The sequence below is a fragment of the Mesocricetus auratus genome, unplaced genomic scaffold (assembly GCF_017639785.1).
Source record: "Mesocricetus auratus isolate SY011 unplaced genomic scaffold, BCM_Maur_2.0 Super-Scaffold_100006, whole genome shotgun sequence".
Classification (NCBI taxonomy): domain Eukaryota; kingdom Metazoa; phylum Chordata; class Mammalia; order Rodentia; family Cricetidae; genus Mesocricetus; species Mesocricetus auratus.
Window position 1 is genome coordinate 68,226,637 of NW_024429190.1, and position 72,089 is coordinate 68,298,725.

General features: G+C 40.1%; 1 protein-coding gene across 1 annotated transcript; it reads right to left on the reverse strand.

Moving 5' to 3' along the window:
- Nucleotides 1-21,265: 21,265 nt before the first annotated feature.
- Btc (betacellulin) lies at nucleotides 21,266-59,818 on the reverse strand. The gene is made up of 6 exons (XM_005068158.4): nucleotides 59,407-59,818; nucleotides 36,111-36,209; nucleotides 28,439-28,556; nucleotides 24,757-24,903; nucleotides 24,020-24,124; nucleotides 21,266-23,017 (listed from the first exon to the last, which is right to left on the reverse strand). Exons 1-5 carry the CDS (start codon nucleotides 59,465-59,467, stop codon nucleotides 24,022-24,024), a joined length of 528 nt encoding a protein of 175 aa, XP_005068215.1. The 5' UTR covers nucleotides 59,468-59,818; the 3' UTR covers nucleotides 21,266-23,017; nucleotides 24,020-24,021.
- Nucleotides 59,819-72,089: the final 12,271 nt, after the last annotated feature.

Below are 72,089 nucleotides of genomic sequence, written 5' to 3' on the forward strand. Positions count from 1 at the left end.
GTCTGCCATCCTTTTGTTGTTCATCTGTGTTCTAAGATGGAAGTGTCTGCCATCCTTTTGTTGTTCATCTGTGTTCTAAGATGGAAGTGTCTGCCATCCTTTTGTTGTTCATCTGTGTTCTAAGATGGAAGTGTCTGCCATCCTTCTGCTTCATTGCCTGCCTGACATCAAAAATCACATCATTCACTGACCCAGGCCAGATCTGGACTAAGATATGCTACCTGCTGCACTGAGTTCCCTCTCAGACATGCACTAGACTTTTCTAGAGAGTCACTACAGCACCAAAGGACATCATTCAAAGTCCCTCTGGTGGTAAAACTGAGCAAACCCCAACAAAACTGCTTTTTACAAGATCTGCCTGTATACAGTGACATGCTTCAATAAAGACTACTTCAATATTAAAAAAGCTGCTTGTATCTAGCAATATGCTTCTATCAAGACTACTTAAACTGGGTGGTGGTGGTGCATGCCTTTAATCCCAGCACTTGGGAGGCAGAGGTAAGTGGATCTCTATGAGTTCAAGGCCAGCCTGGTTTACAAGAGCAAGTTTCAGGATTGCCTCCAAAGCGTCACAGAGAAACCATGTGTCACAAAGCAAGCAAACAAACAAACAACAAAAAAGACTACTTCAATCTGAGTCCCACTTTGACCTGTGAGGTAGACACTGGAATCTTCATTCTAGCCTCCCTTGAGTTCTCCAGTCTTTGCAATCTCCATGGAGAGTACACAGTGGAAGACAGGAAGAGTTTATTAAAGAGAAGGGTGGAGTACTCTCGGGGAGACAATGGCTGGAGTCCTGCTCTGGAACAGTAAACCCAATAGACTCTTCCATTAGTTGCTTTTGGTCATGGTGTTTGATCATAGCAACAAAAAGTAACATACAGCGACAGTACAAAAATATAAGGAATTCCTACTTGTCAAACCTAAGATGACACAACATGTTGTCCAAAAGGAGTCCGATTTAGTCTGATCTGTATTTTTTTTCCTTCTGGGATATTATGGATGGACAGATGGATGGATGGGTATGTCCTTTATAAATGAGTGTGTCTCTTTTATGTAAGAAATTATTTCCCTCCCATCTCATCTCTCTCTCTCTCTCTCTCTCTCTCTCTCCAGGAACATGACCATTATGTAAGTGAGGCTTTAAGCTTCAAGGTCCAGCCATCTGTGCAGTCTTCAGTGTCATTTATGAAATGACCTTTAGTAGATGATGACATGACAGATGTATAACAGCCTGAAACCCTTTATCAGCTCTGACAATGACATTCTGTATCTGCACTCTGAAAACCAGGGTAAAGTTTCAGGATGGAAAGAAATATAAATAAAAATAAATCAGTTTATAGTTTTCATAATATCTATAAGCAACGTCCTAGAAATGACAACTGTGTAGTCCAGGCCCTTTAAATCTGGCAGGATTATCAGTGATATCAAAACCAGTCCCCTCAATCCACAGATAAGGAAACTGAGGGCCAGAGGGGTGAAATGCTTCACTAAAGGGACCCATCTAGCAAAAGCCAGATCTAAGATTCACATCTAGTCCATCGCTCTTTGAAAAACCACAAAAATACAACCTTCCAGCTTCAGGCTCATGTAGAATTAATGTCACCTTTAACTCCAAGAAACATTTGGTCAAGGAGGTCTTCCTTTTGCCGGTTGTATGCATTTAATTAAAAAATTCTAAAGTACTTTGTCTCAAAAATAATGTAAATTTCATATTCTTTCCAATATTATCTGCATCTGTTGTAATATAAAAAGTGTTTTTGTATCACCTACTCTTCCCCCTGCCAAAAAAGTCAAGTAAAGGTGATCTAGAAAAATGAAGAAAATAAATAAAAATAAGACATTCTAACCTGAGCTGAATTGTGTCTCCTGGTGGTATGTAATCAGCAACACGCCTACGGTTATTTAAGTAATGTTTGTCCCTAAAACCACTCTTGTCAGTAGACCCTGCCTGGCTTCTTCCTCCAGATTTTCATCCTTTTGTACCCAATTGCTAATAATGGTACAAGGAGGTCTATTGCTACTCAGATGAAGCCCAGCCAAAGCAAGAGCTAATTGTGAAATTTCTCATTGTTAGCTGAAAATTAGATCAAATAAAAATTTTAAAATGAAAAACACTAACACTTGGATCATCCATTTTTATAAGAAGTCATATTCTGGAAATGTAAATGGAATTATACCTTGATGTAAAATATAAAATTAGAAAGAATAATTTCAAATTGCCTATTTTATGGTCATCTATTTTAGCCAATTACATTAAATTGTGTTCATTTTGAATGAAAGTATCCTAATGAGATAAACTTTATTTCGACTTAGCTTCACCCTCAAGAGGCATGTGAATTTAGACAATCAAATATCCTGAGTACTACAAGTTTCTTATTTGTGCATTAAGGAAGGGAAAAATTGAATTGAAGATTCCTTAGTTCTTGTCCAGTCCTGGTGGCCATGGTCTTTAATGCTCTGTATTGTGCAGGGGGTAGGTGGGGTACAGTATCTCCTAGCACCCTACCACCTGCCTGTTGAATTAAGAAGGCCCCTACAGTGCCCTATATTTGGGTGCTTAGTCACCAGGGAGTGGTACTGTTTGAAAGGATTAAAAGGATTAGGAGGTGAGGCCTTGTTGGAAGAAGCCTATCACTGGTGGTGGAGTTTTGAAGTTGCAAAAGCCCATGCCAAGTCCAAAGCCTGTCTACTCCATCTCCTTTCCTCCCTCTCCCCTCTTTCTCCCTCCAGGTCATGCTATAGCTCTCAGCTACTGTTAGGACCTGACTGCATGCCACTGTGCTCCCCACTGTGATGATAATGGACTAAATCTCTGAAACTGTAAGCCAGCCTCAATTAAATGCTTTCTTCCATAAGAGTCACATTGGTCATGGTGTCTCTTCACAACAATAAAAGAGTCACTAAGACACTTCCTCAAAACTTATTGGTTTAATCCCTAAACTTCCTCTTGTTTCATAATTCTCTGCATTCTCTAAAATCTATAGGACTTCATTCACTTGAAACCCCATCCTGTAAGAAGTTAATCTATGGTTTCTCACACAGAAGTTCCCATAGTTAAAAAGAAGTGATCCCTACAGCACAGGAACTCTTCAAGACCTTCCATAGATGTTTCTTAGTATCCCATTTGCCAAAGCAAATCACATAGCATCCTAGTTCATATGTTGTTGCTATGACAGAATGCCTGAGCCTGAGCAATTTATGAAGGAATAAACTTACTTATCTCACGGTCCTGGAGACTGCAACCATGTCTGTGGATCTAGGAGAAGCCTCATCGTGTATCATATCTATAGCAGAAAAGCATGCCTACAAGCAAGCACATGTAGAGAGACAAGGAAAAACAGCATCCCCACCTCACACCAATCTTCTCTTCAGGTAATTAACCCAGTCCCATGTGAGAGAACTCTTCTTTCCTATAAGAATGAACCCAGCCCAGGAAGTACAATCCTACCATCACATCTTAAAGATCCCACAACCACTCAGCACCTTTATGTTGGGAACTGAATTTCAGCATGAGTTTCAGAGAGTGGGCAAGTGATAATCTAAGTCATAATCTTTTTTAAGATTTATAACTAAATCCCCCCTCTTGATGGGAGAAACAGATAATTATTATGACATTTATGTGTGTCTACCAGTTCACCCTGGATTCAGTTATGTCTGCTTCTTCTGGTCCAAAATGTGCTGACCTCCCATGGCTACTTCAAGATTCAAAATAGGTGGCACAGGTCTCAGCAATGACTATCTTGCAGTTTTTTTAACTTGTTTAAGCAAGTATAATACTCATTGGGTGAGATGTTTTGGTATCTCATGATGTGCAGACTTCCAAACGTAAAAAAAAAAGTCTGCTCTTCACATTCAAAGCATTCAGTAGTAAAACAAGCACAGGTGACAAGCTCTCATGCAAAGAGGAAAACCACAGGAGCAGACAGAAACTGCTATGTCACAGCAATTCTGAAACCCAGCTGAGTGTTTTCTGTCAGAAGTCTCTCCAAGAAGGACAAGGAATGACTCCTGTTTAGAATGCAGTTATACTTGCAGGAGTAGTTTCTTTGTCCATTGTTCTTTGTTTCTTTGGTTCCACCCATGTACTCATCCAGCTACAAGCAAGACTCTGCTCATATTTCCACAAGAAATGAGAGCATTTGAAACTGGCCTGAGTTCTCAGACCTGTTCCCTCCATCTTTTCAAAACATGAACTATCTCTGTCCACTTTACTCCAAACAATTAATTTGCCTTTGTAACAACTTCTAAAATCTTGTGGATTTTCTTTTGAGTTCACCTTTTGTGTCTTCATAATTCTTTTCCTGGCAAGCTTGTCTCTGTTTTGGGTGTGTCTGTGCACAGGCTAGTACTATGTCAACTTGACCCAAGCTAGAGTCATTTGGGAAGAGAAAACTTCAATGTAGAAAATGTCCTCATCTACAATGCCTCATGGGAGCTTGGTTGGGGACATGGGAGGACAGAAGGAAGAGGGAACTGGGATTGGTATATAAAATAAGATTGTTTTTTATTTAAATAAAATTTATTTTAAAAACAGAAAATGCCCCCATCATATTGACCAGTGGGCAAACTATGGTACATTTTCTTTATTGAAGATTGATGTGAGAGAGACCAACTCAATGTGAGTGGTGCCTTCCCTGGGTAGGTGGTCTTGGGTGCTATAAGAAAGCAGGCTGAGAAAGTCATGAGGCTCAAGTCTGTAAGCATCACACCTCCACGGCTGTTGCTTCAGTTCCTGCCTCAATGTTCCTGCCTTGAGTTCCTGCCAATGATGAGCTGTTAACTAGAAGTATAAGGCAAAATAAACCTTTATCCACAAGTCACGGTGTTTTATCACAAGAATAAAAATTCGAAGACATTCTGACCACTGTTCACAGTGCCCTTAACATACTTTAATATTATTCATTTATTTATTATTTTAAGTCCTAGTATATTATGTAACTTAACAAAATCTCCAAAAGATATTCAAGGTCTTCCAAAGGATGATACACTTGAACCTGGGTTTTGTCTTTCAATTCATTGTTTGTTTTATTTTGATAAAGTAATGGTGCCCTTGAGCCTAGAGATGGGAATGTTTCATTCCCCAATTTAGACAGTCCTAGATGCCGGTATCTCCTGTACTTCAAACTGAGCAGTTATCATAGACCCTTTGTCTCCCTTGTCAGACACTTTCAACACATTGCTATCAGTTTCCTCAGTTCATTGAACACACCCTATACTCTAAGTTACCCAGGCAACCATTTTGCTACCACATAGTATCGTTACTCATTTTCCACAGCACTGTCCACTAATTTCTACTCCAATATCTTTATCTAGCATTGTCCTTTCTGATTTTCAAGCTTGTTCCAGTTATCTTGTTCTCAAATCAGTGTCACTCTTTAGGTGTTGTTCATGGAAGTATTCCATGTCTGCAATTTCTTTTTATTGTTTTTTTTTCTTCTCTTGTTTAACAAACCATCCCAAACTTGGTAGCATTAAGAATCATTTCATTTAGATTACAGCTGTGAGTTCTGAGATGTCTGGAAACACAGTCTAAACCATCTTCCATCCTGAGCTAGCCCATGTATCTTTGGGCTAGCCCAGGTATCTTTGAGCTAGCCTAGTATCTTCCCTTGAGGATTTGCTTGTTTGTTTTGTTTTTGTTTTTACTTCTACTTGTTTTGTGTTTTGTCTGTGGAGGCCAAAGAGGATGTCAGATCTTCTGAAACTAGAGTTACAGATGGTTGTTGGCCACCATGTGGGTACTGGGGACAAAACTTGGGTCCTCTGCATGAGCAACAAGTACTCTTAACAGCTGAATCATCTCCACAGCCCCTTCCCAGAGTGTGTGGCATCACTATTCCCAGCAGTGTGATATTGTTCTGTAGCAATTTCCTATGAAATAAAACATTTGGTCTTGATGGGAAGCTCTTTAAGGCACAGGATATTCTAAAGGGAGATGAAACATTCCATCCTGCTTCAAAGATGCTCACAAAGGTGCAAGATGTTCTAAAGGGAGATGAAAGGGTCCATTCTGAGGAACACTCCCTAAGCTCAGGAAGTAGACCATCCTGAAGCTGAGCAAATTCACTATACTGGTCCTATCCACAGTGTCTACAAGCAGTAAAGAATGTTTAGAAACACTCTCAAAGGAGCAGAGCTGCCTGGAAGATGCTTAGACAAGCTGCTCAAGGGGGGCACAGACCAGCTGAGTCACTGGGAAGTGACAGAGACCAGCCAAGCTGCCTGGAAAAGTCTCAGACCAACTGGGCTACCTGAAAGAGACACTGTCCAACTTGTTGAGCTAACTGCTAGTTGTGTAGTACACTACAGGTTTTCAGCCCTCCTGAGCTATCACTCATGCCGCCATGGGCTTTTGGTGATGCAACTGTCTTCCATTTCATTTCAGCTGTTAGAAGTAATCCCTCATGCATACTCCTGTAAGTAACCGCAATAAAACTCATTGATTGACCAAGACAGACTTTGATCGTATCTGTACTTTGATCTGTTATTGGTTCCATATCTGTGGCGAGTTATTTGTTCATATCTCCCCAGGAACAGTGTCACAGAGTAAATATCCTGTCCCAGTAGGCAAATACTTCCCGAGGCCATTGATAGATGCAAATACATAGCTAAACACAGATTCATGGGACATTTAACTGACTACACTAAACCCTTGATGGAAGAATTGAAAAATATTTTTGCACATTTGATCTTCAGTCCTCATTCCCTATCTTGTCCCTTCTCCTTACAAATCTGCTGAAAGACTTGGATCCTGTGTCTTGCCCTCCATCAAGCTGTACCTTTGGATAAAATATTGCATGGTCTACAGTTGTGATCTCCATGATTTAACAGCTAAAAAAAGGAAAAGCTTTGGCTCAGTGAGAACTGAAACTTTTTACACATTTAAATGATTTTTTACCCAAGTGAAAATAATGAAGACTGAGCTCAAATTAGGAGGGAAAAGTTCAACTACCCTCAATTTACACATACACAAAATTATCCTCCTTGTTGTTCTTTGCATCAGGTTAGTTTTCTTACTAGAACTGCTTCCATCACCATCTTTATTTCCCTAGATTCAGCTTTTTCCCACAAATCCTGTATCTCCTTTGATTTTCATCTCAGTTTTGCCTTTCTTCTCAGGATTCACTTCACCAGTCTCAGAGAAACAGAGAAGGCATCCCTCTATGCATCACAGCTGCTAATGTTTATAATCAGGAAAAGAACATAGTTTTCAAAGTACCAATGTCGTAAATATTTTCTGCATGCCTACTATGTGCTAAACTTTGATGATACAATTTGAATCAGAAGTAGGTGCAAGGTCCCTTGCTCTACTGGTGGGAGCGGCAGCTGTTGATCCAATACTGACATAAGGATAACTAAAATTATGATGACCCCTACAATGGAAGCATACAGATTACAAAAACCACATATGAAAGCAGGTCTAGCCTGTTGTAGAGGTTTCAAAGAGAACTCCTGGCTTTCCTGCCAGCATTTCACCGGGACAAAGATTGATGAGGGTGGTGAAGGTGAGGATGAGCAGGGCTGCAGAAGGTATGAAAAAAACGAGTTTCCCTTTCAGTTGCAGAACATAAGGCAGATTTCTTGAGCACAGCTTTGGAGCCTGGTTCCTTCTCTGTACAACAGTGAAGGTCGTCGTTATCTGTTCGCTAGCATTAATTTGAGTAATGTGGTCTTATTTATGAATATATATATTCATAAATATATATTGTGTGTGTGTGTGTGTGTGTGTGTGTGTAGACTCAAAGGTTCACAGTGTGTAGATGATCAGTATATGGTTCATCCACAGGCACTGTCTACAACTTTTGTTGATGGGATCTCTTTTAGGCTTGGAACGTTGCCACACATAATCGGCTCATCTTCACCTCGCATCTCTCCATCCCAGTTGCAAGTGTTGGCCAGTGTGCCCAGATTTTCACAAGTGTTCTCAGAATCAGAACCAGGTTTTCATGCTCATCAAGCAATCACTTACTGACTGGACCACCTCAACAGCCTTTGGATTAAAATTTATTTGTAAAACACTAACACTGTAGCTGGTACAGTAGCAAGCACTCATTACATATTAGAAGTGATAGCAACATCTAAAGTTGATGACCTGGGTTTGAGTCCTGGATATCACTTACCTAGCTCGGCAATATTGGGCAAAACATTCATCTTTCTTCTTCCCTTCCTGAAATTGTTTTACCTAAGCTCCTGCCACTGAGATGTATTGAAGGGCACACATGAAGTTGTAGGACAACTCTTGGTGCAGAACAGTTGTTGAATGGAAGTTAACTTTTATTAGGAATAAAAGAAATCCTAGAACACCAAATAAACACTGAGAAATTATTCTGTGGTTCCCAAAAAACTGAGATTCAAAAAATATTATGAAATTTAAAAGTGTAATTATTGACTGTTTAGGTAAGGGGTTGAGTGCATGATCTGAAATTCAGACATAGTTTCTGATTCCACGTTCCCTCCATGAGCACTCTCCTAGACCCAGTAAAACCTGCCTTCCTAGAACCTCAGTGAAAAGCTGTTGGCTAACTGGCAATAATATTGTCATTGCCAACCATGTCCTTCGTCCTTTAAAATTAGGAAACATGACTTTTCTGAAGACATTTCTGAACTCTAGAGAAACCATTAGAAATTTGCTTCACTAATTTTTATATTAAAAACTATAGTGCTTTAACTATAACACTAGGAAAATTATGTTTATCTACAGATAATAAGTCTCATACTTGAACTTGAGCAGTAAGATGTATGGGGGGAAAATGCACTGTTTTCTCTTCTAGAGACAAATAGAGCTGTTCAACCACAAAACGTATTGTCAAGATGCTCCATGTAACAAGAATTGCCAGTGTCGAACAATGACAGGAACATACTGTAGTGTCATGCTTATGCAGGTCTGTCTGACTCAACATCTCTGGTCATGTCTGCCACATGAGTGCTGCCCCTCAGAATCCCTTCACTGTGATTCTCAGAATTTCTCCAAGAGGTCAAGATAGGACTGGTGAGAGATACTAAAATGCACAAGGACTTTAGGGTGCCTCAGACTTTTAAGAATTGGAGAAAAATACTCAGTAAGGCCAAACAAATCCTTAATATTCAGTCTCAGCACTGTTCCCTTTTGGCTTGGTTTCCATGACAACTTGTATTTATTGCTCAGTTCCTGGTGTGTTTGCTGAGGGCAAGTGATTGCTTTCCCTCAGCCTCAGGTAGATAGGAGAAGGGAGTCACCCAAAAGCAGCTAGTACAAAGAGTCTCATTTTTTACTTTTTGTGAACATTCTCCTAAAACGTGGACCTTCATGACAGTCATAATCAAAAACAAAATTTAGTGACAATAAGATGCTTAGGATGAGGAAGAAAGAGGCAGAGCAGAATATCCATGACTGACCATCCAGCTATGTAAGCCATTTGATTGCTTGCCCACCCCTCCCTGCATTTTCCATGTGCCCACCTCCCTCTGCATCTTCCCCATGCCCACCTCTCTCTGCATCTTCCCCATGCCCACCTCTCTCTGCATCTTCCCCATGCCCACTCCTCTCTGTATCTTCCCCATGCCCACCTCTCTCTGCATCTTCCCCATGCCCACCTCCTCTCTGTATCTAATCCATGCCCACCTCCCTCTGCATCTTCCCCATGCCCACCTCTCCCTGTATCTTCCCCATGCCCACTCCTCTCTGTATCTTCTCCATGCCCACATCTCTCTGCATCTTCTCCATGCCCACCTCTCTCTGTATCTTCCCCATGCCCACCTCTCTCTGCATCTTCTCCATGCCCACCTCCTCTCTGTATCTAATCCATGCCCACCTCTCTCTGCATCTTCCCCATGCCCACCTCCCTCTGCATCTTCCCCATGCCCACCTCTCCCTGTATCTAATCCATGCCCACCTCTCTCTGCATTTTCCCCATGCCCACCTCTCTCTGTATCTTCCCCATGCCCACCTCTCTCTGTATCTTCCCCATGCCCACCTCTCTCTGTATCTTCCCCATGCCCACCTCTCTCTGCATCTTCTCCATGTCCACCTCTCTCTGTATCTTCTCCATGTCCACCTCTCTCTGTATCTTCCCCATGCCCACTCCTCTCTGTATCTTCCCCATGCCCACCTCTCTCTGCATTTCCCCATGCCCACCCCTCTCTCTGCATCTTCCCCATGCCCACTCCTCTCTCAGATCCCTCTCATCATTCTGCATCCAGGCAGTGATGTCTGCTCCTGTCACTGAACAGATACACAAGACGGGCACAGGGTGACTATCAGGGACACTGTAGGCCAGGGGCACCACCATGGCCTGCTGTCAGTTCCACAGAGCTAGAAGCTTTCTAGTCTCTGATCCTCTGCCTCTTTACCTGAGAGTTTGTAACATGGATGGCATCTGTAGTGAGCAGCACTGCTGCCAGGTAGGCAATGACACTGCTGTTAGTGATAACCCCCAAGCAGTAAAGAACAGGCATTCATGAATTAGCACTCCACCTTCACACAGCCGTGGTGCAATACTTCTGAGGGCATTGACCAGTTCTTCAGGGAGACCTGAGCTAATTGCTCACAGCAGTATTTGTTCACTAACATACCTGAGCTTCCCTAGCTTCTCAACTTTCCCAGCTCCCTATATAAATTGTGAAATTAATTTCTAAAAAAAAATCACTCGCCGGGCATTGGTGGCGCACGCCTTTAATCCCAGCACTCGGGAGGCAGAGGCAGGCGGATCTCTGTGAGTTCGGGGCCAGGCTGGACCGACAGCCTCCAAAACAGAGAAACCCTGTCTCGTAAAACCAAAATAAATAAATAAATAAATAAATAAATAAATAAATAAATAAATAAAATCACTCTCAAATTCTCATCTCCAAGCCTGCTTTAAAGTGAACGCAAATGAAAATATTGAGGTACTCCTTTCTTGGCATCAATGTCTCTATTGAATAATATAATATTGATAGTTATTAATATTACTAATTAAAGCAAAAGTAAGTTGGTATTTTGAGAGTCACCATTGCCCAGTGTCTGCTTCATTGAGGGTTTGGTTCCATCAGGGAAACATACCTACATCAAAGGGTTAACTGCAGGGCATTTGAGGCTCAGAAACCATCTAAGACTAAGGAATAAGAGGTGAAGACAGCCCCAGCTAGAAGCACATGAATCTTGTTCCATACTGGAAAGCACTGCAAATGTAGGGCTGCTTTCTGTTCACTGATTTCCCACTAGAGAACTACATCTCTACCCTCTCCTACCTCCCCCACTGTGTGTGGATTAAAGTCCTACTCTAAAACCATGAGAGGAAAGGGTTCGAAAATATGCAGCTCTGGGTTGGGTATCCATCCTCCTTAAGATTCAGAGTGGACTGAAAGAGGGAACGGCCACAATTAGAACAGAAAGTGCAGCACATGCAGATAGAACACGCCAGAGAAGTCAGAACCTAGTGCTAGATAGTGCTGGACAAACAAGGAAAACATCTTACTACCCCATATCTAGGTAGCACAAAGACCATCATGTGCCATCCTTTTTTTAACCAAAATTTGGCAGAGATTCTAGTCCAGCTAGAATCACAGAGTCTATGGTAATTGGGAGCTTAGTCAGATGTCCTTAACCTACCCTCTTCAGCCCTTTATTTAGGAAACATCTTAATGAATACAAGTCTTAAATAATTCTCACCACTGCCACCCAACATGCCAAGACCTGCTCCTCCTGCCAGGTTCCCTATTTAAATTACAGCTGTACACGGAGGAGCATTTACTTATGGAGTTACTTTGTGTGATAACAGCTGACTTATCAAGTTTTATTCCATGCAGGACAGTGTGCAGATGGACAGGCACCTGCAGCTGTCTGCACTTCGAATAGACTGAAGTTTTGGCCCAGAGAACCTTCCTGTGCCAGATTGCCCCACAGGTATCCCTGGTTTCCTCCACTTTGACTTAGGTTTTCTTTAAATTGAGTCTCACTGTTCCCTTCCCATTTCTGGTCTTTTATTCTACTCCATGATTGGATCGACTTTCGTCAGTTGGGTATCCCCTCCAAATCATTGTTGAAACACTCCCACTTTTCTCTCTGGAGATTAATAACACTCAGAGGCCTAATAATCACATCGAGATTCTAATAATCCCTCAAGCCAGAAAAACTTGACACGAGATTATAAATGAATGGATTTATTCCTCCCATTTGCTTCATCAAGCCTATAATCTTTTGCTTGAATTCTCTGGTCAGAATACCCAGTTACCTAACACCAGAAAACTGAGTTTCTGCTTTTGTTTCTATGTGGTATGAACCCTGAGCTAAGAGTTAGGCAGCCTGCCTGCAGCTTACTGTGGCAATGTGGTGACACCACAAAGGCGCAAGGGACAACGGGGCTGAAAGCAAGATGGAGAATGAGAGAGAAGCCAGCAAGACTGCAGAAAAAGTCATGTCATAAAGACAGGATGAGCCCTTGGTTCATGCTCACACCCAGGAAGCAGAACCATAAGTTCATCTGCCACAAAAGCCAGCACTCAAGGACATAAGTAGAATATAACAGTCAGGTGGACGAGGGCCATGTCCCCGAGGTGGTAAGGCCTGTGTGAGATCTATAACCTCCATCCTTGGCTCAAACATATAACCAGAGAAAGAGAAACAAAAGATTGGAGACATTCTGAGAATTTGAGCTTTTTTTTTTCTTTAAAATTCCAAGCAAGTCAAGAAATTTCTAGACAAGCCCCTTTAAATTACTCAGCTGAATTTAAACCAGATGGAACATTTGATTACTTTGTTTTTTTTTCCCTTTTTTTGTAGGAAACGAGCATGATAGAAAAGAAAAAAATGATTAACAATAGACACAATTTATTACATGTAATTTCCATGTAACCATTTGGAGAGTGAATCTTTTATTTATTTTTTTATTTTTGTCAAAATTGCAAACCTTTCCAAGGCATTCATGACACTTCTAAGGGTTAAGATTCAGATTCTGTATCCGTAGCCTTAGGAATGCCATCAACTTGTCCTGATGTTTTTCTTCTTTGCAAAATCTGTGTTTTTGGCTGTGATGTATAATTGATGCCAGCAAGGTACCTTCACTCACAGCTGCATAAGGAAGCTGCTGCTCAGTGAATGCACAGTAGAACCACCCTCCTGCCTCACACCCAGCACTACCTCACCTGGTCTTGCTTTCCTGAGCATCCCCGGTTTCCTAGCCCACAGCACCAATGTCTCTGCCTCACCTGTGCTTCCTACATCTCCAGCTGTCTCCCAGATCTGCTGATCTCTCCTTCCTTGTGTGCCTAGGGGTCATGTCTTATCTCTCTGTCCCTACTTTCAGTACTGTATATCAAGACACTGTGGGTCCTTGGGGTACCCCCTCCCCACTGCATCCTCAGTATCTGGACACATTAGTCCATTTCCAATTTGGCAACATCCAGCCCTGAATATGCTGATTTTCCTATTCCTGTATGTGTAGGTGGACGCCCCCGACATCTTGGTGAAGCACTTAAGCTATAGCAGTGACTCCGAGGATTGCCATCACTGCTAACACAGATTTCTTTTTTGTCTTTCCTAACTGCATAGATAGAAGGTTTCCTTTTGACCCCAGCACAGAACTCTTTCCTCTTCATCATTTCAACAACCTACCTTCCAGCGAAAGGAAGCCTGTGGTGGCTCCTTTTATAGCATACCCAAGTTTCCATTTCGCTACTTTTGTAATTGTAAATTTTTAGATTTGTAATTCACTTTTAAGTAAACAAGGGTTACTTGAACATAGCACTGTGAAACTGGAACACCCAGATCGATACCCCAGGTGACTCCTAAGAGACTCGGGGGCTGATAATGCGCACAGTGGAGATAGAAGTGACGAAAGGATCATTCACATTCCAGCTGGTGGAGAACAAGGTAAGATTCTCTCCCTCTACTTAGAAGGGTGTACAATGATTAGTTCTCATGATTTTCATTTAATGTTGGGACTGAGGTTAACTGGGCGTAACTAAAACCACAAAAAGTGAAAAGCTAACTAAGAGAAACTGCTGTTCTCTGGGGAATTCTTCTTGGAGCTTTGCTGTCTCATTCCCCCTGCTTAAAATTGTCTTTGTGTTGGCCTGGACTACAATTATTTATGCATTCCAGGTGACCACTCTAAGATATCCACAGAGTCCTCCAAGCTATGTTGTTCTGAAACCAAAGTCATTCTCCCCCAGGCCTCCAATACCAGTGTGCTCCTGAAGCTTCAAGTCACACACATAGCCAATCATAGGAAAACGTCACCGAGAGAGGGTTCAGAGGTTAGAAGTAAATGCTGTTCTTACAGAGGCCCTGAGTTTGATCCTCAGCACCCATGTCAGGTGGCTCACGGCAGCATGTAGCTACAGCTCCTAGGATCTGATGAGTTCTGCTGGCCTCCAGGGCACACACGCATGACCATCATCTCATTTTGACCATTCTGTCAGATTTTCTTGACATACATTCCTCTTCATAACCTATGTTCCATTATTCCACATAAGGGGTATTAGATTGAGCAATTACACAGATGAATGTCAATATTTGATGCATACTTAAATACATATTACTTCCTGTTTTCTACAAATGCAGTTTCAACAAGTATCTGTCATCTTCCTGGCAGCATAGATCAACGCAGGAGTCACCAGATGTATCCCACACTTAAAAGCCTGTGAAAACTCATTTGTGGCTGTTTTCTTCTCAAACAGAAATCTTCACCACATGAACGGGGAGCCCTTCATTCCATAGGTCATTTAACAATAGATGTGGTCCAGCCCCTATCCCTCCTTGGACAGACCTCCTCTAATTCCCGGTACTAAGATGAACTTAAGGCTAACCTCCTCTCTTCTTATTACTGCAAGAGATGGAGAGAGACATAAATGATTGCCTCACATAGTAGTTCCAAAATACTTATTTTCATGAAGCAGTGTCTTAGTTAGGGTTTCTAGTGCTGTGACAAAACACCATACACAGAAAACAAGTTGGGAAGGTAAGGGTTTATTTGACTTACGCTTCAGCATTGCTGTTCATCACCAAAGTGAGTCAGAACAGGAACTCAAACAGGGCAGCAACCTGGAGCCAGCAGCTGATGCTGAGGCCATGTGAGAGTGCTGCTAACTGGCTTACTCCTCATGGCTTGTTCATACTGCTTCCTGTAGACCCCAGGACCACCAGCCCAGGGATAACACCACCCACCATGGACTAGGCTTTCTCACATTGATCACTAATTAAGAAAATGCCTTACAGCTCAATCTCAAGGAGGCATTTCCTCAGCTGAGGCTCCTTCCTCTCTGATGACTCTAGCTTGTGTCAAGCTGACACAAAACCAGCCAGTACAAGCAGGTTTAACATTTCACTAATAAATGACATAAGAGTTCTCTCTGGAGCATGATGGGAGGTGAACTCTCTTGGGGGAACTTTACTTGATCATCTACCTTGCCTAGGTGGGTTAGGGATGAAGCCAATAGACCTGGAGACAAAGCCTCATTGTGAAAAGACAGCACCATTCCCTAAACTTGTAGGACACCAGAGGACCTAGGAACACAGTAAAGGGGCCATGGAACATGGAAGGCAGAGGGTACTGAAGAGACATGCTTGTTAAATAGAGAATGTCTGGCAAGTGGGAGAGCTACAGGAGGGCCAGGGAGGCCAGAGTTCTCTTCAGTCTTCTCCCTCCCTCTTCTGGACTAGAAAGTTTTGTGGACAGCCAACAAACTATTTTAAAAGATGGAATAGGTCCACTCTCCCTGTGTGCAGGGTGCACTTATATGAGGAAAAGTTCATGAGGCAGCACCTGGAATGCAGAGAGCATCCCCTCCATTCTGGTCACAAGCTGACCAGACCCCTCCTCAAGGGAGCCATGGGTTCCTCAAGGCCTTTCCACACAGACAGAGATCCTAGCAAAAGAAGAGGGGTGGATTTAATTACAGCTTGACCCTCCTAGAAGCTAAGGACATACTCACAAGACTCTGAAGTATCAAAATAGATGAAAACAGCCATGTAGACAACTCTGTGCAAGCATTTACCAGCCCGGTCTTGTTTGACAGAGGTGATTTGTTGAGGATGTCAATAGGCTGAGCTAAATAAAATTGCACTGTCCACTCTGACTGAGCAGGTTTGTTACAAGGGAGCACATGAACAGTGTTTCTCTTCCCTCCCAGGGGCAAGCAGGCTTTTGGGTCCACTCTTGGCCACTTCTGGAAGGAAGAAGTTTATAAGACTTTGTTTGACCACTGAGTATGGAGAGTTGCCAGCAGAATGAGAGTCAAAACCAATAAAATCGTAAGCAATTGAATTCCATTCATTTTATTGCCTAATAAAACAAGGAAAACTTTTTTGTGGTTAGGTGTTGGGAAAAATGAAAGCAACATTGCTAACTGAAGTGTGAACACTCTGAACATCCAAGTGCTGGGATGGTGCCAACTGTTGATGCTCACAGAGTCAGGACTGACAGGAAGACAGCACCTAAGGAGGCTGTGAAAGGCTGAGCCCAGCCTTGGGGAGTGGATGTGTGGAAGGAACCATGACTTGAGATCAGGCCATGTACATGGTGAGCCAGTTCTGAGGCTGGGGCCCTCCGTTCTGAAGGCTGTTTAAGCCAGTGTAGTGTGCAACTCAAGAGGGAGTGAAAACTCACTTGTCTGGGTTACAATAGCTGTCATCATTAGCCATTTTTTCCTATATGCTCTCCACTGTCTTGCCCCACTCCACTCTGCTGCCCCTTCACAGTGTTTTATATAACCCCCGTGGGTATATTATGGAATGCCTGACTTCCACCCACTCTGCCATAGGAGTTCTAAAGAACGCTTTGACAGAATCCACCATGTGAAAGCAAAAATGCGTTTGGATGGCAAAAGTACCTGCTCTTCTTGTCATTACTGTTTGTGTACGCTTTCCACGGGGACAACGTGTTTGACACCACTTACAGCTGTGTAGTGTGCTGTTCCACGGCACTTGGAGGCACCTGTGCCTTTCAGGTACTTGAATGTGCTCTCACTGATATTTTATATTAAAACCTGTCCATTCCAGGCACTGTTTCTCACTCTGTCCGTGCCTTCTTCTGCATGCTGGGTATTTTAGTGCATTCCCTAGTCAGCTTTCAGCATTTACCTATACAGATTACAACCTGCAAGAAGATTATACAATGGCATGTTTTTGACATGTGTCTGTTATGCTGCTGCTGTTAGAATGTTTTATAATCCTAGCTGGGTGTTGGTGGCACATGCCTTTAATCCCAGCATTCCGGAGGCAGAGACAGGCGGATCTCTGTGAGTTCGAGGCCAGCCTGGTCTACAGAGCGAGTTCCAGGACAGCCTCCAAAACAATACAGAGAAACCCTGTCTTGAAAAAAACAAAAAAAGAATGTTTTGTAATCCTATATCTCACCTGTGCTGTTTCTTTTTTTTCATTATTGCATGTGCTAGTCCAAGCCTAAATAGCAATGAAATCCCAGGTGTGTGAGGACTAAATTAATGATGTTATTTTAAATTAATATAGTCTGGCTATCAATTTAACTCTGGTTATCAGTAAAACTGAGTTTTTTTCTAATTGCAACAATTTGCATAAGACTTTACTGATTATAAAAGCATCAAGAATGGTCCCCAAATTTTTCTAGTCTTTTACTTTTTCATACCCCATGTTTGATTGGGATGTTTGTTTTCGTTGATCCACAAAGATGTTCTGTCCTCTAGCTAGAGAATCCTTTGGTTAGGACACTCACTGTACTTCTCTGTCCATGTGTGATACACTCGATCCTTTCCCTCAGTTTTGATGTGTTAGCAGGTTTGAGAGAAAACAACCAATCCTTCTCCATCTGGATGAAAGGCTGCTATGGAGTACTCCTTTGTAACCCTGTCTAGGTCTACACTTTTTTTATTAATTAATTAATTAATTTAGCATATCCAGAACTCAGAACAATATATCTTCATTTTAGTACAATTTGAGAGGTACATAGCACAAATGTACTTTTGTTTCAGAACTGAAGATTCCAAAAGTTAAGATGCAGATGACAATGGTGGACAAGCAGTGTGGTCTTTGACTTGGTCCTTAAACTCACAAGCTTTAGCTTTATCTCCTAGGAAACGGCACAGTGATACTGACAACAGTGTGTGGTTAGCCCAGTCCCTGAACCAAATTATTTTTAAGTCCATCTTTGGTGTTCACCAAAGATGAACTTTAATGTATCCCAGCATAAGTTTAAAAATCGCTTTCCCTTATGTTTATTTTCATTCGTGTTATATCTGTTTGTTAATATTTTCTTCATGTTCCAATGAAAGGAGTAGAGAAAGGAGTAATTCAAGTACAAATTCTCCTTGTTTTAAGAGTGAAACACATAAAAAGCAACCAAGCAGATAAAAACCACTCTGTAAATGGCATTTTATAATTTTTGCTTCCAGTTCATTGAGTAGACAAAATGTTCCCAGGATGTTAAAAATATAAAGTATAAATAAGTTTATTTTAACTAGTTTGTACACTGCAGTATTTCAAAAATGGATCTAGAGATCAAGTTAAGTTCAAGATTTTCCCTCATCTTTTGCTAAAAGCTAGAACAGTGAACATCATTATCTAGCTTGTGTCACAAAATTTCAAAAGATTTTATTATTCTTCATCCATCTTATAATAAAAAAATAGCCGTATTTTCCATGATAAGCAATGTTAAGGACTCCTGTGCTCATGAAGCATTTTGCCCTGTGAAATACACTGAAAACAAAAGGCAAGGGAAGCAGCTTTTTGGCTTGCTTCTGCCACACTTTGATTTATTTTGCAATTTAAGCTTCAGTGAAAATAACAAAACATGGAGGGGAAAATCTTTTGAAAACAGTTGGTCAACTTTTCTTTTAGAAGACAAGTACTGACTATAACTGTTGACCAGCTGTACCCTCAAGACCCATATTTTTGAAATGTCCAGCAACAATCTTAATTATCACTTGACATAATTAATAATACAGTTTTTAGGGTTATATAATTTTATAATTCCCTGATAAAGAATTCCAGACTCCATAAATGTCAGTAGCTGATGGGGCCTTGGGAAGAATGACTTGCTTGCAGACTTGCCAATTAGATGTTATGATAAGACACACATTCCTGGGCCCAAGAACATTAGCAAAGAGGCGAGAGTGGACTAATTAATTGCTCCTTAAGTTCTGGTGTTAATGCTTGGCTGCCAAAGAGGGTCACATGGGAACTGGTTCCTTTAAGGGAAAAAGAATTGCGCTGATGCGTAAAGGACTCTCAAGGACTGTAGGTTCCCAAGTGTAGCAATGGTGTTCCTCAAGCATGCAAACTGAAGTATTAAAACCTAGTTTTAGACCAAGGAACTATAGTTATGCATGGGTGCTCGTGGCAGTCGTTATAAAATATGTTAGTTACAAAAGTCAGGGAAATCCACCAATCGTCCTACATGCTGGGATCACCTATAAATATTCACCTTGCCTTTAAGACTCTTAAGACAGTCTTTCCTTCTGTCTCTGTCTCTGTCTCTCTCTCTCTTTAAAACACCTGGAATAACTAAAAACATCAGATTTAAAGTCTGATAATAATGCTCCTAATAACATAGTTTTTTGGATAAATCCCACTTAAATTCCACATTGTAAAAGACCCAAATTCCTTGAAGAAAGGCCATGAGGTCAAATTTTGTAAAAATATTTTGACTGTTTAATGTAACTGGTATAAATATAGCACTGGCAGTACTCAGCACTTACTGCTTACTTGCAAAACACTTTTAGATGGATGAAAAAATGATCAGGCCACCATAACAGTTATGTGCAGATTACTCTAGTTTTCCTTTAAGGAAATGTCCTGATCTCGAAGACATGGAGACTAAATATGTCCTTGATTTCCATATAATATATTATAATATAATATATTTTGATTATATTGTTCCCTTTCCCTAAACTTGCCAGTTGTTCTCTCTCTCTCTCTCTCTCTCTCTCTCTCTCTCTCTCTCTCTCTCTCTCTCTCTCTCTCTCTCTCTCTCTCTCTCATTCCCTCCCTCCCTCTCTCCCTCTCAAAAACTAAAAAAACAAACAAACAAAAACCCAGTAAGACAAAAGATGCCAAAAAGTTAGCACAAAGCCCATAAAAACATGGAATTGATTTTGTGTTGGCCAATTATTCCTGGGCATGGGGCTGGCCTGAAGTATGGTCGATATAGCCAGTGACACTTCATTGGAGAAAACTGATTTTCTCTTTGCCAATAAGTATCAATTACAAATGGCTTCTTGGTTAGGGAAGGGAACCTATATTCATCTCCTCCTCTCAGTGCTTGGACCTCCCTCTGCCTTAAACTTCTAAAGATCCTCAGTGTGCTGCCCCAGTCTCTGAGAGTTCATCAGTCTTGTAGTGTCTTGAAGATACTATTTCCTTGGAGTCGTCCACCACCTCTGGCTCTTACAATGCTTCTGCCCCTCTCTTCTGCTTAGATATCTGAGACATGAGGGGAGGGACTTTATGAAGATGACCTACTTAGGACTGAGTGTTCCAAAGTCTCTTGCTCTGCACATTGTCCAGTTGTGAGTCTTTGTCTTCTTATCTAAATATATCTCAATGACATAGCACTTGACTAGCATGTGCAAGGCCCTGGGCCCTTAGTTACAGGTTAAAGAAACTCAAACAGAACTATATTAAGTCAAATATGGAACTTATATGGAGATACTAATGTGTCTTATGGAACTCTTACATTTTTGGTTGTGAGCCTAGCCTTTAACTGCTGAGCTATCCTTCCAGCCCATCTCATGGAACTCATAGACAGGAATGAGCCTAAGCTGTGACAGTGAATGCAGCCAAGACTACAATGCTACAATCACTAGAATCCTCTCTCTCTCTCTTTCTGTATCTCTGTCTCTGTCTCTGTCTCTCTCTGTCTGTCTCTCTGTCTCTGCCTCTCTGTCTTTGTCTGTCTACTGTCTCTATCTGTCTGTCTGTCTCTCTCTTCCCCTCTCTTCATTCCCCTCAAAAACTTCACTTACTTTTCTAGTCCACATGAAGCAAAAAACAGATGTCAACAATGTTTAAATGACATATTTATACTTTCCAAACCAAAGAAAATTAATTTCAAGTTCCCAACTCCCCAGGAATTACTCCAACTGGTCAATCAAATACAGCTGGAGGTAGAGTTCAAAGAAATGGTCAGAAACTTGGACAGATAGTCACAGAGGTATCTCAATGTTTCCAAATGCTTCAATTTGTAAACAAAATACATGAGTCAAGTAGAATATTTCTAATGCTTCCATGAATGGTTTCTATAAAGATAAACTTTGAAAAACAAATATGTTTGCATTTATTTCTACTAATAATTCATGATAACTATAGAAGATTTTCAAGGAAAACTATGGCTGCCTTGTTTAAAAATAAATTTATTTTATTCCATTACAACCGCAACAGCCTATATAAACAACAACATAATATATGCAAAAATTTACAAAATACACTCTGAAAAGACATGAAATTTCTTGAAATTCTTCTTAGATGTCAGAATGTCAAGAGACACCATTAAAAGTTTCAGCAATAAGTTCTTTAAAGAGGTTGCACTGGTCAGCCAACCAGGAAGGCAGAGACACTTAACAGAGTTGGTGGTATTTTCAAGTGTTCTAGTGATCATTCATTTCAAGCCTGTTTAGCATCAAAGATGACTAGAGAGGAAAAGCATACACAAGCCCATAGAGACGTTAGAAAATAAAGCATGAGTCTGAATCAGCTGTGGGTAGTCTTGTTTCAAGGATGGCCATTAAGTCACCAGGAAGGAAATTCATTTTGAGACATGTCAGTTCTTTCAGTTGACTACTATTGACAGGTGAGCTACTTCTTCATTAGTGAAACCGCAGTCTATGTCCACGCACACACTTTTGTTTAAATCTATGGATTCTCTATTGTGAAGTAAAATTTACAAAGATTGTGACAGGCAGGAAGCACCACTGTTGAGGACATCTTCCCATTGGCTTTTGTAGGTGGCCTGCCTAATCAATGTGGCAAATTCCATGGTTTATAGAATGGTGACTAAAAATAAATATGTTTTTGCTTAATATGTTTTCTACTAAATAGAGCACACAGTCAAAGGAATAAGTGGCAAAATGTTTCAAATAATAGATGTTATGGTCAGGATGTCATGGCATCAAAATTCACCTCAAAGCAATCATGCATGCATTGGAAATGAGGCTATGGTCTCATATGGTCACATATGGTCAGCTGCAGTGTATTAACAGTCTTTTACTGTGCTGTTTATACTGTACTGAGGATAAATACCTACCAAGGACTTAAAGAGCACCTGTAATTTACTTTCCCACCTCTATTTATTACTATAGGGGGCAAATCTATTTTGTTTGGAAATATGAGAATTTATTCATGTCACTGAGACTTTATAGAAAAGAAAAATAATACTAATAGTAATAATAATAAAATATAACTTTGCGGAAATCGTGACGATGACATCAGCACTGGCCATGACTCCATATTCTGTGCTAATGTGGGGAAATTGCCCTACCATCTCAGAATCATAGCAAGACACAATTCAGGAAGAAATCCTGGGTTATTTATTGATTTATGTTACAAGAACCTAAATTAACACAATGATAAGAGCACCAGCTATGAATCTACGTCAATTTCTGTTCTGACTCTGACAATTCCTCAATCTCTAAATCTAAGTGAAATTATTTAACTTTTGTATATATAGGAACAAGAACAAAATATGCTATCTCACAGACTGTTGGAAGGATGAAAGGAAATAATATATTTCAAACTCAACATACGACAAGTGTACAAAGCTGGTAAACCTTGTTATTGACTCGATTCTTAAAATCTAACCTCTTTCCTACTTTTTTTCATTTGACTAATAATCCTGGCAATGAAATTTATTTTTAAATGTCCCTTCTTATTATTGCTACTGAGTCAAGTCCTTTTTCTCAATTATTAGACCATAATAAAAATATTACTAAAAATAATAACAAACAACACAAAGTTACAAATAAAAATAAAATAGGAAATACAATATTTAAACATTCATTTATACTAGCTGTTTTCCTGAGACATGTTCTGTCCATCTGCAATGAGTAAGGTGTTTTGTAGCTTGCCACCAGCTTGCAGTAACTTTATAACCTATGAGAATGAAGAAAATAAGAGCACCAACTTTAAGATAAAGTAATATACAATAATTACAACAATAATAGCTAATCCAAACTCAGCATTTGTGTTTGGAGTAACTAGAGTTATCTTTGAAATAAATGAGAAGAATACTGTAATTCCTCAGCAAGTGTTATTGTTCACTATTGGCTACTGAGATGTTTGTGAAAAGTATTGTCACATGAGAGTTATGGAAAGCAACAGATTTCTCACACTTAGGGTGACAAGGAGACATCAGAACTGATTGCTGCCAGCCTCTCCTGTAACCTAGAGGAACTACCCAGGAATTTAGCCGACCCTATGAACAGTTAGCAGGAAGAGAGAAATTATAATTCCTTATGAGTCTCAGGTGCCACCAACTATGAAGCCACTGTTCATGTGGGTAAACGGCTTCTTGCTGCTGTCAGAGTCCAGTGTCATGGTGGTCCTCTTGAACTCTTGAGAGGGTGACTTGGCAATACTCTCATCAGATTATCTCTTGAATAAGCTGAGAGGATCTATGACTACTGGTGGGATCCCAACTTACAAACTCTTCAAGAGTTGAGAACTATGCTTCATGTATGCTAATTCTCCATCACCATCTTCTTCTTCACACTACTATTATATTTCCTCTCTTGACATGTATAAATTAAAATATGTCTTCTTTTACTCAGAAATGTGGAAAAAAACATACAAAATAACCACGGCAACTATGTAGCATCAGAATGTCTATTTCTGGGGTAATACACTCAAGACAAGGAAAAGAATGGGATTGTCTTTTGAACATAAAATTAGAATGAATTATTTTAGCATGATATAACAAAAACTAGTTATTTGTTTCTACTTTTCTGTGTTATTATGTAATGATACAGTTATGACAAAACTTTTCAGTTCCATAAAGAAAATAAATTTATTTCTGGATGTTGGTATATACAATTCAATCTGATCAATCATTGACCCACTTATAGGCTTCCCACACACTATGCTCAAAATACTCACCATTAGGCAATATTGGTCTCTTGAATATCTTCACTTATGGGAGTTTTATCTTTACCCAGAGTTTCCCTGTTCTCCTTCCTTTTTCTACGATGTTTCTGAAGAGGACTTCAAAAATAACATTAGAAATGAGTCTGAATATGTCAGTCCATGACAACATACAAATATTCCATAGGAGAGCCTGTGGCCTTCTCTCTGTACTCTTCAAGATGTGTAAGTTCCTTTTCATCCTAAATCCAGTGCCTTCGCTTTTGACACATTTATTTTTATAAGTTCAAGTGCTAGCTTCGACAGGCCACAGTGGGGGTGATACACATTTATATAAGTAGGAATAATCTCCTACCTGATTATAAGAGAGATTAGTGATTTGAAGAGAAGTTTCCATGCAAAGTTAATTCACAGTGTAATCAGAGCTCCTTTTTATTTAACTTACTAACAAACACAAAATACACTACCCTCATGGATAAATGATTAGAATTTTTAGCTCAAAGATAATCTGTAAATTTTGTTTCAATTTATAATATTCACTCCCACTAAACTGATGAAAATTATCTGCAATGCATTTCACTACTAATATAAATCTTATATCAATAAACACATGCCTCAGAAAGTTGATTTCCTTAAAACAAAGCAAAGGGGAAGAAACAGAAAAAAAATGAAGAGAAAGAAGAAAAGGAAGAAGAGGAAAAGTTAGATGTAATTTCTAGGGTTTACATAAAACTCCTTGCAGATACACTTACTGACAGCAGGTGCAGACACCGATGACCAAAATGATGAATACCACCATGACCGCAATCAAGCAGATAACCAGGATCTGCCCTCTGTCTTGCTGGAGGTAAAACAAGTCTACGCGCTCACATCGTGCCCCAAAGTAGCCTTTCTCACAGCTGTACAAGGAAGACACTTTTATGAGTCTCTACCTCCTTTTGGACAAAGTTACCACTGTTTGCATTGCTTAATGAAAGTAAAAGAAGGCAACTCTCCTCTACCTTGTGCAAGAGCAACTGCACTTTGTACCACTGAAACCCACCATCACTAGAACACTATTAACTTGTCTGAAAGGAACAGACCTTTGTGGCAACCTATTAAAATGTTTTGCTATTTTATTCTTTCAGTTGGTGCATAAGGAGATGCTAAAATTCACTCCACAGCATTTCCAATTGATAAAAACCTCATGACAAGGACAGCAAAAGCTGTACGCATGCTCCTTTTATTGTAGGGTAAGACAAACATTTAACTGCATCCAAGAACTACCTTACAATAACATGATTTCATATTGTCAAACTTGGTAGTTATAGCCTTTTTTCCCAGGCAGAGTCGGGTGGATCTCTGTGAATTCAAAGGCAGCCTGGTCTATAGAGCAAGTTCCAGTCAGGGCTACACAGATAAACCCTGTCTCAATAAAACAAACAAATGAATTACACATTTCTTATAGTCAAACACAGTAATGTGCATGAAATCCCATGACTAAATGTCCAAGATCAGAAAAGATGATTTCTATGGAATCTCCTAACACACACACACACACACACACACACACACACACACACACACACACACACTCACACTCACACGATTCTAATTCTATAACTAGGGGGACCACAGGTCAGAAAGTATTCACAGCACACAGCTATATCACAAGTCCTGTCCCAACCTGCTCTGTTAGCTGAGTGAGTAAGGCTATATTTCCAGGTATGTTTACCACTGCTTCCATTTCCCTCACCCAGCGGTCTTTTATGTCATGGTCCTCTTAAAGGGAATTCGACCAGAATCAGTCAGGAATCTCAATGGAACCATGGCTTCCTCTAGTCTCTCACATCTCTGTCAATGTAATCTCAAAATAAACTTCAACTCAGCGGATTCCCTAAGTCTGTGGTTATAGTTAGGGAAACTTTTGACCAAGCTGGGAATTATTCTTGCAAGGCACCCTGAGCTAATGGCTCCATGATATATATAGACTCTGCATAGCATTCTGAGTTGTTATAGAACCTTAAAAGATACATAAAATATTGAGTACATTTTAATCAAATTTATCTCTTACAACACTAGCATCATTGCACTAATATTTTCCTTTATTCTCCACAGATACATCCAAACACAAAGAAATAACTGTGTCCGTGCAATTATTTACATCTCAAAACAATCAAATCCTGCACCTTGGAAAGGTTTTTGTGCTACTTGATTTATTTCTAAACCTCAAGATTTACTGCCAGGCTGTTCCATAGCTGATGCTCAACAAGAGCCAATGCAGTGAATTCCCACAAAGCCAGTTATTTCTCCAGTAAGGAGATCCCAGCTGCCAACGTTGTAGCTGGCAAAATGCTTCTAACGGCAACAGAAACAAACTCAGAAACTGTGTCAATGGAAAAGTGAACTGTTGTGTAGAGAAAGGGAGGCACACCTATGGAAGCAGCAAGAAGCTCTCAGGATAATGAGGAAGAACTGCTTCATTGTCTTCATTCTCCAGTCAAAACACAGACTAAAGAGCTGGAGCCCTAGTGCAGTGGTTAAGAAGAGCACTTAATTCTCTTGCAGAGGACCCAGGTTCAATTCCCAGAACCCACAGGGAAGCCCACAGCCATTTGTGTTTCTACTTCCATATGATACAATACCCTCTTTCTGGCTGCCACAGTCTCTCTCTCTCTCTCTCTCTCTCTCTCTCTCTCTCTCTCTCTCTCTCTCTCTCTCTCTCTCTCACACACACACACACACTAAAATAAGTAAATTTTTAATTTTTAAAAGCCACAGCTGATAACTTAGAAATGCATTAAAGTATCAAAATGTTCTCAAAATTAGTGTTGAGAAAGATCATCTTTAATTGATCATGACAGGGAATGTTCTTGAGAGTTTGTAAAGAATATAATTAAATCTTGCAAACATCCTCACTCTCTTTTAATTAGCTTAGCTATTTCTTTAACAAGTCTACCACATATGACTTTTTAAATGACTGTTTTGCCCATAAATGGCTAGCCATTACACACTGCTCTTTAGGAATTTTTTATAATTGTAAACTCTGGGTTCAGTAGCTTTAACTGAGTATCTCAACAAGAACTTTCTGTAGGTTTCAACCCAATGAAGTCATGCTATAAGTCAAAGTTTAGCATGGCTAGAGCACCTCTCCTGTCATTTTGCCCTCAACAAACCAATTACACATCAGCTGATGACTATTTTTGTTGAGTGTCTCCCACGTGGAAAGCAAGAGGAAGAGGGAGCAGGTGCCTGAGCCATCTTACATGACCAGGAAGAATAATCTCTATAGGCTAAGAGAGGGATTTGTCTACCAACCCCTGGGAAGGAACACAGGCTTAAGCAGGGCATCTGCAGATGCACTGAAAACTAGAACTAGGAAGCTGAGCCAGGATCTGAGGTATTTTGTAGACTGAAGAAATAGGTATCAACCTCATGGCGAATGGGATAGCTGTGAATTGATCGTAGGCTCGGAAGAGAGCACAGTTAAAGAATAATAAACCTGCAGACATGGGAACCAGTTAGAGCAAAATGTACTGGGTCAAAGGGTATTCACCATTTTAAAATTAAGTATATGTCTCCAAGCCAGTAAAAGATAATAATAATTAAAAAACTCAGGTCTAGTCACACACACACACACCTTGTTTTATATACTGCCAATCCTTGTCCCACCTCTAAGTATTGTCTGTGAATATTTCTTTTTAAATTGAACTGAGTTAAATTTTGAAGAGGTCCATGACCCTTAATGGTCAAGTATGCTCCAGAGATACTTATTAAGCAACCTGTGCAGAACACACATAGTCTGAATTTAAGGTCAGAATTATGCTTAAGGATTCACTTGATCCTTCTATGAGGTAAAATTCTAGAATTCTCTTTAATGGGACATCCCTTTAGAAAAAAATGAATATTAGCAATACACAAAAATGTTGAAACCTGAACTCTTGGTCCAAAATCTGCTCCTCTCCCCATTCCCCAGTGTGCTAAGTAGGCCTTAATCATCTCTATTTATGAATACTCTGGTTTCCTCATACTGACACCTGCAAATGGACAGCATCTAGTTTGGCAGGAATTCCTTCGCATTTACATCAACTGCAGAACTGCCTCACCCATGCCAAAGAATCTGCTTTCATTTGAACCACCCAGGAGATGTTTGGGACTGACGAGATCCTAAGACAGACAGAATCGGCTTTGCTTGCGCAAGGGAGCAGAGGACACCAACAGTACAGAATTGGGTCTGGATTCTCACACTCTTATTTCAAGAGGAAAGTCTGTGTCAGTGTCTCCACAAGTATATGCTGAGCTGGGCCCTAAAAAAAGTGGCTGAAGGCAGGACCTGGCGGAACTGCATCCGGACAGATGGTAGGGTTAGCTCAGACTTTCCAATGCTGTCAAGCCCCAGGCTGAGAGCATGCTGCACCCCTCTCTCTACTCATGGGCACAGGGCCTTCTACTTACATGCAGGAGGGTGTTTGCTCATCAGCCACGAAGCGGCATCTCCCATGGATGCAGTAATGCTTGTATTGCTTGGGGCACCGAGAGAAGTGTATTTTCAGTTTCTGTCTAGGGGTTGTACCTGGAAAAGAAGAAAACACTGTTAAAATACTAATTGCCCATTTCATTTGTTGATTCACAACTAATATATGCCAGATATATGACAAAATAGCCACAAGCCAACTCTCACCAAGAGCTAAACTTCCATGTACATGGTACAGCCAGCAGTTTTCAGGATTGAGACTTGGAGAGGAGAGGCAACAAAAAGACATACAGCGGTCATTGTCGGGACCATTTCCCACTTGCCAATGATATTAAGTTGTGATTTCCTTGTCAACAATAATCAATAAACCCATTAATATAAACTTAACACAGAATAACTCTGTGGGGCAGACTGAAGAATCTGGAAGACATTTGGATAACCAATACACTGTATATTTCTGTGACGCCAAGATGTAATTCAGATCTCTCAGGATCCATGGGAGACTGCTTCCAAGCCCTTTACACATGTCTTAACACCAAGAAATCTGAATTTCTTATATAATGTTGTATAACGTTAAATACAATGTGTATACATCCTCTATAAAGTCTAAATTACTCATGGTACTTAATACAACATGGAAATCAAATAAGTTGTTGTGCTGTACTGTTAGTAAATAATAGCATGCCTATCTGTACTAAAGATCTGAACCACAACTGGATGAGTCAATCGATGCAGATATCCAGGGCTGCTCTACAAACTCAGTGGATGCCAGATTGCTGCTCAGGAGCTGGCTGACCCGGTTTTCATTGTTGAATCACTTGACTCCCAGGCTGAACACTTGTCCATGCCAAACTCTTTGCTCTCGTCCACATCAGTTAGTGGGACTCATCAGAGAGACTGCAACTCTCCTAGAAGTTACATGATACCTGCAAAGGAAAAACACTGCACAGGGAAGCACTCTCCCATTCTTCAGGTAAGGCAAGGTAGACTACGCTAGCATAGGGAGATGTTGAGCACTAAGAAAAAGCCAACGGAAACTGGGTCATGCCAGAGAGTGTGATGTGGGTCTGGACCAGGGGATGAAAAGCAAAGAGATACATTCAGGAGGTAGCAAGACCTAGTAGCAGATCATTTATGCTCCAGAAGGTCTATCTTGATTTGCAAAGCATCCTGGCCTTTAAATCTAAGCCCTGAGACTTTATATCCAAGACTTAGACTAATTCCTCTCCTTTCTGGGCTCTTTTATATGCACCCAGACTTTCAATAAACACCACGTAGAATATCATTCCAAAAGACAAATTAACCGGCAGCTGCTGGATGCAGGGTTAAAGCAGCCTCTGCCCATCCAAGCAGCACAAATCCATGCCAGCCAAGCAGTCGCCAGGCCCTGTTTTGATCACTCAGCTCAGCTCGCCAAAGAAACATGCATTTAAATATTCCCAGAGTCATCTGGATTTAAAACCCTTTCTGTGCCACCAGGCAGAAAATGTCTGATTTCTCTGTGGAACTTCCAGAGCTGAAACAGAAATAAATCACACATCTTGATATGTAACACCAAGTAAATAAAACCCAAACAAGAACCTGCCTTAGGCTGTCTCTGAAATGAGAAAGTTTGTCAGCATTCTCTCTGCAAATGGCAGAGTAATAATTATTTCTCATCCAGCATCCACTTCAGTCCCATTGTCTGAAATTGAACTTGGGTAGCCACATTCTATCATGAGGTGGATGAGAGGGGCCAGGGTGGGGTTCATTCTGCTCTCCTGGTACATGGATATTTATCAGAGTTAAAGGAGTAATCCCATGACAAAAGTACCACCAGCCGCAGCTCTTGTGTTTCTCTTGAAAATAGGACGGCAATACAACTTCCATGATGTTAGCGGTGAGTGAACTTAACTGGTCTTTTCGTTCTCATCTTAACCTGGTTCACTGCACTGTATCCAAACTGGGGTATTCCCTTGGTGGTCAGATGGTATTTCAGAACTCCACAGAGCAACTCCACCTGTCAGCTGGCCAACTAGAACCTCAGACTTGGAGAGATGCTACACATACTGTCTCACTCTGTTGTGGGACACTGGCTTCTCAATATTCTTAAGGTCAATTGAGTCAGAAACCATCAGAGTTATGACAGACAAGTGTATGCAAACATTTGATTTAAATATTTTGCAGTAGGGATCAGAAAAAATAACCATCTAGCTTGGCTCAGAAAGACCATTCGACAAGAAGCACTTGCTCTTGTTGGGTCATAAGGCTAATTAGCGTAGATGTGACAAATTTAAAGGAGAGAAATCTAAAAGGTGAAATTAAATAATTTAGTTCTAATATGGGATATTCCTGAGTCTGGCATATTTACAATATTAACACCTAATTAATACTTAAAAGTTTTTTTAAATACAAAGAGGTTTTTATAACAGTTGTGATTGGAGCTCTCAGAATGGACACTGTCTTAGTCAGGGTTTCTACTGCTGCGGTGAAACTCCATGACCAAAATGCAAGTTTTGGAGGAAAGGTTTGTGTGGCTTACACTTCAGCATTGCTGTTCATCACTGAATGAAGTCAGAACAGGAACTCAAACAGGGAAGGATCCCAGTTGCAGGAGCTGATGCAGAGGCCGTGGAGGGGAACTGCTTACTGGTTTGCTTCCCATGGCTTGCTCATCCCACCTTCTTAAAGAACCCAGGACCAACAGCCCAGGGATGTTTCCACCCCCTATGGGCTTGGACCCTCCCCCACTGATCACTAAATGAGAAAATGCCTTACAGCTGAACCTGATAGGGGCATTTCATCAACTGAGGTTCCTTCTTCTCTGATGACTCTAGCTTGTATCTAGTTGACACACAAAACCAGCCAGTGCAGACAAATTAGGTCTATAATTATCCTGGCATTTAAACATGTTGTCACCTTAATTATTTAACCAACTTGCATGTGTATATGGGTAGGTGCATGTGTGACACAGTGTGGGTGACTAAACGCATGACAAGGAGTAAATGTGGATGTCAAAGGACAACTTGAAGCATTTGGTTGTCTCCTTCTACCATGTGAGCTCCAGGAATCAAACTCAGGTTTAGGCAGTGAATGCTTTTACCAACTGCACCATCTTATCCCATCAGCCAATTATGCTTTCCATGATACTTACTCCAGTGATTATAACTTCACATTATTTCTAGCCCCTTATTTACATGCATAATAGAACAAATTACAGGAGGATGCTAAACATTGAAATAGAAACTTTACAGGGATAAATAAATACAGAGAGGTAAGGAGGGCAAATGACTACAAATTAATCCTCCCATACACATATCTTACCTCTACAATGAAGAAGAATGCTCAGAAAAAGGTACACAAGGCCCCACAGATATTGGAAATAGGCTTCCTTCTAGCATGTGAAGTGTTTTCAAAGGCTTTAACAGTCCACTTCTAAGCTTCTGGGAGCTCTTCCCAGTAGAGATTTCATTTTATAATTTTCTTATGCCAAAATCTGAAGAAGACAGTTTTATATTTTTAAAGCAAATTTCCATTCTTATCTTACCAACTGTCTCCTTGAATCAGGAGCTTGGAGAATTCACAATGAAAAATTTGGAGTTTGGGGAATCTTCATGTGTCTTACAGCTAAATGGCATTTCCTATAGAAAAGTAGAAGAGGAAGGTGCTCCTTCCTGAGAAATTGGGATTCATGGTTGATACTGGGGAGAGGTGGGAATCATGGGATTATGTTAAAGCCAGGTTAGACTGTGTTTTGGCCAAGTTGATCAGGCTAGCCATTACTGAAATAAGATCTACAACAGAGAGCCGACCTGCTTTTATCTACTAAAGGAAAAAATGGTCAATCAATTTTTGTTATAGTTTGGATAAGTATGATCAAAATCTCATGTGTTAAAGACTTGGTCACCTGCCCACAACCCTATTAGCAATTGTAGACCTCTAGAAAGACAGGTGTAGTGGGAAAGCTTGGCTCACTCAGGGTGTACCTGGAAAGGCAACTGTAGAATGTTGACTTTTTTCTCTCCAGGAATTGACTGCCTCTGACACACATGCCCACCATAAAGAGCTATCTCACCACAGGCACCAAAGCAACAAGGCCAAGTGTCCATACAGTAGAACCACCAAGACTCTGAGCCAAAATAAACCTTTTCCTGAAATCAGTTGATTTTCTTGGGTAGTTTCTGTTACAACAGAAAGCTAACTACCAGGAGTATTGAACTGTACCATGTTTGCCTACATTCAAAATTCTTCATGGCTGGAGCAAATGACCACTGGTCAAGAAGAAAGCTTGTGTTTTCTTTTGGTTTTAAATCAAACATGCTAAAAAAATTCTGAATAAAATCAGAGTTTCTTTGCTCAGCCTCCTGGCCCCCGATGCAGACTTTTTCTTGTTGCCCTTGGCTTCTCAGGCTTCTCAGCCACTCAGGGTCCAGAATGTTCTCCTCTCTCCACACTCACTCCATTAGTGAGTCCATGAGGTCCTATTTTCATAGCAACAGTTCCGGGGGTTGATGTCTCATCTAAAATGTCATTACATAATATGAATTGTTCAACTAACCACACAGTTGAATATCTAAACTGGTATTTCAACTTAAGTTGCAAATGGGACTTTATTTAGAGTAAACATTTCAGCATCATTTGGACTTCTTTGACTTATTTTACCTCAATTTCATCAGCAAATCCCATTGGCTGACTTCAAAACACATGCAACATCAGCTCAGCATGCCCTCCATTGGGCTTGAACCCATTTCAACTCTAGGCTAGAAGGTGTCTCCTTCCTTGTGACATCTCAAACTCTTCTGCTTTTCTATATGACATCTCAGTTATCTAATCTGCAATGCAGAAGCCACAGAGATGCCCACAAAGATGAACACATTAACCTGAGGAGTTCTACTCCTCTACTTTCTTGATCTCATCTTTGCCCCTTTTGTTTATTGTTTATTCCTGGCATCACAAAGAAGGCTCATTGCATCCTAGATGCCTGGAAGTATGAGTGAATGGTACATTCCTTACTCACCAGGGAATGACAAACTGAAAATGTAATTCTTAGATACCGAGCTTATTAAAAATAAAAAAAATTATTTAGACACAGAAAAATTGTCTCCATATCATGTAACACATTTCTTTGGGCCACTGGCTCCAGACCTAGGTTCTGAAAGCTTAGTGGCTTGCCAGTGGCAAGAGCCAGTCATAAAAGGTCTGCTCATGATATCAGCTACTCTTTCAAGAACCATCTGGACTCTGCCTGGACTTTGCTTTCAGGCACTTTGTCTTTTAAGTAGTCTCCTCACAGCATCTTCATTTCAATGTCCCCATATGACTTTCAGGTAGCTAATAATTTGCATCCTATAGATGGTATTATGTCAGACTCCTCTGCTTACTGTGTGTGCTTAAACAAATGACTTAGCCTCTCTGTTTCCTCAGCAGCTTCATATGAAAGTGGAAATAATAGTTAATTTCATTATTAAATCAATTAATGAATATAAAACACAACAGTACTTTGCATATGTCATAAGTTTAATAGATAATAGATATCATTGTTGATGTTGACCTCAACGTTAGATATCCTCATGTGCATAAAAATGTAGTAAATAAGCCGGGAGGTGGTGGTGCACGCCTTTAATCCCAGCACTCGGGAGGCAGAGGCAGGCAGATCTCTGTGAGTTCGAGCCGGGCTGGACTGATAGCCTCCAAAACAATACAGAGAAAACCTGTCTCGTAAAAAAAACAAAAAAATATGTAGTAAATAAAAGAGATTTATATGTGATTGAAGCTTAGTTGTTACCAACTTTAAATAATTAGTTAAATTATTATTTTATTTACATTATTATTCTATTAATTTGTTAAATTATCTAATTATTCTCATGTAAGCTTACTGCCAATTGCAGATAAAATAGTCATGGAGAGGGAGAATCAGAATATACTAGTGAAAAGATAATCAACAAAGCATAAAGGCAGACAGCAAGACAAGAAAAAAAAGAACAAAAGAGCCATAGACTGAAAAATAATAACTAAAATAAAATGTATGGTTTTCCCTATCAGTAATTACATAAGGCATAAGTGAGATGAACTCCTTAATCCTGAGAGATAGAATGACAAGATTTAACTATGTATTCATTTGTCTATGGGAGACAGCTTAGATTTAGGAAATGCATGTCCTGAAAGTGAGGGGATGCAGGCACCCACATCAATGTTGGGCAAAGGACATCAGTGGTGGTTATGCATAGATTAGACCTAAGAAGCTTTAGCTCCAAATCTGCCAGCAAACACCAAGTATCAAAGATAAGTATTATTATTTGATAAGGTTTCCAGTTCCCAACTATAAATATACATGCACCCAACACAAGAACACATAAAAATATAAAGCAAATATTGGCATAACTAAAAGGAGAAATGATACTTACCATATACTATGTCCAGCAGACAGGACACACAATGCAAATTAGCAAAACATCTTTGCTACCCACAGAAAGGCAGCAGAAGATCACAAATGGCTGAGATTAGTGGAAAATGCATTGTTTGGGGTTCAGGAAAACTGTATATGAAGAACGAACTCTAACCTATATATGTGCCATACAGCACTGCAGTTGAGGAGTGATGAGAAGCATGCCTGAGTCTATACCCTTGATGAGCAAGATGCAATAGGCTCAAATATTACATTCTAAGAAGGGCAGGAAAAGACTCCAAGTGTCTCTGGCCAGTACTTCCTAATGTTGACTCCTAGAGCCTTCTACAGTCATTGCTAAGAACTGTAATCAAGAAAAGAAATTTAGATTGGTCCAAAGCCACCCAGAGAACTACCACACAGACAGAAACAACTGTAATATTAGGACTCCATATCTCCCTTTTACGATGGATGCACCAAGACAGTGCATCAATAAAGAGACAGTGGGCTTGATCATTTCAGCCTTAACATACCTAACTGACGTATGACATATGGTCAACTTTCCTCAGAATCACCTAGGAGACACACTTCTGGGCATGTGTGTGGGGATGCTTTCACAGAGATTTACTCAAAGTGGGAAGACACATCCTGAAAATGCTACTGTGCCTGCCTGCGCAAATATAAAGGAGAAAACTAGAGGGCTCCACTGTTCATCCCTCAATGCTTCCTTATTGTGCCTATGACGTGACCAACTGCCTTGGGCTCCCAGGACCACAGACATAGCCATGTTACACTGGATCCTCAAACTGTGAGCCAAAATAAGTCCTTCCTTCCTGGAGATGATTTTATCAAGAATTTTATCAGAGCAACCAGAAAAGTAACTAAGACCCTCAGTATATGGTTGCTAAGCATGGAGGCACTAAAATCAGGGAGACTGGAGTTCAAATCACAGAGTTGCAATTTGCAGACTTGTGACCTTCAGTGCAGTAACCTTAGGGGAGTTTTGTAACCTGAAATTGCCCCATCCTTTTTGTTTAAAACTATATTATATCCTTCTTATAGTATTATTTAAATGAATAAAATATACTACATTGTTTTTAAATTTTTATCTCACTTAGAAAACTCTTACAAGTAATGAATACATTACTTCGTACAAATTCCTTAAGACAGTACCTAGTATACTACTATAAGCACAAAGAACCACCGAGTATAATGACTATTATTTTTAGAAAATGATAAAGCCTAGTGGATGTGGCTTTCCTGGATTAGCTATGAAGCATAAGCATTACCTGTGCAGTTTTCCCCAGAAACTCCACAGAGAGAGCTATTGGTTTCAGGTGTTCTGGTAGTGTTCCCATCTGCCACCACACAGTGGAGAACTGCAAGACCTTCAAATCAAAAACAGAACCAGAAAATAAATTTGAAACTTTACTTAATATAAAATATCCTCTAAAAGTCATTACCCACTATGCAAAACAGCAAACCCATGACTTCCATTGCATGCTATCCTCTCCCAGTCAGGAGGGGGACCAGGGAGCAGCAGGTCTTAATGCATTCACCTCAGTGTAAAGATAGAATTTTCAAATCAATACCACTTCCACATCTTTAGGGAGGAGACTTGGCTATAGCCCACAGTGGAGGCTCATCACAAAAACCGAGAGTAGAGGGAGGGGAGCCCTGCCACCAGGTAAATACATGGATGAAGATGCAGGGAGAATAAGTTTTGAGCATCCGTGGCACAGGAACTATTTCACTCCCCACAGCCACATGCTCTGCTGTTTCTCTGAGGTTAACTTCCTAATGTACTTCTACTGGTGAAGCTTCCAAATAGATATCCAGTCCATGGGTAATTGTTTTTATTGTTGGTATTAAACCCAGGTTTCATGTATACTTGACAAGTCCTCTGGTATCAACACATACCCCAATGATGATTATTTAAGGTTCCTCAACTTAATAATCTTTAATAGGGACCTTATATTCTCCTGGGGAAAGGAAATGTGTTATTGGAATGGCTGAGAAAACAGTACGTTGTACTTGTGTCAATCCTGATTCAAGTATGAGAAGTCATATATGCGAGCACCAAGGAAATTAGCACTGACTAGATCCTACTAGAGAACTGATGCAAACACTTCAAAATACAGTAACGACATTGTGCTTTATATTATTAGTATATCATAAATATATTAGTTAAAGAAGGTACTTAAAATACACTTTACTATTATCATAATCATTATTATTTTGTGATATTGACAACCAAACCCATGTTCTTTGGATTGGCCGGCAAGTGCTATACCACTGACCTTTAAATTATGGGGATGAGTTTTATTTCATCTTTGCCTTTCTTTCCTCATCACATGTTAATAGTTCTTGAAGCTGAATGTTGTTATATGGGTCAAGGTTTACTATGCCAGTCTTTCTAGTTCAGACATGTTAAAAACATCTATGATGAAAAGGGGAGAAAATAGAAAAGGGTAGAAGAGGCAAGAAGAGGAAAAGAAAGACCGCTTGGAAATTGGCTGCTCCTTACTTTAAGGCCTTGCTGACAGTGTTTAGTATGTGAAGTATGTGTTAAGGATACAGATCACTACACACGTCCTGGCAAATAATCATTGCTCAGTAAATTGCCTCATTGTTATGCAGCTGACAGAAATAGCAGGCATTCCTATTGGTGGCTGAAAATTATACATCTGGCCAAGAGTTGCTAGGCAACAGGTACTCTGGTTCCATTTAATTCAACAAACAATCATGAGCCTTTGGAAACACGCAGGTGGATAGGATACACTTGACCCTCAACAAGCTCTGGAGCTACAAGGCAGATAAGGAGCTGACCAATTAAACCCGACACAAAATGATAGCAATCTGCCAGGAAACAATGACTAGCAAATTATAATGGCAAGACTTTCCAAAAAGACAGTCTTTATAATATCAGCTTTGCCAGTTTTCAAATTGGAAAACACTGTCTTAAAGAAAGAGAAAGTGCCAAATGCTGGAGAAGCGTAACAGAAATGTAAACTCAAATTGCTGGTGATAGGCAAATTACCCCGGTTTTCTGGATGATAGTTTAAAAACAAAAGAAACATCCAATTCTTCTTCATGCCCAGTACTTACAGACTAGTAAATTCTATGGAAATAATGCAGGACTACACAGAATAAGTGACCTACAAAGGTCTCTGTGTGACTTGTTATAAAATATTAAGTTTCTTAAATAGGAGGTAGGAGATCATTCAGTGGGCAAGAGTACTTGCTATGTAGTCACAAGAAACTGAGTGCAGATCAGTGGAACTCTATAAAAACCTAGGCTGCCAGCCCTATTCCAAGTTCAGTCAGGGAAAAGGATGTTGATAGAGTCAGATTCCCAACATCATCATCTGCCTTTTATGAGGTTGTACACACACACATGTCCACATACACACCCACAGCACACACTTACCTTATTATCTAGCAACAGGATTAATTAAACATATTTGACCTACTTATATGCAATAAACTGCTACTCAATCACAAAAATGGTGTTAAAACATTAACAGTACATTTTAGTGTATTTCCAGAGAAGTAAACAGACTATGGAATTAGGAATTAATGTGGTTGATTTGTGTGTGTGTGTGTGTGTGTGTGTGTGTGTGTGTGTGTGTGTGACATTTCTTCATTTATCCAAATAATCAAAAGGTAGATAAACAGAAAATTGATCCAACTAGTTGGGAAAACTTTTCTTTAATTTCTATCTTCATTTTTTAATGTTTCTACAAGCACATTTTGTTTGTTGCAGGAGTGAATCCTTCTTTTAAAAAGTCACAATGTGGCCACCAAATTTCCATTATTTACACATTTTCCTCTATCACTTGCTTCTCTCTTCCTACTTAAAATAATCAGAAGCAAACAATTACTGTGGGATCCTCAAGCACAGAATTTCTAGACCACTCATCTTAGCAATCTCAGTATCTAACACAAAACATAATACATAAAGAAACAGTAAATGAACAGTCTATTTTCAAATCCAAAAATTCCAGCAGCAAATTCTGCTGGGAAACAATAAAACACAGTTAACTCATTTCTAAAGTCCAATTCATGAGTTGGTTTTCCCCCTGGAACAAAATCAGGAAGCCTTAACTCTATAGTTCATGTACTCTAATAGCTAAAATTGAAAAAGAAATGAAAGAGGGAAGGAGGGAGGTTAGTGAAAAGTAATGAAGAGACAGACTGGGGAGATGATTCAGTCAGTAAGCAGGCAGCCACACAAGCATGAGGACCTGTGTTTGGGTCCCCTGGCACCCACTTAAAAAGTCAGTATAGTTGTAAACTCTGGTTCTAGGGAAGGGGTAAGAGACAGGTATCTATGGCGCTTGCTGCCCAGCCAATGCAGTCAGTTGGTGAGCTCTAGGTTCAGTGGGAAACCTCGTCTCGAAAAATAAGGTGGACTGCAACCGAGGAAGATGCCCAACATCAACTCCTGGCCTCTAAGTTCACACATATATGCACACACACACATATATGTACATACATGGAACTTGTATAAGGAAAGGAAAGAAAGAAGGGGAAGGAGGGAGGGAGTAAGGGAGCGAGATAAGGAGGGAGGTCTAAATCTAATAGAAATGCAAAATCTACATGCTAAAAGTGCAAACATTTACTTCTCAAGATTATTGTAAAGGTTAAGTTTTATCAGAAATATAGCTTAGAGTACTACATATTTTTTTAATCTAACTGCCTTTATGCCTAGTATTACTTATAATTTAACCCATTACTCTCCACTTCTATCTAATGGAGGGAACACAGATTCCACTGAAACTGCACAATTATTCAAATATTCCATCAAACTAAGCCTATGATCATATCCACTCCACATCCTGTCATCAGTTGACATAAAGAGCCACCAGCTCAGAGGTAGAGTCCAGGCCAAGAGAGGAGGCATTTTCAGATAGAAAAGAGTTCTGAACAGCATATATTCTACCTCCTAATAACATCCAACCCCTCTCCAGCTAATAATTGGTAGCCATGAACCTCTCTGGAAAAAAATGGCATTTTTGACCTGAACAAATTCTAATAATTGAGCCAAGGTAGTTCCTCTCAAATCTATCCTTATAACAGATGATAGTAACTTTCCCCTCACAGGACTGGCAGAAATGAAGAAACAGGAGATGATTTTTAAGTACCACAGACCCCATGAGGTTTGCTGTGCCCATTTTAACTACTGGGGTTGTCACAGGACTTTATGACTTGTAAGAAGAGACTGAGAAATCAGTGAAATAGTCACAAAGCTATTTACAAAATACTAGAGGCTACTTTAAAAGGAAAGCTCTTATTCCATTCAGTAGTTGACTGATACTCATTATGAACTACGTGCTCAGTACTGATGCGAGACACCGAAGGCTAAAAGACACAGGTATTGAGGTTAACCTTAAGATCTCATATTCTGGTTCCGGGGATGCGCATGTCATCATGGTATCGTACAATTAACAAAGTGAGAGACAATGCACAAGGATCCTGAAAGAAACTCTGCCTGATGACAAAGGGCTCATCATCAAGAAAGTTTAAGATGAGTCTTTAATGGGGAATAAATGACTTCTAGAGTGTCAATTAATTACTTGCTCAAAAATGTGTAAGCAAGCTGGGCATTGGTGGCACATGCCTTTAATCCCAGCACTTGGGAGGCAGAGGCAGGCAGATCTCTGTGAATTCGAGGCCAGCCTGGTCTACAGAGTGAGTTCCAGGCAGCCTCCAAAATAATACAGAGAAACCCTGTCTCGAAAAAACAAAAAAAAATGTGTAAGCAAAATTATCATAGTGTTTTATCTGCTGCAGCAGTGGTTAGCATCCATGTGGTCATAATAATGCAGATATTGATCATTTCACACAAAGTTGTCATAAAACTGGAGACAATAATTACCCAACATTTACTATTTGGGGAATGTGGTAGTGATTAGTCAGTTCCTCACACTTTTGAGTATCTGCTGTCAAGGGAGACATGCTAGAAAATGGAAAGTTATCATTAAAAAAAATGGAAAAAATCTTAGGAAAATAAGACATCACGGTTTAAGGAAGTTCAAGGTCTAGCTTAAATACGTAGGATGTGTCCCATGAATCTTTCACTGATCACAATGTTGGCATCTGGGGCTGGATATATCTTTGTGATAAGAGGTTGTACGTGTAGAATGATTAAGTGACTTGGGCCTTTACCTATGAGATGCCAATCGTATGTGGTGCCCCTCTGCCCACCACACCTGAACTATCACTGTGTAAATGTCCAGACATCAGCAAATGCTCCTAGGGTCAGGCAAATTCCTTCACCTGAGAACCAATGCAAACCTCTGAAACCCATTTTATGTATTTTCACCTAAAGTACAGCTTGCATTTTTACCATATCCCTTTAATGTGAACCAACTGCACACTGGACAGCCTTCAGAGGCTTATGCTGCAACTTCTTAAAGTCCTTAAGTATCACCACCTCATGGAAACATCCCAGACTCAATTGTTAGTTCACTATGTGACTTAGAGCTAAGGAAGACATTATCTTTTTCCTCAAGAAAACCTTGATTTATAGATTTTTTGCCCATCCACAATCTAGTTCATGAAAAACCAAGATTTTTAAGAAAGCGTGTACCATTAAAATTATCAATGTATTTTTTAGGTGGAGAGTGCATTGTGTTTGGGGAAAGACAGGGCAAAATAATTGGAATCAGTATGTAGAAAGCATAGAACTTCCAATCAAAAGCATCACAAATTCTATTGATTTACTAAGGATTCAAAAGGTCTTTATATATCCTACTAACTTTGAACTCAGAAACTATACTTTGAAAGTATCCATCCAAGTCATATTTACAGTTTCAGTGGAAGGATTCAGTCAGCACTAAGCCAGGTCAATCTCCAGCCTCTCTCTGTGTTGCTCATTTTTCTTGCCTGTTATCTTTGAACCACCTAAAATAAGTGTAACCTCTCTTTTGCACAAAACATTCTGAAATATTTGTAGCTGGCTATTATGTTGTGCTATGGAGCTTTCTCTTAACAAGCTAAACATCATGGTTCCTTTAAACGTAGTTTATTAGTTATGTCAAAAAGCCTTGTAATCCTCCTGTAAATGTGAAGTACCACCCAACATCATCTTTAAAAAGACAGACAGGAGTGGGTTCTCATCCCCAATGCTTCTAGTAATGGAAGTCCACAGTCTATCAGCCCCTCTGGACCATCATAATAAATGCTGGGGTTTTATTCTGCCTAACATAGAACACATCTAATAAATTCTTTTGTTGCTGAGAAGCAGTGTCAAGATGGGCATGTTTCTCCTCTGTGTTTTTATTCCACTTTATTTTGCTTTATCTTTTGTATTTCTTCTAAGTAGAGAGCTTTATATACTTACTCCTTTTAAATGTATTGTGTGAAGCTTTTGCTGTCAAAGAATTCACAACTTTTTCTCCTGCTTTTGGATTCTTTTATTGAGCCCATAAAATATTCTACTTCACATGACCTATAGAATTTCTCAGGTGTACAAAAAGAAAACAATAAAAACAAAAGTACAGTGTTAGCTATACTTACTAAGTGACAAGAAATTGAGTTCTTATTTCTGGAGTTACTTTTTAAAATATCAACTTTATTCATAAATTCAAATAAAAGGGGGAAAGAAATCCAGCCCTGCTTCAGTTGAGCTCAAGCCCTACTATGTTAATGCATTTTGAGGTCATCAAATTAAAAATTACAGAATATATTAAGTTATTATCCCCATCAGTCAGCATGGGGAATGAAGTCAGTAGGAACAATACCGGCATTCAAAAGGAGGCAGCCTGACAAGGCCCATGACACAGTCCCAAAATCACTGCTAACGCTGAGGTAAGAAATAAGCCAGCTGGATCAACTATTTAAAAAGATCATATGTGACCATACAGTCATGCACATTGTATTTGCCTCATCTCTGAGCTGAATTTTCCATTTATAAAGCCAAGAGCATTTTATATTTTAGAAACATCATATTATCACAAAATGTTCATTTGTCTCTGTTTTAATGATTAAGGATTCTTAGATGCCTTGCAGACCTCTACTTATCTACTGAATTCAATGTCTTCTATCAGACCAATTTTAAAATTTGAACCATACTCCATGTCCCATTAGAAACTGGAAGACTATTTCATGCTCAGGTCACTGGGACTTCATTTATATTAAAGGGAAACAGAATTAAGCAACAGGAAAACACCGGCTTTGCAATCAGATGAAGCAGGACTTGGGTTCTAGACCTGAATTTTAATTGACTGATTTGTGATTATGATTCTTACTGACCACTGAGCTTCAGAATTTTTTCTGGAAACCTAACTCCCATGTCAATGAGAAAATTCAGCTATGGAGCAAACGAAGAGAGGGGAAAGAAAGTATAAACTTTTAAACATGGTAAATGCTTTCGCATTTATAGAAAGCCATATCCTCACTCCCATGAATAGTAAATGAAAGCTGACAAATTTCTACATTTAGATTGTAGTTTCCCTTGTATATAAAATGTTTGAAATAATAACAACAACAAGATATTAATGAGTGCATACACACACACACACACACACACACACACACACACACATACACACAACATCCCCAAAATGTGTTTTGTAGCTAATGAGACAAAATTGTGTAGGAGTATTTCCATGTGTTGTTTCTTCCTGGTGTTTTTGTTTTGTTTTGTAGTTAATAGATCTTGGCTGATTAATAGCAGTATGGGGTATTTCTCATATGTTGAGCCTTTGCATTCTCAGCATAGTTTTATGAGTCAGCACACCATTTATGTAAGCTGGGATATCTGACTCGATTGGTTGAGTCAATGGAACAAATATAGTTGATAGTGTCAGATATGAGACAGTGCAATTCAGTAACAATTGACTGAATTATAATCATTTCTCTAGAGTTCAAAAAGCGTAGATAATAGAGTTTGTTTACAATTTAAATCAATACAAGGAGCAAATCATAAACATTGGAGAACTTTTCCGGTAGCATCTTTGCTGCCAAGAACAGAAACAGAATCTGGAATGTGTGAACTAAGAGTGGTTCCCACGTCCAGAAAGAAGCCATATCTAACATGAAGCTGGAAACAATGGCAGGATGGAACTTCTGATTAACACTGGGCTTGCACTTGACTAAAACAGAAATTGTGAAGTGGGTGAAATTTAGCATTGCTCTCCAAAAAACAAAAACAAAAACAAAATCTCCTTTTCTACCTTTTCTGTCGCTGTCTTTCACAATGTATTAACTACTGCACATATAAATACTGCCCTGAGTGTAACATCACTTACCTTGTTTTCCAAGCAAACCCCTAAGAAGAGAAATTACTTAGCTCAGAAGAATTTTCCTAGAGCCTAGAATGTCTCAATCAGTGTCCTCTAGGAGCCAAATTCTGAGACATGGTTTAAGAAGTTACAATCCCAAGACCATGAAAATGATGGGAAAGGAAATGAAAGAGAAAAGGTGAGGTAATTAAATTTTTTGTCTTTATTGAATCACACAGGGACATAGAGATTCCCCCGCCCCCAATGGCATGTTTGCCTGCACACAGGCCACATGAACAGTCCAAAGAATAACTGAATCTAATGTATGCTTTCTGAAAATGGAAGGAAGGAGAAATGTATTGACCCAGTCATGCTCATTACCAGTTCCCCACTGACAAAAATCTCTTCTTCTGGTTACTAATTTCCTCAGTTCTGATGAATAAGAGGCCAGGACTTAAGCCATGGGTTATGGCATTTTAATCAAGGTCCAAAGTGGGGCAACCCATGTGGGTGGGGAGCTGACCAAAAAGCAAGGGAAGCAGCAGAAGGGATTGGCCCACTAGTTTCCAGCACAGGAACCTGGGTAGCAGGACACCTCTTAGGAAACAGAGAAACAGTGTGCTGGGATAAAGTGGAGTTTCCAAGTTCTTTTCAATGATTTCATCTGGAGACGTCCTGTTTGATCAAACTAAAAAATGGGCTTCTGGATTCCCAAGGCCTGAGAGAGAAGCATGAAGAAAGAGAAATAATCCACAGGACCTTCACAAATATGTCACATTCATTCCAAATCATGAAAGTAAAATACAACTATTTCTTCCTCTAATATGAAACCCTATTTAAAATGGAAGATACAATATCTTGGTTTCTAATACAAATGAAGAATGACAGATAATAGCATCTTTAACACATGGTATATCAGTCATGCTTCAAGACATAATCCATTCTCAAGAGTCATCAGTCAACACAAATTGGGCTCAATGTTTTTTGTTTTAAAGAGAGAATAACAGGAAGCTGGGTGTTAGGATGGAGGGAGAGGACTTGCGAAGAGTTGGGAGAGCAGAAAAATATGACCAAAATATATTTTAGGTGAAATTACTAGGGAGTAAATAAAAACATTGTTTTAAAAAGAAAAAGTCACCAAAGATTAGCAATAGTAAAGAAAATACAGTGGTATTCAGAGTGGAGACTTATCCAGCCTTCAAAAGTCCCAAAGTTCTGTAGATGTGTTTGAGCAAGCCAATTCCCCTTAGCATTCACTTATTATTATCTTTATCAGCAAAACTGTTCATTAGGACTAAAATATAAAGAAAGAAAAGCACACCATATTAGGATTATCTTTCAAGTGTAAGGAATATAGAAAATAAATTATACTGGGATCCCACAGAGAGACAATGTGGTAATCTGGTGAAATATTAAAGAAAAACCTCATTAAGAAGCAGAAGACTGACATGACTCAGAGGCAATGATGTAGAAATGAGCTCTGTGGGTATCAGAGACCATGGGCAAAGCTGTCTGGCTGGAGGAGAAATGATAAAAAGAAAAAGTCTCATGAATCAAGGGCCCTTCTTGATGTGTGTGCTGTGACTGTGAAATAATTCAATTGATTTTCCCATGTGACTTAGGAAAATAAGGCTCATTAAGAAAGAATCACACCACATATTTCCAGTTGACTCTTTGCAATGCCTGATTACCACATCCTGAAAGACAGATTCACAATTATGAAGCTGATTAGTCTAGAAAACCACTCAATACGTGCATAATAGTGATGACTACTGTTGAGTAGAAATCAATAAGAAAGAACAAGGGGTTGTCATTTAGTAGGCTTTTGTTTAAAAAGTGGGGAGAGAGGCTTATGATTGTATGTGAAAGCTCATCTGACAACACAGAGCCACTTGATTAACACAAAGGCACTCTCTGACTCTCCATTACAAATTGACCATAACTTATCTAAAAACAAGTGCAGGATTATCTCCCAGTTTTCTATCAGAAGGAAAAAGGTGGTGCCTGACGTAGCAGTAGTTGAAATTTTCATCAGTATATTTTAGCAGACACAGCTGTGATTCTCATTTCCTTCACACTATGGTACAGTTGAGTTATTCAACTATCACACCTGCAGAGTCTTCAAGGTAGAAACATCCTCAGATATAACATCGCTGCTATATTCCAAGATGAGGCCCAGGGGAAGAAAGAGTCATGGATCCCAAATTTGGTTTGGAAAAGAATCATATAATTTTCTTTTTTCAGTGTTGGCTTCCAGTCCTGGTGGCTTTGCCTCTTTGGATCATCTCAGGGGAGGCTGGCAGCTTCTTCATTTGAAGATCTCCTAACCTTTAAAGCATTCTTGAGGTGAACTAGCACTATTCAGTATTCATAAGAGTATAATACACCTAGAAGCCACTTGGCCCACCTGACTTCTTGCCTGGAGATAACCTCTGCATACTTCCCATAAGTGCTAAGAACACCCCCAGTATGCCCAGGAGTGGGAAACTCACCACAGTCTAGAACATCCACTTCCATTTTTGTTTTCAAAACTTCATATGGGAAATGAATTTTTCCTGGATGAAGATGAGAGTTGTTTTCCTTAGACTCTGAGCTCATTGATCTAACTTGTACTTTGAACCATACGGAGGGGGCCTTTGTTGAAACTGCTTTTCAAATATGTTAAGTTGTGTACATGGATTTAGAGGGGGTGCAGGGAACCAGCTCACAAAAAAAAACCATGAAGACTTATTATTAATTATTAAAGCATGGTCTTAGCTTAGGCTTGTTCCTAACTAGATCTTATAACTTAAATAAGTCATATCTTTTCATCTACATTATTTTATGTAGCTCAGTTGTCTTTACTCTGTCCAGTTCATCTTGTTTTCTCTCCATCTAGATGATGACTCCACTTTCTTCTTACCAGTGCCCTCTGTCTGCTCAGAAGTCCAACCCATCTCTCCTGCCTAGTTATTGGCCACTCGGCCTATCACCACATCAATCATGGCAATACATCTTAACACAGTGCACAAATATTCTACAACAAAGTTGTTTCTGATAAACTAAGATTTACCCTTCTCAGTCAGCAGCCCATTTTCTCAGTGACTTGTGTTCATGCATGTTTGATTTCTTCGGTTTTCATCAATCTCTGGTTCCTGGGCTTTCAAGAAAGCCAGAGATGAGCCCAAAGCTCATGAGACCAGCAGCTCTGTCCTCTTCATCCCCAGCATTCCACAGTGCTGATCCTCAAACCTTCCAGCAAAATCCTCATGCTCTCTGCTTCCTGACTTGCCCTTTCCCTCATCCACAGCCCCTTTTCTGACTTAGATACCATACTGTGATAAAATAAATATAGTATAGAAGTTAGAATCCTGCCTTTTTAAAGTATAATTCAATGGCATAAAATTCATTCCAATTATTGTGAAAACCTCACCACCACCCATATCTAGAATTATTTTCAGTTTGTGAAATTGAGATTTTTATACTTATCAAACAAAATCCCCTCACCCTCCCTGACTTTACCATTGGGAGCCTCCACTCTCTTTTGTTCTTTATGACTTTTGCCTCCATCTTCTTTTCTGCAGTGTCACATGGTGTCACAAAACACCCATGGACTCAGTTACTATACAGTTAGTTGCAGGACATACTGTGTGCCCAGCATAGTGCTAGAGACATCATAATCAGTGGAACAACTCATTATGTTTCCAGCCCTATTTTCTAAGCAGGTTGTTGTTTAAAAGGGAATCTCTTTTTAAAGAGAATGCTTTGTGTTAGAATTTCATATTTATTTATTTATTTATGTTGATTTTTTGAGACAGGGTTTCTCTGTATTGCTTTGGAGGCTGTCCTGGAAGTTGCTCTGGAGACCAGGGTGGCCTTGAAATCACAGAGATCCGCCTGCCTCTGACTCCTGAGTGCTGGGATTAAAGGCACACGCCACCATCGCCCAGTGAATATCATATTTATTGAAAACTTGCAAGGCATTAAGTATTTTTTTTGGTTTTTCGAGACAGGGTTTCTCTGTATTGTTTTCGAGGTTGTTGTTCCAGCCTGGCCTCGAACTCACAGAGATCTGCCTGCCTCTGCCTCGCGAGTGCTGGGATTAAAGGCATGCGCCACCACTGCCCGGCTGGCATTAAGTATTAATGATATATCCCTTCCTCATTTTTAGCTGCCTCTGATGTTATCTGGTTACATTACTGTGACAGGAGTGTACCAGATCTATTCCAGATGCATTACTGCTACTGTTCACATCTTTCTGTGTCAAGGGTTTTAGTCTCCTCTGCCCTGTAACAGGCCTTTCTTTCACTGGTATTCATGACTGCATTGGCACATTGAGTATCCTGTAGATTGTTCCTCAGTTTTTCATTTGTCTCCTGCTTTTACACAGCTCAGCTGTGGTTATAATTACTGGAGAGAATACTTCATTGTTGACTTATTCTTCAAATTATCATGTATTAGAGAACATGTGGTATCTAAATGACAGTTTGGTTGTATTAACTTGGATTACTTAGTTAAGGTGTTCACACCAGACTTCTGCACTATACAGTCACAATATTCCCCTTTCACACTCTGTTACATGTTAGGAATTCACTCCACATAGGATGTTATAGTATTCTTTGAAAACAAGTCATAAATCAGATCTCACTGAGAAGTGTCAAGGAATTAAGCTCCATCTCTGAAGGGAGGAGTACCTACATATATATATACAATTACTCTATAAAGGAACATTGTTCCTTCCTAGAAAGCCTTTCTAAAATGTAGATTCCTAGAAGCATGTTAAAAACACCATCCTAGAGTCTTCATCCAGTAGATGATGGAAGCAGAAGCAGAGATCCACAGCTAAGCACTGAGTCGAATTCCTGAAATCCAGTTGTCAAAGGGGTCAAGACCGTGCTGGGGAAACAGAAACAGCTGACCTGAGAAAGTGGGAGCTCATGGACCCCAGTCAGACAGCTGGGGAACCAGCATAGGACTGAACCAGGCCTCTTGAATATGGGTGTCAGGCCTGGGCAATCTATGGAGCCTCTGGTGGTGGAACCAGTATTTGTCCCTAGTGCAGGAATGGACTTTGACCTAGGAGTCCATTCCCTATGGAGGGATACTCTCTCAGCCTAGATATATAGGGGGTGGGGGGATCTAGGTTCTGCCCCAAATGATGTGACAGACTTTGATGATCCCTCATAGAAGGTCTCACCCTCCCTGGAGAGTGGATGGGGGATGGGATGGGGGTGGGGGAGAAGGGGAGGATGGGAGGGAGAGGGATTAATATGTAAAATAGGATTGTTTCTAATTTAATTAAAAAAGACTTCAGTAGGTCTGGGATGAGGCATGATGATGCACCTGGGAAAACAGCCCCGCTTGGGTCCCACTGCTCTACTTCCCATTGGCCTCCATAGTTTCAGATCTTGATCAAGCATCAAGTGCCTCCAAAGCAGATCAAGACTCTACAGCAAAAACATCCTCTCCCAAATATGGTACCATGCACTTTCTCTGTCTCAGACTGCCAGCTTTTGAGTGAGCTGTGATCCTTGTTTCTCTTTCCTCACATATCTGTGATATGTCAGTATAGCTGATGAATTCCTATGCTGAAATATTTGCAAATTTTCCTCTCTTCTCCCAACAAGCTTTCTCTCAGTAGAGTTTTCCCTTGCCTTTGACTAGTTTCTCATATGTTCTTCTGCATACTATGGTCACATGTAAAGCACTCTGTTCACCATGTTACTACCCCACTGAGAACACCAAGGTAATAATGCCTTTATCCATTATCATTACATTCCAGTGAAGGCCCTCTTACATGAGTTAGATGGAAGAAAATGGTGTCCTTTGGATGTTACAGAGATTCCATACAATAAGAAGAATTTTGAAGAAAAAAAAATAAAGCATACTCCATTTTGGTTTCCACTCTCTCTGGGTCTTGAATCAATTCTCTTAAACATGTCACAACATCATGATTGTTAATATTTTTAATCCAATTAATTATTAAAACATTAGTCTCTCTTAAGAGATGCTATTGTTACTGCAAGATGAACCAGATGCTACCTCTAAATTGTGAACTGTCTCCAAGCTTATAAAGCCTAGCAGTGAGTGATCAGGAACCAGGGAAGTTGGGCATGGTGATGTACACTTGTGATCACAGGATTCGGGAGTCTGAGGTAGGAAGATTAGGAGTTCAAAGCCAGATTGAGTTCTATAATGAGACCTTGTCTAAGAAATACAAGACAAGGGAAAACACCATGGGACAGACCACTGGTCCAGATCTTTGATTAAGGTGAGGCAGCCCATCACTGAACAGCAGGGAATAAGGCAAAAAGCAGAGTGAATTTTTCCTCAGCATTTAAACTCCCAAGTAAGAAACTACAAAATATTTTAAAGTTTTACCTGTCATTAAAAACATGACTTTATCTGAATTACAAAATCACTTGGCTCCAGCCCCTAAGAAGCCCATGGAGAGAGCACTGCATCATGAATTGCATGTTCTGATTAAAGGCTTCATTTTAGAAAGCCCCTCCTTCTGTAGTCAGTCTTTCCCTGGAGACACCACAAAATTAACTTTCCATTCTGGCATTTGAGCATTCTCATTCTTCTGCTGCACATATAAAAGCTAGCAGCTATGCATCTACCAACCTTGAATCTCTCCTATATACTCCTCTATCACTGTCATGGAAGAGTTGCCTCCAGTCTCTACTCCATCAGTGGATTCTCCCAATCATTTAGTCCTTAAATGCTCAGTCTATGAGGATCATATTTAACCTGTATTGTAGAATTAAATCAGTCTATACTCTTTCATTTGTGATGAGCATTTTAACACAACATATTATAAACTCCTTTCAGAAGATAATTGTTTATTATTCTTGTTAATTCATTGAGCCTAATAGTCTTAGGCATTCTTTAGACTAATAGTAGGTATAGTTTATAAACTATAAATATATTACTATATATTATACATATATAATTTAGTATTATGAATGACTACTTAAAGAATCTGAAATTTTTTCTCCTAAAATTTATGAAACATCTTTTCCATTTTTCAGATATTTACTTTTTTTTACTTTGAAAGTTGTAGAATTATAATAAACTTAGATCTTTATCATTATAATATGCTTTATAAATAACAGTAGTGCCATGTAAAGAAGAGCCCTACTTTGGGGTAAGTTGATAAGTTGCTAATGCTGGTCATCAACACTAAAGTCCATGGATCATTCAAATTCTGCCAGGTCATCTCACTCATAGACCAGGATCAGATGACCTCTTGGTAAGGAACTATAGTGAAAATAAGTCATGTTTAGCAAATCTAAAGACAAAGAGTATGGAGAAAATAAAGCATTCCTAAGTTTTATCTCTGTGTGTGTGTGTGTGTGTGTGCTTATGCATGCATGTGTGCACGTGTGTGTGTTACAATGTAAAGTTTACACCAAATACTTAAATACTTTGCAGTATACTATGAGCAGATACTGGTCTAGGAATACTTCCTGTACTAACTCACATTCATTTGCTCAGAAAGTATTTACTGAATACTTACTATATAAAAACATTATTCTAGGCACTCAGATATAAGTGTGAGGCAATCTGAAAAGATCTCTGGTATGGCTATAGACAAAAAAAAAACCTGCTTTCTTTTCCTCCAGAAATGAAAAGTATGGCAATTTTCAAGTACAAAATCTATCACTTCACTTGGCTTAATGGATGAAGTGATTCTATTACTAGTTTTTAAATCATATCTATGAAATAGTTTGAAAGCTATTGACAAAGTTATTCACAGAGTTGAGAATAGTAGTACCGTCCTGGACATTTGTTTCCCAATTATTCTGGTAAAATCATTTTCTTCACTATTCTACATTGTCCTCAAAATGATCCTGTTTCCTACATGATGATGATAATTATTTTTTGAGTAGGTCATACAATTAAATGTGGAAAAGTTAAATAATTATCTCACTGTTATAAGACAGTGATAGAACAATTGCTATCTAAGGAATCTGAATTTTTTACCTAAAATTTATGAAACGGTATCTTTTCCATTTTTCGGATATTTAGAAATGAATTTTGACATTGCATTGCCACCCATTCTTGCAAAATGACATATCTATTCCTTTTTAATAGAGGCAATTATTTCTGTAATTCACAAAAATGAGACAATTCCACTTTGATGAGATGACTTTAAATATCAGAATCACCTTTTAAATACATTCATTCACTACAGAATGACTTTGCATCTATATCAATGTCACACTATGCTGTGACACTCTTTACATAAAATTTTGACCAGAATTGGCAGGTGAAAAGGAAACTGCCGAGGTGTTTCTTATTCATAGGACAGATATGCAATTCACTTTTGCAAATTTATATTGCACATTTTCCTTACAAAATCAGTCAAAGTAAAGTTCCTTATCTGTTAACTATTCTACAACTTACAGATTGGAAACTTGACAAACTAAGGCAAAAAAAGGATTTATTCCCATTAATACATTCTGATTATAATCAGGAATCCAGACTCAAAATTGCAAAAAAAAAATATTAAGAAGGCACGGGCCAAAATGACTTCTCTTGTAATTTCATATAATAGACTATACATATTTAAAATTTACTCTTTGGATACACAATGATGGATCATCACAGTTTTACACTTGATGAGGTCATCTGTGCAATAGCCTTGGTACCATTCCTATCAGCTTTTGTAAATGAGGGTACTAAGACTGAGAGGGTTTAATGGACTAAAGTCTCAGAGTCAAACTTCATATCACCAGGGATTACAGCCAATGATCTGGCTGAGTCTGCCTCCTAACTCCTGTGTTAGTCTAGATCAGAGTGGACCCTTTCACTATTCTCAGTAATAGGCAAGTGGATCTAATTTAGAATAAAATGAAACAATGTCATTCCCCAATTTCCCACAAGAGCATGTGGGTGTCACACAGCTAAGAACAGACTTGGGAAGGTGTAGAATCATCCCACATGTTTAGGTTTATTTAAGTGTAAGATCAGACCAGAACATCCAGAGCGATGTTAGTTACAGACCAAAGCAAACACCTGTTCCAAAGACCTCTATCAAATTAACTCCACCAGCTAGGAAAGTCCAGCCAGGATCATGGGCAGGTGAGTGACCTAGGAGGATTGAAGAGCCAGAATCCTCCAAATACCTGAGATATCCAAAGATGACAGAGATGAAGAGGGAGACAATGTAATTGAAGGTGAGGGGACAGCTATGATGAATTCCAGTGTTTCAAAAAGTAATAATAATAAGCCAAGAATATGTGAACTCAGTGTCAGTTTTCCTACTTCAATGCAGCATGACCTCTCTGGCTTTTAGCATCCTCTCTGTCCCGATCCATCAAGGTCAGCAATGGAGGCTTGTCTACCAGCACTCAGGTACCCCACAATTTAAAATTAATGTTCAGTAAAGTCAGAAACCTGAGCTCATTACATGGCCCCTGTCTCTATACTCATCCTATACCATGGAAATAATACCAGGTGATGTGTTTTATAGATTAAATAAGTCATCAGTCTTCTAGACCAATGCCTGCTCTGTTCTATATTACTGGTTGGCTATCACTTTTTGCTAAAGATCAAATGGGATAATAGGCACAGAGATAATCTTGTAAAGATTCCCCCAAAGTCTAAAGAGTAGTTATGCTGGGATTCCATACTAAAGATCAAGCAGAGATCTAAGTACACAGCAGCATCCTGTGTTAATCAGAAGCCCAGAGGGCAGACCACTAAGAAGATACTCAGGAGGAAGCCAAGTCCACGTCCACCAAACGTTTTCATCCAGCTCTGCTTCTGGCCTTGCTCCTGGCTCTTCTGTCCTGGATCCCTTCCTGCACTGGATAAGCTTGGACCATGCAGCTCACTCCAAAGAAGAGAAGATAAAGGCTTGTGTGCCATGTATTTCAAACTAGGAAATTGGTGTCTCCACCATCTTCATGTGTGACGTAGAATAAGTGGTGAATTCTCCAGCACTAACAAATCCAAGAACAGTAGCCTCTGAGGCAAATCTATTCCAGTGTCCACAGAGGCTACCAAACATGTATTTTGTTGGTTTCTTTCCTACTCAGTATCACCCAGAAATCCATGAATATAACAATTTTATTACTCACTATTGTTGAAAAGCATTGTTCTAATCAAACAAGAGATAAATTACCTGACATTCAAAGAACATAGTTGATGAACCACGAGACTACCTCAAGGTCATTGTCTTTCCCTACCCCACATAATCACTTCTTTTTCTATGATTTTATATATTAAACCCAGGGTCTCAAACATGATAAACACTGAGGTATATCCCAAGTCTCCAAGCAAATTGACCCTAGAACTCAACCTGCAAGACAAGCATAGTAAGTTTGAATCTTCAACACAGAACAGAAGAAATGATCTTATTTCTTGCAAAACAAGAACATATTTGTGGAATGCTCTTTCACCCCTCCAGCACAGGCCCAAATAGTAAGAGATGAAGAAACGCGTCCTTCAGCATCTCTGAGCTACTGGCCTCTGTTTTGTGACATAAAATGAAAAGATTTACTCGACTTTGCTGAATTTTTAATAAACTTACTGTTTGTCTTACATCCTTGCCAAAGTCTCACCTCCTTCTTCTCCTCCCAGTCCCTCTCCCCCATCCTCCCTCCGTCCCTACCCCCTAGTCCTCCCCCTTGTCCCCCTCAATTTCTGTTTAGGAAAGGGCAGATCTCCCACTAGTATCAACAAAGCATGGCATATCAAGTTGCAGTATGACTAAGCACCTTCCCATGTATTAAGTCTGGGCAAGGGAACCCAGTATGAGGAACAGGGTCCCAAAAACCTATAAAAGAGTTGGAGACAGGCACTGTTCCTACGGTCAGGAGTCCCACAAGAGGACTAAGCTACACAATTGTAACATAAATGGACAGAGTCTAGGGACTTGCTGCATTTTTAATGGGGACATGCTCACCATCAGCCATGCCCATTTATCACTCATATAACTAATTATTTTGAATTTATATTTTGTGTCAGGCATTCTTTATGCACCCCTTCATGAGCAAATAAGGTCAAATAATAAACTCATAATTTTGAAAATATGAAAATGTTCTATTAGAAACCGATTCCTTTATACAATCCTTGCCACAATTTCAAACAAGAAAATTGAATGTGAACACTGTTGTGCTTTCCAAGCTGATTCAGTAACTCATGTCCCTAACCCACAAGTCAGTAAATAACAATCTCCATATCATTCAAACATGTAAAGAATGAATGGAAACATTTCATGGTTGGTTGACTTAAACAGCTGATAAAATAGGCAATTACTTAATTGATATGAATTCAGATTAAATACCCCATCTCTCTCCAACCATCTAAAAATTTCTTTAAATTCTCACCACTAAAGACTCACCTAAGCTACTGAAAGATTTTTTTAAGATACAATCATTAGCTTTAGAAAGCATACTTGTTTCAATTGGGTTGAAACTCTGAAAGTTACTTGTATATCAAGTTCTCCATATAAATAATGAACATAGATCATCTTAACTGGGAACTACTTCATGTGAAGAATTTTGTGCTTGTTACATTAGGTGACTTAAGGATGGTTTTAGCTTCATAACTGAATGATGATATTAAGTACTTGGCAGATCAGACAGCATTTGGTGTGCAAACCTTAGAGGCTTAAGTCAAAACTTATTCTCTTCCTTAAAGTATTTTATCTCCTATCTGAGGAACAAGCACTCCAGTTTGGAGAGTGTCTTCTGTTATGCAAATATATTCAATCATGGTCATCAATTACATAGGCCTTTTTCATAAAAGGTCATCAATCTATACTCTTGAATGTATGACAGATACAGTATACACTAGAGATTTTTCCTCATTCCCATCCTCCAAAGTTTTCACTTATGAGAAGCAACACATTGTTATTAAGGTGTAATAGTGAAAGCAAACATGTTATCTGTTACCTGACATTTGCTTAGAGACTTGGATGTAATATTATTATTATTTGTTCTGTCCTTTCATTAGTATATTGTAAATTTATAAGGTTTTTTACTACTTGAGAGGGAATGTCTGCTGCAGCTGTTGTTGATATAGAATTTTTGTGTGTGATGTATATTCAAAGTATCTGTCATGAATGCTAGCTTTTGAAATGCAAGCCCTTGGGAAGTCAAAAGTAGCTCTCACTAAAGTTAAGAAGACCCAGGGTCAACAGAGGCAGGCTTAGGTTCGCATGGCCTGCCTTTACACAGTGAGCAAATGCAAAGGAGGCCTGGAGTGACATCACGACAAGCTGTTCCCTTCTTTTGGCAAGCAAGAGCTCAGGGATTGGCTTCTTTGTCATTTAAAGAATCATACGGGACACAGATTTGACTACAACCTATCACCTATAATTCTGAGGCATAGGACGAATTCCACTGAGCTCATTTCTCAAACACAGTGACAAGGCTAAAAAGGCAGTATTCAATATCTCTACTTGAATGGTGCCCTCTCAACCACTGGAATTAGGTTTCTATCAATAGCTGAATTTGATTAACAATTAAGAGAATGCAAATGAGAGATCAAAGTCAATATTTCCATTGATGCTATACAAATTACTTTAGGTAGTTTTAGTAAAATAAAACCAACTCCATGTGTATAAAAGCTATTAAGTACATATATAAATACATATTTACACACATAGATTTCTAACATTATGTTAAATTTATTTGTATCATATAAAACTTCCTTTTCTATCTCCAACTCACTTTTTCCTTCATAAAATGCATAAAGGGAGCATCACCTGATTTTCATACATATTGGAATGATGATTTCTCTGTATATAGTAATCTACCAACGCCCAGTACCTTTAGATGCATCTATACTTAAACACATAAGCTATTCCTAACTAAGCATATAGTACTTTATGCATTTTTGTGAAGAATGTGATGATGGAAACATAACACCTCATCATTTTACGAATGAATAAAATGATGTCAAGAAACGTATAACTTACAGGTACCCTAGAGTCACAGAAGAGCAGAGGTAGAACCAGGTCCCCATCTGCTCAGCCACAGTATGAAGAGCTCTTTCCACTGTTACACGGGTCATGTCACGTCACATCACATTGCTCACAGCCTTGCAAAAGCAAAATAACATATGGTTTAAATTAGGAATGGGACCTAAAGTGTATGTGTGATAGACACAGGAATGCTTAATGGAAACAGTGATGCCAACAAATTACATCCCTTGGCACTTTGCAAGCATGTAGGGGATCTAGAGACACAATCCAACCTCCTAAGCCATCAGTCATCAAGGAGATCACCCATGGAGGTTTCCCTGGGTGTACTGAAACACTGGGCTAGAGGATTTCTTTTTTCACTTTTGTCTTTTGAATTTGGGGGGTATAAAGTGGACTATGTGACAGTAAAGGGGGAATCCATCTGCCCTTAAAGACCATTTCTTTCCTGACTCTCCTGGCCCAGCACATAGCTCACGATTAACTCATACCCTCAAGACAATCAAGCTATTTAGCCCATCGTCCCTTCTCCTCCCACGCTGCACCCTAATGCCAGTTTTATCTCCTCTGATTCATTGTTTACATCCTCCATTCATGAGCTGTAAATGAGTCTATTTAACTACCTATTGATTTCTGATCAAATATTTTACTTACATTTGTCGTTTTGACTCTTCATAATCTGTTTACATTTTCTCTCAATGCAATTGCTTTTTCTTCCAGTAAAGAATTGTCATCAAATCAACATCCCTTTCCTAAATGGTTTTGCCTTGCCCACTCCTATGGCCTCCTCTCTTTTTTCAGATTCCCCCAGTACCCACACACACCTTCCATGCAAGTTCTTGTCACCATTCCATGCTCACTGTGGAGCTCTCCCTTCTCTGCTTATCTGAACTTTTTCCTAATTGTGTTGTGTTGTCAGTCTGGTATTCCCAACTCAACACAAGCACTTTAAGTGCAAGAGCCACATCTAAGAACCTCTTGAACATTCTTCCACCCACTTCTTATAAATGTTAGCATTTTGTTTATGCTAGCAAAACTTGAAGACCTTCGCTAAGGGACAGTCCAGACAAGAGAAAGGATGAGAGAACCAGCTGCATCCAAGTGATGCTGAGAAGAGAATCAGTGCTTCTTCTCAAATACATCACTCTTCTTGTTCCATGTCACTCTACACTGGGTTGATATCAACCGTTTCCACTGCAGGCTAAGCCAATCCTTCTTTTCTAACCTGGATCTACATCCAGTCCACCTGTCACCAGGTTGGCAACCATTTTATCCTCATTTCCCCCTCTGGAGACACAGCCAAATGAAGTTTCACCTATAATCCATTCAGTTTTTCCACCTTGAGAGACAGCCTCATTCTTTGTCACAGATGGAGGTCCTTTTTACTCTTGAAAGGAGATTTAGTAACACGGTGAGTCTCAGGAGCTCTCCCCAATAATGTCTCAGTCTTCCTTGGACTCCACCGAAGGCTAGAAAATGTCACTGGTGCCCCTTCCCTTCCAGCATCCTCAGGGACTTCAAAGCAGAGGCTTTGAGATGGCTGGGCTTTTCCACCCACTGTGTTCTTGCCCTCTACACAGAGAGCAGGGGAGGGCAGGGTGCCACCTAAAGCTCCAAGGGACCTGCCTCTCCTCGCTTCCCCTCCCCCATCAGAAATCACAGCCAGGGGTTCTCAGCCAACTGGCCTTTACTTTCCAAATGAAGAGAAATATTTTCTCCTGTGCCTTAAAATAAGAAACAACAGGTCCCAAGTGAGGCAGTTTGGTTTTTTATTATTATTATTTATCTTTGCTTACTTGTCATGAATGGAAGAGTCACAGGAACTTCTCAGAAGAGACCACCTCTCCCTCCCTGTTTCAGCTACTCCCTAAGGGAACAACAAAGAAAAGGGGGAAAGAGGAAAAGGTGTGTGTGTGTGTGTGTGTGTGTGTGTGTGTGTGTGTGTGTGTGGTTGATGATGATGATGATGATGATGATGATGATGATGATTCTGCCTAGGCCACTGCTAGTCTCAACACCGGTCCTGCTTCTCACACATTCCTGGAAACACACACGCAAATGCACACGCACAGAGGCATGTTGCTCTCTGGCCCTTGATCGAAAGAAGATCCCTCCTCTACCTTCTGCTGGTAACCACAGTGCAGACTCCCTTGCTCCTGCCTCACCCGCCTGCTACACACCTCCCGGGTCCCTGCCAAGAACTGCCCAGGCTCTGCTTCTGGCACACCTCACCAGGAGTGCCACCTGAACGCAGCCCAACAGCGGGCCCGCAGGGTCCCTTCTGACCTGGGCCTTGTGCACAGTCGGGAAGCCTCCAGCAGGTGCAAGCCAGAGGCTGGATCTTAACTTAGCTGTCTCCGTCTTCAGATCAAGGTTCGCAGGACTCCAGCACACTGTCTTTTCCCCTGATCTGCAGCTCCCAGAATGGACACTTACCCAGGACAAGAACCAGGAACAGCGGCAGGGAGCTGACGCTGCTGCCGGGGGCTGGGTCCATCAACTGTGCTGTGTTGGGCAGAGCAGCCCCTGGAAGAGCCTCCCTGATCCTTCTTCGCGCCCTTCCCAGGCCCTGGCCCCGGCACCGATAGGGTGCTTGGAAACTAATCCCTGAGCCAGGAGGAAGCGAAACTACGCAGCAGGCAGCCTGGCTACAGGGCAGGGAAACACCCGGGGCGGGCAGCCAGCGGGCTCCAGTGTCGCCCAGCACTGGGAGCCTCCTATTTATCCTGGAGCCTTCTGCACACACCCCCGAGAGGCGCACCACTTGGTGCTGGTAGCCTGCACGCTGCTCCAACCCAGCTGCCCCACACCCAAGGCCATATTCAGAAGGCCATGGGGCCAGCTCACCCACTCCCCCTACTGGGTCTCACCTGGGTGCCCCCGCCCCCCGCGAGAAGTAAGCAAGGCAAAATGGACCCAAAAGAGTGGCCAAAGATGACCTGGCTGCCAGCTTGTGGCCTCGACTCACTCAAGGAGCCCTCTGAGGGAAAATCAGAGCCAAACACTTCTGGCTATGGCTGGAATTAAAGAGACCTGAGCCAAGTTAACAGCAAAAACTCAGGCGTTTGACAGTTGACACAAGCCCGCAATTTCTCAAGACTCATAGCAGTCTGTAAACTTCTTAAAGGTGACAACTCAGTTTTCAGTGTCTTCTATTAGTTTATTAGCTTCTATTAATTTATTAGTGAACTCTTTGGTAAGATTTTAGCTTACCAAAATCTCCTTTAGAAATTTCATGTATCAATGGGTTGTGGGGGTGCACACCCTTAATTCCAGCACTTGGGGGGAAGAGGCAGGAGGATCTGTGCGTTCCAGGCCAACACACAGGCTCCAAAAACTACACAGAGAAACACTATCTTGAAAAACAAAACAAAAAAAAAGGAAAGAAAGGAGGAAGGAAAGAAGGAAGGAAGGAAGGAATTTCATGTATCAATGGGTTGTGGGGGTGCATACCTGTAATCCCAGCACCTAGGACTGAGCAGAAGGAGAGCAAGTTCTCAGGGTCAGCCTGGCTCACACAGCACAATTTTAACTCAGAAGCTAACTTGCTAACTAATCAACCAAGCACACAGATAAATGAAAGAACCTCGATTATGTTTCATTTATCCATTATATTTCATTTATTTACCCTCCTGATTCTAGTTGGATCTTTCTTTCTTTCTTTTCTTTTTTTCTTTTTTCTTTTTTTTTTTTTGCTTGTGTCTTGCCAAATCTTGTCCCTACTTCATCATGCCTGATTATGGGGAACTGCTATGCACCAAGCAGTTTCTGGAGCCCCAAAACATGCTCAACAGCTTTCAAAGAGGGAAAAGAGCTTCCAGTTTTACTTTATATTATAAACATACTTGCCTCTCAAATGACCAAAGGACTTGCTTATGTCTCGGGTACTGACTTACTGATCTTGCAAAAGCAATATATAGAAGCCACCCACCTTCGGAATTTGTATTTCTGACATCCCAAAGTACAATAAACATCTTTTACATATGAAATTTAAGTCAAGAATATGCCCTTTCTTTCCCATCCCATTGTATAAATTAAGCAAGTAACATTTTGTTTCTAAATCAATACTAATTATTTTAATGCTTTAGACAACTAATGTATCTAGAAAAATGAAAATTGGCTCTTTGGTTTTTAAATCCATCCATTCTAGTCCCCTAGCCAGCCCTGGGAGAGAGGGCTTTCTGAGAAGGGAGGAGGGAGAGAGGGAAGGAGGGAGAGGGGAGGGAGGGGGAGGGGGAAGGAGGGAGAGGGGAGGGAGAGGGAGGGGGAAGGGAGGGAGAAAGAGAGGCAGGGAGGGGGAGGGAGGGAGAGAGGGGGAGGGAGAGGGGAGGGAGGGAGAGAGGGGGAGGGAGGGAGGGAGGGAGGGAGGGAGGGAGGGAGGGAGGGAGGGAGGGAGGGAGGGAGGGAGGGAGGGAGGGAGGGAGGGAGCATCCCAGGACTGGGGATAGAAGGATCCTGTACCACAGATGCAAAGGGCAGAGTAGAGGGAGCCGTGGGTTTTAGAATCACTGTCACCGCATCAGCAACCCTCTGTCCTTTTTTCTTCCTGGCTTCTTTCCCTCTCATATGAAGACGCTCTGTGAGATATACCATAGTCAACATCTGTCCTCCTACTGCCAGCAGACTACTTCAGTCCTCTTGTCCTACCCCAGGATCTGTAAGTAGGAGTAAAAAAGGAAAGCACCCCCAAGCAAAGTGTACTGTATGTTTGTTGAGAATTATAAAGGGCTAGTGCATGATATATGTATTTAGCATTCCTGACATTCAAATGGTAAATTAACTTTTTCAGGCCGCTAGAGGATGAAATAGTGTGATTTAATATACTAACTAGAACAGATAAATTAGTAACTTTCCATGAGAGTTAATTTACTGACAGAAATAAAATAAATGTTCCCAAGGATATGTCCTCTAGAATTCCTGGCACTAAAGAGCCAGTCTCTTCAAGGTCAAGAGAATTCCCCTTCCTCTTTTCCGCTTTCTTCCGTCCCCTTCCTTCCTCTCCTTCACTTCATCCCTTCTTCCCCTCTGCCTTCTTCTGCATCCCTCACCCAATTCTCTACTTGTTTATGGACGAATTTAAATCTGAAATCCAAGCTTTAACTTTGGAAAGCTGGAGGTTTAGCTTTGATCTTCCTGTGCCCTTGTTCTTGTAACTAAGGTGTCTCAAGTCTTCAGATTGTACCCTGGGCTATAGCCAAAGAGGAATAGAATATCTCCCTGTGGCACGGGAGTCACAAAATAGAACTTGCATCCATCGAGCTAGACATTGTTTGGATGATGTCATCCCCGTGCCAGGATTAGTCAGGCATAACCAGCCCTCCCAAATCTGGTATGAGGCTGAAGAAGATTCCTGTGAAGGGCCTTTAAGCATTAGCCTTGTCCTCTTCCCACACAGAGTAGCCTCCATCGAGAACAATCCTCCCTCTCCTCTGTACAAGACAAAATAAGCCACAACACATAAACAGACACACATGATGATGCAAGGAAGATTCCAGAACGCATTTATTCTGGGTGAACACAGTCTCCAAATTTTGAATGTAGACCATAGATTCAGCAGTCTGATGAAGTTTTTGAGTGTGACTATCAGTATGGCTTAATTCAGCAAGAGTAGCAAAGGAACATACTTTTAAAATATATTGTTTTGATATGATGATGAAATTAATTTATAAAGTATTTAACTACTGTCTAATAAAATACTGATTAAATATCTCTGCTCAGATTTTCTATTTTCTCGGTTGTGTTTTACCGTCGGAATGTTCTGTGGAGGCTTCCCGGATGTTTGGCTTTGCCTGTCTTCTGCTTGCTGTTTGCTGTAGCATACCTTCCTACCTTTTGCCAGCTGTTTGGTTCACTATCTTTTCTAAAGAGCAGCTTAATGAGACTCGAGTGTATCTCAAACATACTCACCCATGGGATGCTGAATCTGACAGTTTAGGCTTGCTGTTATCCGTTCCTTTAATCAAAGTATTGATGCTACAGAATGAAAACTCCTCTGTTAAAAAGGGGAAGGGCAAATGAAGTAAACACCCGGGGTGGACAACTTTCAATTCTCTCTGTGGCAAGGCCCTGTCATCCCTCACTAATATCTTGCTACCATGACTTGCTCTCATGCTCCCCCATCAGTGCAGACACTCCTGTGGGTAGGATAACATAACAGATGTGGAGCATTATGAGCCACTAGTTTAGGAAGTCTTCAAACTGGAGCCAAATCATCAAGTGGGTGAATCACAAATGATTCACTTGCCCAAGCCTCAGTTTCCTCATTGACAAAATGCAATAGTAATGACTGGCGTAGTTTTCATGGCACACCATGATAGATGCCTCTAAGGCCAAAGTTTGGTACATTGGAAGTTATTCAGTGAATTACAACTGCTATGCTATTAAACTTTAAAAGGATCATAGAGAAAGCTAAGAGGAATTGGTTTCTTACTCATAATTGAGCTGGAGTGAAGAAAATAACAGAGTGAATGCTATGCTGAGATAGTACACAGAGTTTAAACTCTTTGGATCTGGGTACCATTGTGCCTCCTTACACTTCCTTGTGCCTCCAACCCTCTTCTATATGCCTTCCCATCCTCTTTCAGTTCTCCTTGTTGGGAAAGGTAGTATATGACCTAGAATACAATATTTTACTCAGCAGTGTCTTAATTATGTTTCTATTACCATAAGCAAAAACTATGGATTGATGATATAGATTTATTCAGCTCATGGTTCTGACAATGGATTTGTCCAAGACTATAACAGCAGTATATGATGAAGGCCTTCTTCATAAGATGTTGGGGGGCATCAAGTGGCAAGACAGAGAATGTATTGCTTTTTCTATTTACAAAGCCACAAATACCATTGTGACCTCGTGGAACCCTAATCACTACTCAAGAGCCCCACCTTAACATATAATTAACATAAATAACTTTCTAACACATAAACTTTCATTAAAAACAATGAAATCACAGAATTATCCCCGATGCTGCAAATACATGTCCTCTGCAATGAAAAATATTCTACCTCAGAAGTCCCAAAGTTTTAATTCAATCCAGCACTAACTTAAAGTCTAAAATCCAGAGTTTCATTTGGATTAGATGTGAGATTCAAGGCTGAATTAATCCTGGGGCAAATCGTGACAGCTCTGAGTCTATGAAATCAGCAGAAATTATGTACGTCCAAAATACAGTGGTGAGACATCCTCACTCCAAATGAGAAAATAAAGCAGAAAGGGGGAACAGTAAGGCCCGCAAACTCCAAAGCCCGACAGAGAAAACAACACTGGAGTATTACAGAACCATCTCAATTGACTCCATGCCTCACGCATCTTTCTCTGTGGCCTCCCTAGAGTTACCCCACACTTCAGTTGACTCAAGATAGAGATTCCTGTCTGAAACCCTCAAAATGCCATTGTATCTCTATAGTCCTCGATTCTCAGAGACACTCCCATGGCCACGGTACCAGAAGGCATTGCCCTCAAAAGGTTACATCAAGGTCTGCCTGGGCCTCTGAGCCTCTGAGCTGTCATGATGTCCTTTGATAGCGGAGGAGGGCAGCCCCTCACGACTCTTGTATTCTTCAAGCCTGATAGAATACACACCATCAATGTGGGGCTCCCTTCCAGGGCAGTGGATGGGGGCATCTCACTTTGGCTGATTTGACCAACAGACTATTTGACCAACAGCCAGAACAGCAGTGATAGTGGAGTTGGGGCAGCAGAGACCTAAGGCTGTCATATGAAGTGAGTTCAGGTAGTGTGCCGTGGCTTAGTGCCTTGAAGCCATTCTTCCCAGCTAATGCTCTGGTCTGCAATGGGAAGGACACACTTGAAGGTCTCTGAAATGCTTAACCAGTCTTCCAGTGTTCAGTGATCCCTTCTATCCATACTAATCCCCTAACAAAAGTTCACCCAGGGCCACCCTTGGCTTTCACTCCTCGATGTGTTCTTCATTTCTACCGCACAGCCAGACTAAGGACTTTCCAAATCTTCCTGTTCTCTTTCCCTTTTAATTATAAATTCATTTTAAATTATTTCTTTGTCCTCTCATTTTTTCCTCTGAGGTATTAGATGCAACTACACCATAGCCTGGGTATTTTGCTGCTTAGAATTTACCCTGTACCATACAGTCTATCTTACTACTCTAAAGTCCTGTATTCCACCAAGTCTGAGAGCTCGGAAACAGTGCCGTTAAGTTCATCAAAACTTTATAACAAAGAGGACCTTAATCTGATGCTTTGCTCCTCAGTTCCATTTGAGATCTCATCAGAACCTCCTTTAGCATCCATATTGCTAGCCTCTGAGAATGTCCAGGCTCTCCATGGACCTGAGAAATCCCATCATAACTTTCTTCCATTACCACTGCTTCATTCTCTACCATGACCCAGTTCCAAAGTCACTATCCAATGAGATTCCAGCAATGTTAGCAGAATACTAAATTCCTAAAGCTTTACATTACCATCCCCCACCCCCATCCCCCACCTTTCCACAGCTTCTTAGGGGAGAGAAATCAATGAGAGGGAACAGGAGAAAGAGAAAATGGCTAGATGGGAGTTTTGAATTTTAAACGATCTTCAAAAGCTATTTCCTAGGGAGTGAATAGAATTTTAAAAATTAAAGGAATGAAAAGAAATGTGATATTTAAATTTGAAATGTGGTCATGTCTTAGTTGTAGACAGAGTTTCTTTCCTGCTTGGTCCTGCAGTCACTTAGCCCCAACTAAACACACAGAGGCATCTATTAATTATAAACTGCTAGCCAATGGCTCAGGATTCTTACTGGATAGCTCTCTCTTAATTGTTAACCCATAGCTACTAATCTATGTATTTTCTACATGATTTTATCTTACCAGAGAACTTCTGGCATCCTAGCTTCCCAACTGCTACATGGCACCTCCCTCTGGCAGGCTCTTTCTCTTTCATCCTCCATCCAGAATTCTCTTCATCTGGTAGCCTCATCTATACTTCCTTCCTGGCTACTGGCCAATCAGTGTTTCATTCATCAACCAATAAGAGAAACATATATACAGAAGAAAATGCCCCATCATCTCCTCTCTTCATTCTAAATAAAAAGAAAGGATTTAACTTTAAAATTATATATATAGCAAAATAGTTATCAAGCAAGAACTATATTTAGTCCATTAGCATTTGGCAAAATTTATGTATGTAGAGTATCTAGAGATGGGAAGGAAAGAGACCCACACAAGCTCCTTCCTTGCTCTCAGCTGCAGTCGCATGTGGAACATGGGCCTCATTAGAGGAAAACTCCAGCTAAAACCAGCAGGTTTGTAAAAGCTCGTCAAGGCATGGCTGTAGAAAGGTGCCAAAAGTCAGTGACTTAGAGAAACATCCATTTATTTCTTTTTCATGTAACTGTCTAAGGTAGGAATAAGTACCAGGAGTTGTGGTATCATACACATAGCACTATGGCCTGTCTACTGAAACTTAAAAACACAAACAACATAGAAAAGGATGGGTAGTGAAAGTGAGTAGTTATAAAGACCAGCCAACTCCAACCATACAACAAGATGCAGAAAACAAAGAAAATAACTCATATTTTTTCTATTTTGGTATGAATATGTGTGTGTTGTGTGTGTAAAGAAAACCCCTTTGCCTTATGTAACATGAAATGGGTTTACTTTATACCATTAGTACTTACTTAATTTTTATGCTATATTATAGAATTTAAACTACAGGATAATGCATAGAAGAATATGAGCACCTAATACCATTGCATTCATTATGGAAGACTGTATTTTCTTTTGTATTTTGGCCAGTTTATAATGTTAAGCAAAATTGTGACCCATTATCACTATATGAAAACAATAGTGTCACTATGTGGTGATTAAATAGGCTTGTGGAATTGTGTGTAGAGTGCCAGCTTAACAATGAGTCAAACTGTGATAATGAATTTCATGTGTTTCATTGCTTGGTCCAGCAATTACACAAGATAGTTTTATGAGGGAAGCTTGAAGGCAACACATATCATACAAGTTCACATTCAATTCTTAGATGGCAATTTAAGGGAAGTAGGAAATATAATACAGTTGTGCCAAAGGAATAGGGAATAAAGGAAATAAAGTCTCTGCATTGTTAGCAGGAGAGATGAAAAGTATTCAGATAAATGCCTACTAGATAATAGCATTAGTTTATTTTATAAAATACAAGCATACAAACAAAAAACACCTGCCACCAGAGAAAACTATGTTCTCATTTATGTTTGCTCTAGGCCAGAATTTTAATATACATATCAGATAACATGTATAAATTGCTTTGGAAACTATAAAGCTAAATATAGTTAAAAGTGTTGTGATTATTTTTCATTTCAACTTCTTGCACTAAAAAGCACATATTGAAAATACTCTAGCCTTACCAATCACAACTGACTTAGAATTTATCAATTCTAAGGTACATATTGTTTTAGACTGTCACACCTTTAATGTACAACTGTCCACTGTTGTCAAGCAAGAGTTACAATGATGTTGTTACTATGTTTCCATAGTGCCAAGCATGAGGAGAAATCACTATAGCCTACAGACCAGCACTAGGTAGTGTAATCTTATGATATTACAGGAGGATCTGTATGGAAAAGCAGGACCATGAGAGTTTAAAATGGAAAGTGCTGAGGAAAACTAGGAGCTGGAATATTTAAAGTTTTAGAAAATATTAATAAGATTATCACTTTTATTCACTGTAGATGTGTACACAATACCTCACAGGATAAAATGTGTGACTACTTCTAGAATATTTCTTTCAGTTATGATAGAAGTAAAACTCTAAGCAATAAGCATTGATCAAAATTTATTTTTAATTGAAAAATGTCTCTTAATTTCATTAGAAGTGCTACATTTTATAAGCTGTGGAATATTAGAGTTTAAACAATCTTGCCTTGGGTGCATTATAAATTCACTGGTACTCAATAATTGGGGAGAGGTTTTCCTTTTGCAGAGCAGGCTGCCACCTCAAGTCTGTGATTTCAGAGATAAATAAGCCATGCCCCATGATTTTGCTGAAATTGCCTTGAATTTACTAAGAGTCTCCCGTCAGTCAAGTTCCCTAAGACACTATGCAAAGACTAGAAGTTGTTACCTGAGAAAGGTAACTGGTTAAAGCACCAATGCCTTCAGCATCTCAATGTGGATGGCCGACAATCCTGAGCTATGGCTGGCTTCTAAAGACTGTTTCCTAGGAGGACAGAAGATCAAGCTTCCCTATGGGCTGTTAAGATGTGGAAGCAAGCAGCAATGTTTGCATACGTGCCATGTCCAGCCAGCATTAAGGACAGTGACAACATACATTCTAATAATGGAAGCTTCCTGGTCCTGGCTCATTTTTCTCCCCAGTCTGAATTGGAATGCAGGATTTCTACATCGATGATATGATATGCTACCAATCTGACTATAATCAAACAGTATTTAATGATCTTAAAAATACCAGACAGGGCAAGCAGCCTGGCTCTGTGGGTAAGGGTACTTGGTGCCAAGCCTGAGCACTTGAGTTCAGTCACCAGAACTCACATGGTAGCTGGAAAGAACCAGCTACAAGTTGTTCTTGGACCTCTGTAAGCCCAGTATGGTATGCACACACACAGCTTAAAGGTTAGGAAATTGAAAGAAAGAAGGGGGGGAGGGAGGGAAGGAGGGAGAAGGATGGAGGGGGGGAAAAGGGAGGGAGGAAGGAAGGAACTAAATAAATAGATGAAAACCTAGATGAATATAGGCTAGGGATATTCTAATGCCAAATAACTGGGATCTAGAAAACTTAGTAGCAATGAGCAGAGTGAGTGATTCTTTCTCCAGTGGGAAGAAAGATTTCTGAAAACTCTATAAGCAAAGTTTATAAAGTTCACTATACACCCTAGCTTCTAGATCAGTTCTCAAGAAAGGTAAATGTACTTCAAAGGTTTAAATGTAGTAACGAGAGACCCAATACTATATCAGCATACTCTTGAAGCCATTGGTTTAATATTTGATTATTCAGGAAGTTTTCCTAGAAAATGGACAATGATACAAGCACAGTGGCAGGAAAGGGGCACTTACCTGTTTTTCTTGCCTCTCCTCTTGGTCGTTTGCTACTTAAAAAAAATCGTGTGCATGGGGCACACTGTGAGCACATGAATGCAGTGCCCACAGAAGTCAAGGGTGTCAAATCTCTTAGAGGAGGAGTTACACATGATTGTGAGCCACCTGATTCTAACGCCAGGAACTGAACTCATGCCCTCTGTAGCCACAGTACCTCCTCTTACCTGGTAATCCATTCCCCAGACCCTTCTGAGTCACATTCTAATCCTGCCTTCTAAACTTTATCACACAGATTTCAGAGAAGGTAATGAGGTCAACTCCCAGGACAAGAGTGTTCTGTCACCTGGATAGGGGTAAAACTGGCATGTCTGGTATGTCTTCACCCTGTGCCTCATCCTGAACCAGGGATACTTCAGATTTCTCCAAGTGAGTATGCATTGCTGTATAAAAACAGCCTTGCTGGCATCTCTGTTTCTCCACCTCTTACCACAGTGACCCAGTTGTGAATCAAGGACTCCATGTGCCCTGGGGCCATGCCAGCATTCCTCTTTGTGGATGAAGTATGAAGGGACGAACATAGAACTGCCTTGTCATCGTTCAAAGGTTAAACCTTCCCCATGGGTTCCTGTGTTTGAACACGTGGTTCCCAGCTTACAGTGCTGTTTGGAACTTTTTGATTTACATTCCAGCTGGTTGATGCAGGATATGGTATGAGAGCTAAGAGTTATAGCCTGGTCCTACTTTGATTCTGAGCTTTCTGTTTTCTCTTTGCCATCAATGTGACCAGCTAGCCCAATCTCCCATCACAATGGACTGGACCATTTCAATTACCATGCCTGCCCCACCTTGATGGACTGTATTGTACCCTTGAATCACCAGCCTCCCTGTCACACAACAGGAAAGGGAGCAAGTACACCCCTGTAGGTTAACATAAATGACTAGCAATTGACCCATGAGAATAATAATGAATCTCACGATGAAAATAATTGGGAGAAGGTTTTAGATAATACCACCATATATGTGCTAAAGTCATAACTATGAAAAGCAAGTTATAAAATAAGCATAGAGCAGTCTTAAAACGTAAATATTGAATAAGGTCACAAGTTTGGCTCAAATCTTAAGGCTGTTTATAATGAGTTATGTGACCTTGGATGAGGTACTTAGCTTTTCCAACCCAAATGCCCACATTTTCAAGTAGAAAATCATAGTGTTCTAATAAAAGTTAAGTGGGACATTCCTAAGCTGTGCATCATGACATTTGTGCCATTGTATTCAAATTTCAATATGTGGCGAAAGTCAAGATAACCTCACCGTTATGCCTAGATCCATTACAACTGTAACTACCATTGGAATAGGAAAGCATGAGGAACAAGTTGTCAGAAACAGGTGAGATGTCAGGAGATAATGTAGAAGCAAGGGCTCAGGCAAGGAGTATCCTCCTGACCCATGTACTGTCATTGCAAAGTTGTCAGGGTAAGAAATCCTTTATTCCTACCCATGCTCCTATATTCCAATTCATTAAATAGATAGGTGGGTGGTGGTGGTACACACCTTCAATCCCAGCACTCAGGAGGCAGAGACAGGCAAATCTCAGTGAGTTCAAGGTGAGCCTGGTCTACCGAGCCAGTTCCAGGAGAGCCAGGGCAGTTACACATATAATATCCATCTTTAATAAAAGCCATGTTTATTCTGGCAATAGTGTTTTTGTTCATCTTAACTATTTAATAGGTCACTTTCACAGGGTGAGGAAGACTTTCCTTAAGGATTCATGAGTGTATTTATTAGCTTTACATCACTATAATGCAATACTTGCAGCAAATCATTTATAAATAAATAAAATTTCCAATTTTGGCTCATAACTATGGAGATCCACTCCTCGATCAAATGGCTCCATTGCTTAAGGTCTGTGGTGAGCATAACTTGACATGAAGAAGACACATTGTGCAGCAAATGGCTCACCTCATAAGTCAAGAAACAAAGAAAGAGGAAAAGAAGAAGGTATTACAATCCCCCTTCAAGGGCATTCCACAGTAATCGAAGGATCCTCCTCTAGCCTCTGCCTCCCAGGCTCCACTACTACCCAATAGCATTTCTATGGAGACCAAGAATGTAATAATGCATTAGTCTTTGGGAGACATTGGTTCAAACCACAGTAATGAACCTCTCATTGCTTTGCTAAAATAATAGCTGGGTATTCACTAATGCATACTATATACCAGAAAGTGTTCTACACATTTTATATACATTAACTTTTAAAACCCACATTCAGTATAGTGTGAACTATGAATGGGAGAGCTGTACTCTCATCCTGATCGTATCCCAAGACACCAGGGGTCAAGGGCAGCTCAGGATGATGTAGTGAAATCAGAACTGGAGGACTGTGGAACAAGAGTTATTTTAACGATCCACGAAGAGAAGAATGCATTCTCTTGTAAATGATAAATTGCTAAACTTATCAGGCCTGAGAAACTTCCTGTCCCTGAAACATCCTTTTCTATATGTTTAGCTTTCAACAGAGAGGATGAGGGTAAGAAGAGAAGAAAGAAGATGGCTGGCATGACAGATGTCTTCAAGTACTTGAAGAGCTGGCACGCAGAAAATGAATCATTTTGATACTTGTTAGTCCCAAAGGCTGCAGTGACAACTTAAGGATTAGAAACAGATGAATTTCCGAGGGACACAATAAGTTCTTGGCACTGGATGTGCATATACTGTGCATTGCAAATGGAATTCAAATCACTTCATCTCCCTAACCTAGAGACCCCAAGAGTCAAAGGCTAGATGACGTCAGACAGCCTCTTCTCAGCTCTCAAATGCTTACCAACATAGTAAGATTTGTCCCTTCAATATCATTTTCAAGTGACCAGATGGTCACTAAAAAACCATCTGCCATAAATTTAGACATTAATAAATAATATAAATAAATTTAAATGAATTAATTAACTTTATAAACAACTAAAAATCTCCACTATTCATCTTGGGCACCCTCAGATTGCAGCTATAATACTTTGAGTTCATAGTTCATAACATTTATATGCTTGTTTCCATAGAAATGAAACATGAGTCCTAAATGTATTTATTACAAATCTGAGACTGTTGGTCTCAAAAATGATACAGTCT

Coding starts and splice junctions, on each gene's coding strand:
- Btc (XM_005068158.4), bottom strand. CDS start 59,467: ATGGACCCAGCCCCCGGCAGCAGCGTCAGCTCCCTGCCGCTGTTCCTG. Junction 36,210..59,406: donor GTTCCTGGTTCTTGTCCTGG/GTAAGTGTCCAT, acceptor TTTGATTTGAAG/GTCTTGCAGTTCTCCACTGT. Junction 28,557..36,110: donor TTCTGGGGAAAACTGCACAG/GTAATGCTTATG, acceptor CTTCTTTTCCAG/GTACAACCCCTAGACAGAAA.